We start from the raw sequence: 71,624 nt of genomic DNA, 5'->3' as shown, positions 1-71,624 counted from the left end.
TGCCTTGTCCGAATTTTATGCTTTGATGGTGGTCCGAATTTCATATGATATGAATGGTCCGAGTTTGTATGAATAAGTGTCTGAGTTTATTGCAAACACCAGTGTTAGAGCCTGATGAATAACACTAGGGATCCGAGGTTACTTATAATGCCAAGTTCAAAATCCTGTATGAGGAACAACATGCTACTGTATGCTACTGTATATGACTGTATCATACTGTATGTTACTGGATGATACTGTATGTATGAACAATCTATGTCATGTCATTTTGTACATGATTATCACACGGAACACAGTTGTTTGGACATCAAGGAATTGTAAACCCTAATTGAACGTAAACACTTACATTGAGTTTATGTGCAATGTACCTTAGGTCGTGTGTAACGGACCTAACCATTAATTAACACTAGAAGCAATAACATACCAAGCAAACCAAGGTGAGTTCACACTCTTACCAAGGCATGGGATTCCCGGTGGGTAGGGAATGGGATTGAAAGAATGGGATTGTACTTACACTATTACTAGACTATCTACCATCGTCCTCGGATGCAAAGGATACATACGTAAAACCTACGTATACTTGTACTCATCACTGTCCTCAGGTTGCGAAGGAGACTTACGTAAAACCTACGTAAACTTATACTCACTACTGCCTCGGGTTGTGTCAGGCACTTACGTAAAACCTACGTAAACCCCCGCGTACCACTGTCCTCGGTTTGTGAAGGACACTTACGTAAAACCTACGTAAACCTTGTACGTACTACTGTTCTCGGGTTAAGAAGAACACTTATGGTTACAAATAGTCTAGTGTATATGCAACTATGGGAAGCCCCCACTAATAGAACATACTATCGGCCTAGTAGAGCCACATGTTACGAAACAAACTTACTATTACAAACTCACTTACTGTGAACTCGCTCAACTAGTTGTTGACTCTCTGTTACATGCCTTGCAGATCGTTAGGTATACATGGAGCTTGCACTGGGAGGCGCGGCCGTTGTGGACAAGGGTCGTGAACGCTTTGATTAAACATTTGACATTTCATACTTTACTTATGATTGGGCTTTTACTCATTTGCTTCCGCTAAACGTTGAATTTATACTTATGTTTTGAACACCTTTCATATGGATTGGTTTGGTTAAATTACATTTACTTTTACTATTTACGTTGTTCTATATGATTGGTGGCTTGATCCTGGTCAGTCACGCTCCCAAGCGGTGATACTCCGCAGGTGGATTTTGGTGGTGTGACAGCTATGCATGTGGTGACCCCAACCACTTTGCAAATGTCTGCCCAAACAGAGTGGTGAAGCAAGAGCCACAGCAGCCACCGCAACTGTCACGCCCCAACCGATGGCGGAATCATCGGGGCGCGGAACTGAGCGAAACAGATTGTCCAGAAGTTTCCACAACAACTATTATTACAAATTTAGTTTAATGATACGTCCCATACCGTATCCCAAATAAATAAACAAGTTATCATAGAAGCAACTAGGCAAATAAATTCCGTTCCGACAACTCAGATTTAATTATTACAAACCAATTGAATGAAAGTATTGCTTGAAGTCATTAAGACTTATCCGGACAAGATCTACAGACAGCTAATGCCATAGACCCCGGATCGGACAACTCCAACGGCTCCATGGCAATTGTTTATTTGCTTCTAGAGACCCCTAGGTAGACCACGACCTGCATCTATTCGTTGGCCTCTAGAGCTTTATTCTAGCCTCGCTTCCCTAGCAGATAAGCATCCTAATTACCTGTCACATACGTTAGAATATTGTCAATACATAAATGTAAAGGTGAGCATACAAGTTTGATAATAGCATATAGAGTTCGAATAGTTTACGCATAACCAGGCACGTACACAGAGGGAAACGATGCATGTTAATTATCGACATGGGACCATCGATACCAACGACTGCGGGTTGACCGTCCGAGACAGTTCGCAATACATGATTACCATCGTAATCCATGCAAGTATTTGTCCTTAACAACCCCCGTGTGAACGGGTGCTGAGTCCAAACTATAGTACTATGTTGCTAAGGCAGGTAGATAGCGTTCCACGTGTAAACATAATAAACAGCATTCATTTAGTCAAGTAGCACATGCAAATGGTCAGCGTTCAAATAGTTTGTGTTTGATTGTGATTTGATAGGTAACGTATGTAACACCCAAAAGTGCTAAAAGCAAAAAGGGATCGAGTATACTCACAGTGATTGATTGTGGATTGAAGGGAGCGCTGAGAGTAAGATTAGCCTGAGTAGTTCGATAGCATAACGATAAGTAACGCGGGAAAGTAAACAAGTATGGATGGGTCGAATGGGCTGGTCGATTGAACGGCAGGTTCGATCAGGCGGCCCGTTCGATCGGCTGGTATAACTGTTTGGACAGTCCTGTTCGATCGGCCAGTTGGCTCGATCGGCTGGACCATTCGAGTGGATTGTTTCTTCCTCTGGTGTGTTTGTGTTTGAGGATTTGAACTTTTGAAGTTTTCGTTGCAGCATTTTAGAACACTGAAGTGTTCCTACCTTTCAAGTCGGTCGATCGAGCGGTTCGCTCGATCGGCTAGCTCACTCGATTGGCTAGGAACTTCAGGAGTGGTCCTCCACTGAATGTCACTCGATCGAATAGTCTGTTCGATCGGCTGACATTCCCTACTACGAACGAGTTGTGAAAACGATTAAGTGTTGAAGCATAGTATCTCATGATCCGAACAGTAATGTTTACCAATCGAGTGACCCATTCGATCGAACATTACTTTGTCAATACTATACTTCAAAAGTTTGGAAGGGTGGGACGCCATGTGCTAGCCGATCGGCTGGCCCGGTCGATCGGCTGGTGTGTCCGATCGGCTGGGCTGTTCGAACAGCCTAGCCGTTCGGCCAGCATTTCTGACCTGGTCGGCCTTTCGTCTAACACTTGGCTGTTTGTTTATTTGTCATTCTTTCAAGGTAACTTGACAACGTGTTGAACTATGATAACCTCCGTTCCTACTTGTTTCCTTGGCTCGAACAGGAATCACCCAAGTCCGGTCGGTGAACGGTTCGGAATGTCAGTTTTAGAGTTTAACCCGAAATCGGTGAACCTTGTTCATAGAATCTGAGTCTTGAACCTTTTAACTATTTGAATGATTAGTTAGCCGGTGCAAGTTCCGTTTCTATCGGTTTGAAAGCATTGAGTGTAAAAGAGTTGAAAGAAAGTTGGAAATCCTTCTTTCCATCCTTCACATCATGAAAATGTTTAGATCTATGATGGATCTTAACTTGTTTATGTGGGAATCGGTTAGATCTAAGCTATTCATGGTTGAATGATGCCAAATTTTGAAGTTCTTCAAGAACACCATGATGACATCACCCAAGAACACTTAGATCTTGGTGATTTCACGGTTAGAATTCAAGTTTTGAAAGATAGAAAGGTGTAGAATCAAGTAATGATCAAAAACGTACAAGAATTAGAGTGAAAACTTACCGGGATTGAGAGAAATCTGAGAAAAGGTGAAGAAGATAGCTGGTTCGGTCAGAGCTTTCCAAAAATGGAAAGTATGATAATGACAGCCCTATTTATAGGCTTCCAAAAGAGGAAAGTGGCAGCCGATCGGCTGGGAGCTCCGATCGAGTGGGCTGCTCGATCGGCTGGCAAGATGCTAGCCGATCGGCTGGCCTGTTCGATCAGGATGCTTCCTATTCGATCCGCCACGTACTTCGAGTATTTTGCGACGATTTTCGACGTTTCGATTTCGATGGACTATGATACGGATACGATAGAGTTCCTAGTCAAATTACTTTTAATCCCAACCACTATATCTAACATACAATCTTCTATAAGTCACGTTTCGATGTCGGTTTCGATTGAGTTCGATTGCTTTTCGAGTTTCGATTCGATTTTCGATTGATTTGCTTGAATACCACACCAATCATAAAGTAAGCACGCACAAGTAACACATAAGGCACACACACACACGTATAATGATACCATAATTCGCATAATTCGAGTCTCGAGTTCGATTGATTGTTAGATCGGTTTGATTACTGATTGGTTATCTTTATCGCATTGTTACTTCCTATCATTCACATTCGTAGATCGGTTCGCGTTTAAAACACATTCGATTACTTCGGTTCTTGCTGATTACAACACTTACTCCACATAATACAACTAAAACACAAAATCGACTATCTACAGTCAAAGAAAGTCAGAGTTGACTTGGACTTTGACTTTGACTTTGACATTCGAAAACACGGGTGTTACAGCAACACCAACACCAGGCCTAAGCTGATAACAATGTGGTTAATGGTACGTTTCTTGTCAACGGTATATATGCTTTGTGTTTGTTTGATACTGGAGCAGATAACTGTTTTGTATCATTTAAATTCGAGAAGCTCCTAAAACGTAAACGCGCTTATCTCCCTACGACGTTCGACGTTGAAGTTGCCACTGGAAGAAGCGTCACTGTCAATTCTGTTCTACGACTTGAGCTCAACAATCACGTCTTCCCTATCGATCTCATCCCGATGCAGCTTGGTAGCTTTGACATCATAGTAGGCATGGATTTTCTTCGCGAAAATCGTGCTGAAGTTGTTTGCTTCGATAAAATGATTCGTTTCTCTCTCGCTAATGGTGATCAATTGTGTGTTTATGGCGAAACGCCTTCGAATGATCTCAAGCTCATGTCGTGTATCCAAGCGAGCAAGTATCTCCGCAAGGAATACAAAGATTTCTTGGCACACATCATAGTAGCGGAGGAAAAGGAATGAAAGACCCGAGTGAAAGACGTACCTGTTGTTCGTGAATTCCCTAATGTATTTCCTGATGATTTACCTGGTTTACCGCCCTCTCGTGATATCAATTTCCGTATTGATCTCATTCCTGGAGCAAATCCTGTTGCTAAAGCTCCTTATCGACTCGCTCCGTCCGAAATGCGCGAACTTTCGAGCCAACTCCAGGAATTGCTTGGTAAAGGCTTCATTCTCCCTAGCACATCTCCTTGGGGCGCACCTGTCCTTTTTGTCAAAAAGAAGGATGGATCGTTCCGGATGTGCATCGACTACAGGGAACTGAATAAGCTTACCATCAAGAATCGCTATCCCCTGCCTCGAATCGACGATTTGTTTGACCAATTACAAGGTGCTATATGTTTCTCGAAGATCGACTTACGCTCAGGCTATCACCAGTTACCAATTCAAGAGGAGGTTATACCCAAAACCGCTTTTTGCACTCGCTACGGCCACTATGAATTTGTCGTTATGCCATTTGGACTAACCAACATACCCGTGGTTTTCATGGATCTAATGAATCACGTGTGTAAACCCTATCTCGACCGCTTCGTCATCGTGTTTATCGATGATATCCTGATCTATTCAAAGTCGAAAGCCGAACACGCTTAACATCTACGTTTGGTTCTCGAGCTACTCCAAGGGAATCGACTTTATGCCAAGTTCTCCAAGTGTGAATTTTGGCTATAGGAGGTTCAATTCCTCGGTCACATTGTCAATAGTCAAGGTATTCACGTCGATCCTGCGAAGATTGAAGCTGTTAAGAGCTAGATTACACCAAAGAACTCGTCTGAAGTCCGCTCTTTTCTAGGACTAGTGGGTTATTATTGCCGATTTATCGAAGGATTCTCTAAAATCGTTGTCCCGCTTACTTCTTTGGCACATAAGGACAAGCCTTTTGTTTGGGGAACTGAACAAGAGACTGCCTTCCAAACTCTCAAGCATATGCTCTGCAATGCTCCTGTGCTCGCTTTACCTGACGAAAACGATGACTTCGTAGTCTACTACGATGCCTCTAACCTCGGTCTTGGTTGTGTCCTTATGCAACGAGACAAGGTTATCGCATACGCGTCTCGACAGCTCAAGTTCCATGAAAAGAACTATATAACCCTTGATCTCGAACTTGGTGCAGTTGTTTTTGCGTTGAAGATTTGGTGACACTACCTTTACGGTACCAAGTGTACGGTCTTTACAGACCATAAGAGCCTACAACACAACTTGAGCCAAAAGGAACTAAATATGCGCCAACGCCGATGGGTTGAACTTCTTAACGATTACCACTGTGAGATTCTTATCACCCTGGCAAAGCAAATGTCGTTGCCAATGCTCTAAGTCGACGAAGCTATTTGCATAACGTTCGAAATACCCAAGCTCAGCACAACCTCGAAGCTCTTTTACGTGACGCTCAACATGCCTGTTTTACCGAACGCACCTTGAAGAAGGAAAGGATTATGAATAACGGCGAACAACTCGTGAATAAGTCGAATGGTATATTTCAGTATCTAGCCGAATCTGGATTCCCAAGCGCACTAACTTACGGGATATTCTATTAAACGAAGCCCACAAATCTCGATATTCCATTAATCCCGGTGCCGACAAAATGTACCATGACCTTCGTCTTCGGTATTGGTGGCCTGGAATGAAGAAGGATATCGCTATCTATGTTTCGAAGTGCCTGACTTGCTCGAAAGTCAAGGCTGAGCAACAACGCCCCTCTGGCTTACTCGTGCAACCCGAGATCCCAATGTGGAAATGGGAGAGTATAGCTATGGACTTCATAATGAAACTTTCGTGCACGCCATCAGGTCACGATAGCATCTGGGTTATCATTGATCGTCTTACTAAATCTGCTCATTTTCTACCGATACGAGAAGACTTTAAGGTAGAACGATTAGCACAAATCTACACCGACGAGATTATATGTCGACACGGGACGCCTCGTGATATCATCTCTGACCGCTATGGTCGGTTTACCTCGCGTCTTTGGGAAACGTTTCAATCTGCTCTCGGTTCTACTCTCAATCTAAGTACCGCTTTCCATCCCCAAACCGACGGTCAGACTGAACGAATGATTCGTACCCTTGAAGACATGCTTCGCTCGTGTGTCATAGATTTCGGTGGTAATTGGGACGCGCACTTACCTTTAGTCGAGTTCTCGTATAATAACAGTTATCATTCTAGCATTCAAATGGCACCATTTGAGGCACTGTATGGAAGAAAATGTCGGCCGCCTATTGTATGACACGAGATCGGGGATGCGCAAATTACCGGTCCTGAGCTGTTGCAAGAAACGACTCACAAAATCTTCCAAATTCGAGACAATCTCTTGAAAGCTCGGAGTCGTCAGAAAAGTTACGCCGATAGACGCTGCAAGCCCCTTGAATTTGACGTTGGCGATCATGTACTCCTAAAGGTTTCACCTTGGAAGGGAGTGATCAGATTCGGAAAGAAAGGAAAGCTCGCGCCTCGATATGTTGGACCCTTTAAGATTCTAGAAAGAATTGGCAAGGTGGCCTACAGACTAGAACTACCGGAGGAACTTAGCAACGTCCACCCGACTTTCCATGTTTCAAACCTCAGAAAGTGTCTAGCCGAGCAGAATTTACAAGTGCCACTTGAGGATCTACAAATGGACGAAACATTACACTCCGTGGAAAAGCCTATCGAGATCATGGACCGAGAGACCAAGAAACTCCGGCGCTCACGCATTCCAATTGTGAAGGTTCGCTGGGGAAGGCAAACGCGGCGCCGAGTTCACCTGGGAACTCGAAAGTGACATGAAGGCTAAGTATCCACAACTATTCATTACGCCTGCGACTTAATTTCGGGACGAAATTCCCTAAAGTAGGGGAGGCTATAACACCCCGCATTTTGAAGTCAAAGTACAAGTCAAAGTCAAAGTCAAAGGAAGAAAAGATTGCTAACTGCGATCTGTCACTCCTTGCTTAATTATTGATTGTACTCCTTGACTTGTTAATCGATGTCTTTAGTTTGTGAACTTTAGTTGTATTATGTGGAGTAAATGCTAATAATCGTAGTTTAATCGCTAATCGCATCGCAATCGCGACGCAACTTGAATCGCATGTTCTGAAAATTGGTTTACTTGTGTATGCTACTTATGTGTTACTTGTGCATGTTTATTATATATTTGTGGTATTAATCGAAAACGCAGTCGCAACTCTATCGCAACACAATCTCATCGCGAACTGGAAACGCAATATGTTATTGTATGTTAGTTAGGTTATTTGTGTAACTATTGTTTAATACTATCGCATCGCTTACTCGCAACGCTCAACGCACAAAACGAAAAGTCGGAAACCAACTCGCTGAAACCCTTCGATCGAATGACCATTCGACCGAATGGTCATCCGTCCGGATGACCATCCAATCGGATGGCCATCCGATCGGACTGCCCTCCGATCGAATCACTTACACCGCCTCACTCTCCTCTCACCTATAAATACCACCTGTCACATCACTGTTCATGATGTGACAGCTCTCTCGTTCGACCAGCACGTTCCAGCCCACTTTTCTCTCAATTTCTCGCGATTCTTGTAAGTTTCTAACTCAAATCTTGTACTTCCTTGATCTACACACACTTCTTCATCATTTCCACCAAGAAATCTTAACTTTTCACCATGAAATCTACCGATTTGGGCTGTTCTAGGATGATGTCATCATGGGTTCTCATGAACTTCAAAGTGTGACCTCATTCCACCAAGAACAACTTAGATCTAGGAGATTTCAACATGTTTAAACACTGATTTCGCCATAATCTCAACATTTTCCAACTGCTTTCCACTTTTCTTCAACATTCTAAACTTTTCATATAAAACCGATAGAATCTGAGATTGTTCTGGCCTTCTACTCGTTCTATAGTGAAGTGTTGGACTGAGAACGGATTTCTATCGGAGAAGACGACCGATTCACGGGTTGAACATGAAGTACCGTCAAGAACAGTTAACTGATCGGACGGGGTGATTCCCATCCGATCGGACGACTTGGGCTTGTCGGGGTTTCCGTTGTTTGACACGTTGTCATACCGTCTCTGTTTAATCATAAAACTTTTCAAACTTAGCAAATTTTACAAGTTTTCCAAAACGAACAGGTTACTAAACGGATTGCCTTCCGATCGGATTGCCATCCGATCGAACGACAGTCCGAACGGATGACCTGTGGTTTCAACACTTAACAATTTTCACAAGTTCAAAGGATTCCAATTTCAAACGAATCGCCATCCGATCGGACGGTTATCCGTCTGGATGACCATTCGGCCGGATGACCTGAATTGTAGAAACACTTCTTGAATTTTAAAATGCTACAACGAAAATGACACGCCCACTTTTTCACATTCGAAATTATATTGTCGACATACAAATATTTAACAAAAATTGGGCATGAACGTTCGTACTATAAACGATTCCCCTGCTTTTTACAAACATCATTCAAATAAACTTCTACGACACTTTTTCAAAAGAAATAAAAACGATGACCCTACAAGACTTAACACAAGGGTTATGTCCGAACTACCCTAAAGGTTTTAAAATCCAAGCTACTTACGAACATCCTAAAACATAAGATTTACAATTTACATTACAAAAATTATTTTGACCCATTACAAAAGATAACTTGGACCGGAAGCGCAAAGTGGCGATTTAGTGTGTGTTCGATCCGAGCTCGCCGTCGGCATATATGGGATTTACCTAGCATGCATAACACCAAACATTCATTAGTTCAATTCACTAAAACAAATTTAGGCTTTTATTTTTTTATCGTTGTTTTACCCGTTAACCAATTCCATCACTTGTTAACAATAATGTCGTAATCATTCTTTCCTTGCAAGCACATACTTTCTTTACATCCATTTATTCTTACATTCCGAAAACATTCAATGCATAGACTTTTCAACTCATCTGAAATGGGTTGATTCTTACCATACATTACTAACTCACTTTTCTCATTTTTTTGACCCGTTATTGACGAGTCCTTACTTTATCCAATTTAACATCATACAAATCAACATTTCCATCCCATTTAAAACGGATCATTACACATCTGTCACTACGTCATTTCTTAAACATTTCTCAAGATTCTACATACCGAATTCAATCATGATCAATAATGTGAATTTACACTAAGGCTTAAATACCAAAAATTACCATTCATACATCTACATGTAAAGTAAATAAGTTCATATGAACTTACCGTGATCTTGCGATGCTTGCGACTTCGAATGACCCGTGCTTTCTTCCTTCTTCGTGCCTATGCATTATAACCTCATATTTTTAGCTTTCTTATACATTACTCCACATACGCATTTTTGATGTATTCGTCATGACTTAACACAATTACACACATATCCATTTTCATTTACATCATCATTAAATCAAATTTTCATGTCAAATTTCAACTAGATCATTCTAAGGCATTTCATCAAACACATGGCATGCGTACTATCTACAAAGCATGATGTACAAGTAATTATAGCATATTCATCCTAAATTCAGTAATGGGTTAACCTAGTCTTTCAAAATCAATATCATAATCACACTACATATGATTCATATCAAATTACCCATTAGGCACCTTCTATAACATGAGTTTAACATCAACTTCACACAATTATTATCTTACAAATTTCAAGTGGGTTTTACCCCAAACTACCAATACAAACAAAATGGCACATAACATAACCTCTATTTGTTCATATCATCTAACATTCATGTCCAATTTCATACAAAAATCGCGGATTATACATAACCTACTTCATCAACTAATACTAAAACATGAATTTTGACTTACTTGATGTTAAGAACACTTAAAGGATCATAACACCTAACTCATGCATTAACAATTCAACCTTTTCCTCCTTTAATTTGTAGGATTTTGCAGAATTTTTGAGAAGTAGGGTTTCCCCTTGCTCTCTCTCTTGTTCGATCGCACACATAGCCAGGAACAACACTGGCTTTTTTTATCAAATTCATTGCACAACATTAGCCCCCTTGTCTTTTAAAGTGTGTTTAAATTTGTTATTTCCCATACTAACTTGGTCTCTTTTCTTTTGATTAACTTAGTTACATACATATATTTTAAACTTACTGTCATTTTCTTACGGTACCTTTTTATAGTTCTCGTTTTCTGTTATTTAGCATCACGAATATAACATTATTTTATAATATACGAAATTTGGGGTGTTACAAGTCTACCCCCTTAAAGAAGGTTTCGTCCCTGAAACCTAAATACGTACCAAATAATTCCGGGTAGTGCTTCCGCATGTCATCCTCCGCTTCTCACGTAAGATCCGATCCCTGTCGGTATTGCCATTGGACCAACACTTGTCGAACGGATTTGTTGCGGAGTTTCTTTACTTTAAAATCTTTTATAGCGACAGGCCTTTCAATATAATTCAACTTCTTATCCACTTCAATGTCATCCAAAGGCACGTATGTCGTTTCATCCGCAAGGCACTTCCGCAGTTGTGACACATGAAAAGTATTATGGATTCCATCCAACGCGGGTGGTAATTCTAACTGGTATGCTACCGTCCCGACCCTAGCGAGTATTTTGAATGGTCTGATATATCGAGGACCTAACTTTCCGCATTTATGAAAACGAATTATCCCTTTCCATGGAGAAACTTTTAGCAACACATAATCTTCCACTTGAAACTCGATTGGTCGCCTTCGCTGATCCGCATAAGACTTTTGTCTGTCATGCGCCGCCTTTATCCTAGATCTAACCATTTCAATCTTTTCATTTGTTTCGGCTACTATATCCTTTGACGCGAGTTCGCGCTGACCCACTTCCCCCCAACAAACCGGGGTTCTACATTTCCTTCCATAGAGCATTTCGTAGGGGGCCATTTTTATGTTGTTATGATAACTATTGTTATATGAAAATTCTACCAAGGGTAGATGATCATCCCAGTTCCCTCCAAAATCCAGAACACATGCCCTTAGCATATCAACTAATGTTTGGATAGTTCTTTCCGACTGACCATCGGTTTGAGGATGGTAGGCGGTGCTTATATGTAACTGGGTCCCCAATTCTTCATGAAACTTCCTCCAATAACAAGATGTGAAACGGGTATCCCAGTCAAATACTATATACACCGGAACCCCATGTCGAGATATAATCTCATTCATATAAACTTCTACCATCTTTTCTGAATTATAGGTTTCCCGAATGGGTAAGGAATGTGCACTTTTGGTTAGACGGTTAACGACAACCCATATAGCATCGTGCCCTTTCCTTGTCTTAGGAAGTTTAGTTACCAAATCCATTGTTATATGTTCCCACTTCCATACCGGTATCTCTAACGGTTGCAATTTTCCATACGGCTTTTGGTGTTCGGCCTTTACTTGAGAACACATCAAACACTTAGCAACATACTTGACAATGGATGGCAGCAGGTGGAACAGTGGGTCTCCTGATTGGTAACTTCTGTTTGACTGGAACCACTGCTTCTGGATAATCAGGCTTTTTAGGAGCAGTGGGATCTCTCTTCCTTAACTCCTCCAACTTTTTGTAGGTAGCTAACACTTTGTCTTCTGACCATCTTGCAACCTGGTTCCTTGACCCATAATCAGCAGTTATCAGCTCTTCTTTCATTCTTTTCAGTTTCAAGGCCCTTTCTGGTACATTTATCTTGTAATTGGCCCAGATTGGAGGAGTTTGTTTTACTTTCTCTTCAATCATCTTTTCAATTTTGGCTAACTCCTCTTTAAGTTTACTGATGGTCCATTCCTTGTACTGACTCTTTTCTGCCCTGTATTTCTTGTATGCCATGATGTGTTCAATGTAGTCTTGTCTCATACTTTCATCATCCTTTTCAGACAATTTTTGGCAAAGGTCTTTTGAGAACTGTTCTAAAGTTCTGACTTTGGTGAGCAAGTATTGCAGATTTCTCTGAATCTATTTGTCAAACTTTCCCTCTGTATCTCTTTGAGAAATATCTTCTGCTTGTTTGGCCTTTATTTTGAGATACTCTTCTATGTTTCTTGGTAAAGGATAACCTTGAACAGATGGGAGATTCCTCTTTTCAGGGTCATCTTCAGAGTAGAAGGATTTGATTTCCTCCCTGACCGCTGGAAGATCTAGAGGATGTTGTACTCCTGCAGGGACAATGGCAATGTTTTGATTGAAGGCTTGAACTGAAGATATTGGAATAGGGTTTGGAATGGTGACAAGGGTCAGTGGTTGTGTAGATGTTGGAGTTGGGGAAGTGTTATCTTCCAGTACAATGTTTGTTACCCTTCTCCTTTTGTGCTTTGGAGAAGTTGGTGGTGTATTTGTGGGTTTAGTGGTGGTGATTGAAGTGGTAGGTGTCTGACTAACAGTTGTTGAAACAACTGGTGTTTCAACCACTGTTGTCACTACAACAGTTGATGTGTCAACTGTTGTCTTCTGCTTTTTGGCATGTGGTTTTTGTGGTGGTGAGGTTGTTTTTGGTATGGCAGTGGATTGAGTGTGGGTTGATGTAGTAGTGATGGAAGTTGTTGGGATAACATCTATTGAAACCACTGAAGTACCAACAACTGTTGATACAACAGGTGTCTTAACATCTGTTGGTTTGGAAGTTTGATGAGAGGAACTTTTGAGGATTTGAGGAGTTTGTTTGGTGGTTTTGGAAGGTGTGGTTTTGGGTTGGCTTACTTTTCTGGTAGCCTGTCTTCTTTTAGGTTTAGAAGTACCCTGCTCTTCCTTTTCTATCAAAACTTTCTTCTCATGAGCAAACCTTTTTGACCCTTTTATTTCCTTTGATTCTTTCATGTTTGCTTTTAATTCAGCAAATGCATTTTGAGTCTCATCAACCTTTTTGGAACCATCTGGCCTTGGGATTTCTACAATCAGTTTAGACATTGGATCTGGTTTAATGTATAGACCATCTTTTCCCTTTTTACCCTTCTCCCCCTTTTTGGCATCATCAAGGGTTTCAACAAAGATGATTGAAGGAGGAGCAGTGCCAGTGGTTTGAAGCAAAGGAGCTTTTATGGCTTTGATATCTGCTTGAGTATCTTTGTACCTAGCTTCCATGACATTTCTGACCATTTGAAGTTGAACTTCATGCTGTTGATCTGCATACTGTCTTTGTTTGTGAAGTAGAGGTTGAAACAGATGCCATAGCTCAGCAGGGGATGGAGCAGATGTTGCAGCGGTGGGTGTAGCCTTTTGAGCATGTAACAACTGTTGCAGCATAGATTTGATTTCTGCAACAGATGTGTCAAGTTTATCAACCCTCTCCGTCAATTCTTTATATTTTAAACCATCACCCAAGTTAATGGGATCATCTGATTTCCCACAAGTGGTGGTTGTATCAGTGGTTGACTTAGGAAAAGTTTCGCAAAAATCATCCACTGATGCCCCTTGTTCTCGGTACTGGGGACTTCTTTCTTCAGTAGAGGTTACCATTTTAAGGTCACCAGTGTATAATGGAAACACCCCAGTGGACACTATGGTTCCCAAAGAAGAAATTGCCTTCAAGGGAGTCTCACTTATGAAACTACTGTCCAGGTGTAAACCAGTGGGTTCAACACCTGTAGTAGCTGCTCCACTTGAACTACTGACAGGAATTACTTGTAATTCATGCAGTGTAGCCTCCTCAACTGTTGGTGGGTTAGCAGAGATAGAGACACCAGACTCAGTCACTTGTTGTGGTATATTCTCATTGACAGGTGATTGAGAAGAACTGATTTGTGTCTGGGCTATATCAAGTGCATCCAACAGAGGTATCATTGATGGTGGAAGTTGTGCAGTGAGGATAAGGGTAAAAAGAGAATTTGCCCCGGGAGGAGGGCTGTGGAAGATGGAATCAAGTGATTCCAGAGCTTCATAATGTGGTGTCCCTATGGATACAACCTGATCCTTTTGAGAGGATACAGGAGGAGTTTGAGGCTCGGGTTGAGATCTTTCTTCCAACTGCTGTGAGGAAGTAGCAGCAGTGGTGATTGGTGACTTTTGTGTTGTCATAGGTATTGACTCTGGGATCTCATCTTCCAGAGTTACCTTTTTTGGAAGGTTTGGGGGGCTTTTGGGATTTTTTCTTGGCTGTCTTTTTGGTGGGTTTTGTGTGGGTTTCACAACAGTGGTGGTGCTACTGTGATCACCAAGAGCAGTAGGCTCAACAGCAGGGGCCTAAGGAGCAGTTGTTGCTGCTAAATTCTGCTCAGGTACCTCTGTTTGTGTTTTTGAAGGTTTTGACAGCCTTGTGAATGTTTCAGAAGTTAGGCTGTTTATTTGAAAAGGATTTCCTTGGATAAGCACATGTGCATTATCCTTTGAAAATTTCTTTTGTAGATAAAAACTTAAAAATCTTGGAAATAATAAAAATGATTTTTATTGACATTTTTGACCATATCATTGAAAATCTCTTGGGAGTAATTAAAAGTTTCTTCTGTCAAAACAGCATAGCCCAAGTATTGGATTTTCAATGGAATTTCATTAAAAGTTGTTGTTTTATTTGACACACACATGAGGAGGGTATGGAATAAAAACCTCATGGCAGGTGGAAAACTGTCCTTTTGCAAAGTGTCCTTTTTCATTTCTTTTTCATACCCTATCTCAATGAAATCAGTTTGGTACTCTGTTTTTGGGAAAGAGCTTTTACCTGTAAGATCATTAGATCATTGATTTCAAAAACCTCTTAAATGGTTTGAGATGTGATGGTAACTGGAATTCCCCTTATTGATGAAGTAATGGCTAAGGGCTTTTTGTCCTTAGTTTCAAGTTTAGCATTTTTCCAGAACTCTTGTTGGGTATCCAGGTAAATAGGAGCATTACAGGTTAACAAAGTTTTGTACTTTGAAAACGAGAGTGCATCAATCACGGAGTTGAAGGTTGTGTTTTGACTTGGTTTTTCAAGTATACACAGGTAGTTATGAGGGGTTTTGAACGGGAGAGCCATGGTGAATCGAAGGTGGTTGAGAGCGAATGAAGAAGATGAATGATTTGAGAGAAATTGATGGAAACTGCTTTTTGAAAGGAATTTTGAATTCGATTCGACAGTGAAAACCCTGTTTAGGGTTTTTGATCAGGGTTTTATAGGGTGAAAAATTGTATGCTGACGTGGCAGCGGTTACAAAAGATCTGACGGCTAAGTACTATCCACGTGACAACCTCTGATGAATAATGGATGACAGTTTTTAGGAAACCACTGATGGAGCAATATCAGTGGTTTACAAGGGTGAAAATGAAAACAGTGGCTGACTATAACTATCAGTAGATAGCCTATTAGTGGATTAAAACACTGAGGTTTAGCAACAGTGATTTACAAAGGAAATGAGAGAACAGAGGTTGATTTTCAGCAGTGGAAAACATTCACCAGTACAGATGTTTGAACCAAACAGTGGTTATGGCAGACTTTTAAGGATTAATGAAAAATTTCATTTTTAGCTATTTTTAAGGATGATTTTTTTATTTTCTGAAAACATTTTAATGCTTTTATTCATAGAAAAACATGATTTTTCCTGTTAGTCCATGTTCAGCATGCCAATCCTAGAGATCAAGCTTTCAAAGGTGGATGTGTCTAAAGCCTTTGTTAGCACATCTACCAGCTGATCTTTAGTTGGAACATGGTGCAGAGAAATCAAACCTTTTTCATAGCAATCCCTCACAAAGTGATGTCTGATGTCAATGTGCTTGGTGGTTGAATGTGAAACTGGATTTTTGACGATATTTTCTGCTGCGTGACTATCCAAGATAAGGGGTATCTTTAAAGCAGTGATACCAAAATCCAGCAGTTGATTTTGAAGCCATAGCAGTTGGGCTGTACAGCTTGCAGCAGCAATATACTCTGCCTCAGCAGTGGATGTTGAAACAGTTGCTTGCTTTTTGCTTTGCCAAGACACTAAGCAATTGCCTAGGAATTGGCACCCTCCTGATGTGGACTTCCTTGTTGTATTGCAGCCAGCAAAGTCACTGTCTGAGAAACTTGAAAGCTTGATATTTCCATTAGCTGGATACAAGATACCAAGTGTGGGAGCACCTTTGAGGTATCTGAATATCCTTTTTACATCAATAAGGTTTGACTTTCTAGGGGTTGCTTGGGATCTTGCACAAACACATGTTGCAAACATGATGTCTGGCCTAGATGCAGTTAGGTACAATAAAGACCCAATCATGCTTCTATAAAGAGTATGATCAACCAAATCATCCTTTTCATCAGACATGACTAACTTGGTGGTTGCTATGGGTGTACTACATGGTTTGCAGTCATTCATATCAAATTTTGTTAAAAGTTCTTTGGCATACTTGCCTTGATGAATGAAAGTACCATTTTGTAGTTACTTTACTTGGAGACCAAGAAAGCACTGTAGTTCACCCATTGCACTCATCTCAAACACAGCTGTCATGAGTTGTCTGAACTCTTCACACATTTTAGAAAATGTGCTTTCAAAAATGATGTCATCCACATAAATTTGGACAATCATCAAGTCTTTCCCTCTCCATTTTAAAAACAATGTTTTGTCAATTTTACCTCTTGTGAAACCAATGGAAAGAAGAAAGGTGGAAAGAGTTTCATACTAGGCTCTAGGTGCTTGTTTCAAGCCATACAAAGCCTTATTTAGCTTGTAGACATGATTTGGATAAAATGGATCCTCAAAGCCAGGAGATTGACAAACATATACCTCTTCTTGAGTTTTACCATAGAGGAAAGCACATTTGATATCCATTTGAAACACCTTGATGTTGTGGTTGACAGCAAAGGCCAAGAACAGTCTGATAGCTTCCAGTCTTGCTACAGGGGCAAAAGTTTCATCATAATCAATGCCCTCTTCCTGTCTGAAACCTTGAACCACTAGCCTTGCTTTATTCTTAACAACAATGCCCCTTTCATCAGTTTTATTTTTAAAGACCAACTTTGTGCCAATAGGACTCACACCCTCTGGCAGTGGTACAAGCTCCCATACTTGTTGTCTTTTAAACTGTTGGAGCTCTTCCTGGATGGCCTCTACCCAACTGTTGTCTTTTAGTGCCTCTTGGTACTTGACTGGTTGATGGAGAGATAGAAAGCCTGCAAAAAGACAGATGTTTTGGGATTGACTTCTTGTGAGTACCCCTTCACTGATGTTGCCAATGATTTGGTCAGGTGGATGAGACTTTAAGAAGATTAAATCTCCTATGTATGGAACAATGGCATTTAAGGGTGAGGGCTGCAGATGTGAATCATCTGAGCTAACAACTGTTGGTGATTTTGATGATCCAACAGTGTCTTGGAATGGAGGTGGAGGAATAGGTGGAAGTGGTGTGGAAACATGTTGACTTTTATCCACTGTTTGAGGACTTTTATCAACAGTGTTTGATGATGTGGAAGCAGGAGTTAAAGGGCTACTTTGTTCAACAACTGTTGAGGTAGCAGTGGTTGAGCTTTGACAACTGTTTTGAACATCTGCTACTCTGGCAATGGCTTTGAAGTTTTGTTGTGGAATGATCACTTCATACCCATTGTCTGATGGAGGATTTTGAGATGGACCTGCACGGTTAGTCTTGACAGAGACATTTTCAAAAGTAAATTTATCAAGATCAAATAACTCTGCAGGGTTTGCAGGGATTTTAATTGAAGAAAGTTCATTGAACTTTACATTCAAAGTCTCTTCCACTGTCTTAGTCCTAGTGTTAAACACTTTGTAGGGCTTAGTAGTGGTTGAGTATCCCAAATGATATCCACTGTCTACTTTGGCTGCAAATTTTGAAATTGAGTCTTTTAAGTTCAAAATAAAGCATCGGCAGCCAAATACTTTAAAGTATGAGATCAGTGGTTTGATTTTATACAGAAGTTCATAGGCAGTCTTTTGATGCCTGGGGTTGATTAAAACTCTGTTCTGGACATAGCAAGCAGTGTTTACTGTCACTGCCCAGAAAGTTAATGGCAAACCTGAATCAACAAGCATGGTTCTGGTAGCCTCAATCAGTGTCCTGTTCTTTCTCTCAACAACCCCATTTTGCTCTGGTGTCCTTGGAATGTTGTACTGCCTTACAATTCTTTTGACACACAAAAATCACCCAACTCCCTATTTCTGAACTTTGTGCCATTGTCACTCCTGAAGACTTTTACTGGCAAGTCAAACTGCTTTTCAACCTGTTTGACAAAGTCTTGCAGAATGCCTGCAGTCTCATCTTTGGAATGTAAGAAATAAGTCCATGTAAACCTAGAAAAGTCATCTACAATTACCAAACAATATCTTTTCTTTTTAAGACTCATGACTTTTACTGGGCCAAACAAATCCATGTGCAGCATTTGCAAGCACTTGGTTGTTTTGGACTCTTCAATGGACTTAAATGAGCTTTTATGTTGTTTTCCTTTTAAGCAAGAAACACAATGCTCAGGACAGGTGAACAGTTTTTGAGGAAGACCTCTGACTAATCCCTATTTTGACAAAGCAGTGATTGTCTTGAGATTTGTGTGCCCCAATCTCCTGTGCCAAAGTTCTGTTTCTTTGTTAGAGGCAGCTAAGAACAGACAGGCATCAGTCCTGGGGCTCTCTTTTGACAAGTCAACTACATAAACATTGCCACTCCTTTGAGCAACAAGTTGAGTTTTTCCATTTTTTTATTGTTTCATCAATCTTTTTGACCATTTCTAGTCCAACAATCCTACAACAATCCTTAGTGAAGAATGAGCCATAGCTCTTATCACTCATTTGTGAGACACTAAGGAGGTTGAATTTTAGATTGTCTATCAGATTGACATTTTCAAACTTAACATTTCCAGATTGAACTGTACCATAACCCATCACCTTCCCTTTACTATTATTACCAAAAGATATATCACCCCCTCCATGAGTTTTGAATTCCTTGAGTAGGGCTCTACATCCAGTCATGTGTCTGGAGCCTCCACTATCTACATACCAAAGACTATCTAAGCATTCAGAAGCTCCCTGCACATCAAGTAAATAATTAGTTCAGGAGGATCCACAAAGCCAATAAGGCTTTGGATGGGGTCTTAACAGTGTTTGTGTTAAGTTCAGGTGGATGGACAGTGGTTAGCTCAGGTGTTTGGACAATTTTAGAACTGTTTTTCTCTAACCACTGTTGGGGGTCCTGTCCTATCAGCTGTTGATACCCATAGGGATGCCTGTTCACTCTTGATTTAGAAGGCCTTTTGTAAGCCTCGTAAACATGTGGGACCCTTGGGTATGGTGGTTGACCTTTACCTCTTTGGTATTGGTTTGCAGGGAGTGCATCAGTCACCTGAACTTCTCTTTTGACAGAGGTTTGGTTCAACTGTTTTGTAACAGCTGTTTGTACTGGCACAAATAGTGGTTGTTTCTTGACTTGTGTTTTTGATGAACTCATTGGTGTTTTTGAAATGTACTCCTCCTTTTTGACCTCAAAGGATTTCAGGTACACACACTGCTGAGTAGAATGGTTTGTTTTACCACAGATGGTGCAGCTCTTTGAAGGCACAATGGTACTTGTTTTGTTAAGATCATAAGCTTTTAAGTGAAAACAATCTTTGGTCAAATGATTTTTCTTTTCACAAAAGTCACAAAACAAGTTTTTAATCTTTTCTTTTCTTTTCTTCTTTTCAGACTCCTTTGCAACAGAGTTTTGAACCACTGTTAGGATGTCCTTAAGAGGAAGTACCTTGGCCTTAGGAGCTTTGACACCATCCACAGTTGTGAAGTCCATGGGTTTGAAATTTTCAAGGATGTCACACTCATCAGACCATGTGAGTTTGAATTGGTATTTCTCAATCTCCTCAAAAGTTGAGGACCCCGCAGATCTTTCCAGAGTGATTTTGTTACCAAGTTTATCAGTTATTTTAACTTCTTGGCCATCCTTGTTGGTGGGTATGATTTCAACAGAACCAGTTTGATTTGCAGCAGTGTTTTCAAGTTGGTCATTTTTCCTAAACCCTATGCCAAATTTTACATTGCTTTCAAGCTGTTTTTCAAGCATAATCTCATAACCTTTGCAGGATTCCACCCATTTTTCAAAAGTGATTTGGGTGGATTCCAATTCCTTTTTACAGACTTGATATTTTTCTATCATGGTCTGGAGTTGGTCCTTGGTTATGCTATGCTCTTGTTTGAGGCTGCAGATCTCATTATTTTTTTTCTGATAATTTGTTTTTCAATTTCTTTAAAGATTTTTCAAATTGTACTTCATCATTTAACAATCTATCTCTAAGGTTTTCATTCACCTCCTTAATGTTTGCAAATGCTATGATGCATTTGTCTGAACAAAGGTTTTTAAGAACCTGGGGTGATACCTTAGCTGCAGCCATCATGGCACAATCACAGACATGTTCACATTCTTCTGGCTCTTTCTCTTCTTTTTCACCTTGTTTCTTCTCATCTTCTTCAACAGACTAGGGGTCAGACAGTGGTTCCAACAGGGGTTCTGAATTTTCACCCAACAGTATTTCACCAGCAACAACAGTAACCACTGCTTCAGCAATTTCATCCACTGTTTCTTTGTTTGACTGTCCTTCTTCAGTTTCCAGCCCTTCTTGTATTGACTCCAATGCTACAAAACAGTAACCATCATTAGAAGCATTATTGGTAACATAGAGTGCAAAATTTTCATCACCTAGCTCATCAGGTAAGCTACTCCAGTCAATAAAGCCTTGGGTGAAAAAGCTTTGCTGATCTGGTTGAACGACTGCTGGTGTAGCTTGTTGAGGTGCAACTGGTTGCACCTGAACCTGAGGGACAGGAGCTTGGACATACTGAATTTGAGGAACAGTGGCTTGGACAAAATGCACAGGAACAGGGGTTGCAGGGTGTGCATAATGAGCAGTGTTTACATGGGCAGCAGGGGCATATTGGGAATACTGCACAGTGTTTTGGTTATTTTGTGGTCTAGGGCTAGGGTAGTTGATAATTTGTCCACTGTTTTGACTCCTATACTCTCTAGCAAAGTGACCTAACCTGTTGTACTTGTAGCATTTGATTTTTGATTTATCCAACCCTATTTTTAGATTCCCATGCAACGCTGGAAATTTTCCCCCTGTCCTTTTGTAAAACTTGCTGGTTCTAAAACTCAGCAGTGCAAGTTGGTGTAATATGTCCATTTACTCTAAATCAGTTGGATCAAAATGCTGGAGATCATTGAGTTCAAAGCACAGATTGTCAGAATTCTGGTTTTCTCCATTAGCTGTAAAAGCATAATTGGATGAATAAGAATTAGAGTCATTAAAAGCTCCACCAGCTGTTATGTCAATGTAATGGTCATAACCCTGATCCTTACTACTACCAGATTCTTCCTGACCCAAAAGAGCTGTGCTACCAAATGAATAGTCATCTGCAACTTTTCCAGACTCTTGTAACTTCTTTTTCTGGTTCAACTCCCTTTCATAGGTCAGGAGTCTACCATGAAGTTGGGTTAGGGTCAGATCTTTGAACCCAACTGAATTCATGGTTACAAAAGCAATTGTGTCCCATTTATCAGGAAGTGACCTGAGTAACCTGCCATTTTGTGTTGCATTAGGAAATTCAACCTTAACAAGTTTTAGTTCACTTGTGAGACAGCTAAATCGCTCAAACTGTTGTATTAATGATTCACCCTTAATGTGACAAAAGGTTTCATACTGTTGGTTTAAAATTTCCCTGTTATTTTCAATTACTTCTTTAGTCCCCCCAAACTGTTCCTTAAGTGCATCCCATAATTCCTTGGCACTGTTACAGTGTAACAATCCAGCATAGATCTCATTTGGTAGTGCAGATGCAACGATGCTAAATGCCTTGGCATCCAGTTCAATTTTTTGAAAATCCTGTTCAGTATAGTTCTCAATTTTCTTAGGAACCATGACCTTTAGATCCTCAGCACTCGGCACCATTGGAACATGTGGTCCAAAGATAACCGACTTCCAACATCCGACATTCTGTTGAGCTAGGATATGACCCATCCTTCGCTCCCAGATGTTGTATTCAGATCTCTTCCACATAGGTGGTTTGAAGAGTGAACCAATGTTACTATTGACATCCTGTGAGGTGACGTCATTCTGGTTGTTTTCAGGCATTGAATAATCAACTTTGTACGTGATTATACCTTAATCTGTTTTACAACAAAAACGAACAATTAAAAGTATCAAAGATTTTGAGCTGAACTTTTACGTCAAAATGATTGTTAGATCAAGTTTGACTGTCCAAGCTCTTTTACCAATTGTTAGGATCTAAGTTTGATATGATTGTGTTTGTTTAACTAAAATGAAGATGAAACATAAATAATTGCAGCGGAAATAGATGAATAAACTTTCAACACAATCAAAGAGAGAACAATTTTAAGCAAACATGTTTAACATAGAATCGAATGATTGTATTTGATTACAATAAACAAAACTATTGCATGCATGCACAAAGTCTCCCCCTCAGCCTGATCTCACAGTGATTGTTTGTGCAGAATGACTTGGTGATGAAGAGAGCTAATAGAACAGTACAGGGTACTGTTCTATTTATAGTACAGAATAAACCACTGAGGCATCTTTGGCTGACGTCACCATGAAAGTGACATCTAACCTCCTAACAACCTCTAACCACTAATCTATAAAAACACTGCTTACTAAACTACTGATTACAAGTATAAACCAAAATACAACGTAAACTACTGCTTCTCATTCCACTGTTATAGCTCCAGCAGTCTTTGTGTCTTCAGCAGTACTTGATCCATATCAGTAGATTAAGCATCAGTGCTTAGTCTTCAACAGTCTTTGGATGATCAGCAGTTGTTGTAGAAGGGCAGTACTTAGAGGACATCAAATGTTAGGCCACATTCAAGGGGAAAGACTGATGCAAACAACTGCTTATTGTGAATCCACTGATGTGATCCAGTTTTGGCTTTAATCAACTGTTCCTTTGTAGGGTTCAATCCCAACAAATTCACTAAAACAAATTTAGGCTTTTATTTTTTTATCGTTGTTTTACCCGTTAACCAATTCCATCACTTGTTAACAATAATGTCGTAGTCATTCTTTCCTTGCAAGCGCATACTTTCTTTACATCCATTCATTCTTACATTCCGAAAACATTCAATGCATAGACTTTTCAATCATCTGAAACGGGTTGATTCTTACCATACATTACTAACTCACTTTTCTCATTTTTTTGACCCGTTATCGACGAGTCCTTACTTTATCCAATTTAACATCATACAAATCAACATTTCCGACCCATTTAAAACGGATCATTACACATCCGTCACAACGTCATTTCTTAAACATTTATCAAGATTCTACATACCGAATTCAGTCATGATCAATAATGTGAATTTACACTAAGGCTTAAATACCAAAAATTACCATTCATACATCTACATGTAAAGTAAATAAGTTCATATGAACTTACCGTGATTTTGCGATGCTTGCGACTTCGAATGACACGTGCTTTCTTCCTTCTTCGTGCCTATATATTATAGCCTCATATTTTCAGCTTTCGTATACATTACTCCACATATGCATTTTTGATGTATTCGTCACGACTTAACACAATTACACACATATTCATTTTCATTTATATCATCATTAAATCAAAGTTTCATGTCAAATTTCAAATAAATTATTCTAAGGCATTTCATCGAACACATGGCGTGCGTACTATCTACAAAGCATGATGTACAAGTAATTATAGCATATTCATCCTAAATTCATCAATGGGTTAACCTAGTCTTTCAAAATCAATATCATAATCACACTACATATGATTCATATCAAATTACCCATCTAGGCACCTTCTATAACATGAGTTTAACATCAACTTCACACAATTCATCCATAATTTTACTAAATTTCATTATCTTACAAATTTCAAGTGGGTTTTACCCCAAACTACCAATACAACCAAAATGGCACATAACATAACCTCTATTTGTTCATATCATCTAACATTCATGTCCAATTTCATACAAAAATCGCAGATTATACATAACCTACTTCATCAACTAATACTAAAACATGAATTTTGACTTACTTGATATTAAGAACACTTAAAGGATCATAACTCCTAACTCATGCATTAACAATTCAGCCTTTTCCTCCTTTAATTTGTAGGATTTTGCAGAATTTTTGAGAAGTAGGGTTTCCCCTTGCTCTCTCTTTCTCTTGTTCGATTGCACACACAGCCAGGAACAACACTGGCTTTTTTTTATCAAATTCATTGCACATTTACACATTAGCCTCCTTGTCTTTTAAAGTGTGTTTAAATTTGTTATTTCCCATACTAACTTGGTCTCTTTTCTTTTGTTTAACTTAGTTACATACATATATTTTAAACTTACTATCATTTTCTTACGGTACCTTTTTATAGTTACCGTTTTCTGTTATTTAGCATCACAAATATAACATTATTTTATAATATACGAAATTTGGGGTGTTATAGAAAACTTCAAAGTTCCATCATACACAAACACATCCATTCTAAGCGAACGACAATCCGACCGAATGGCCATCCGACCGGATGACCGTCCGTCCGGATTGTCATCCGAACGAATGACCCTTCGTCATTCCATTCACTCGCACCGTTTAACGTGCCGCTTATAGCTTATACTATCATTCTGTAATCAGGCTAATCTCTCAGCGCTCCCTTCAATCCAAGAGAGTGTTTATTTACTAAACACAATCTGTGAGTATACTCGATCCTTTTTTTGCTTTAAGCACTTTTGGGTGTTACCTACGTTACTTATACTAAAACACAACGATCACATAACGCAAACACATTTTATACGCTAACTGCTATCGCATGTTATACGTGTTATTCGATGAATGCTGGTATCTTATGTTTACACAGTGATTGTTGTCTGACACCTTAGCAACAATAGTACTATAGTTTGGACTCAGCACCTGTCGTGGACGGGGGTTGCTAAGGGTATTTCTTCACGTGTCACAGTGGTGATATGTGTTGCGCACTCTACAACTCGCAGTCACGTCTGTGCATATTTCATTGTCGATAACTTATTTGCTTCGCATTACAATGTGTTACATGCTGCTTATGCATAAACTCGCTTTCGCTACTATTATACTACTAAACTTGTATGCTCACCTTTACACTATGTGTATTGACTTTATTTTAACTTATGTGACAGGTGTTTAGGATGCTTGTGCTTGCTTGCTGTGATGAAATCAAGTCTAGGGGAGTCTAGAAACAAATAAACAATTTATGAGTTGTCGGAACTTTGATATGTCTTTGAGAACAACTTGTCTGTAATAACTGTTTTATTTTGATATGTTATGGTATGGGACATGAAGTTAAATATCTGGTAATTTAGTTGTTATGGATTCTCTTGGACAATCTGTTTCGCTCAGTGCCACGCCCCGATGTTTCCGCCATCGGTTGGGGTGTGACATGTTATTGTTCACAACCTTCCACATGAAAGTATTTACTTTCTTTGGAACCCATCCATTTCATTTCCATAAGAAGCTATTTGGAATCTGAGAGGAATTGGTTAAAAGACTTTTCATTGAAGCAACCGAAAATATACCTTTATCATCCGGCTTCCATATCCATTGATCCATGTCGCCCGAAATGTTCATCTGTTGTAATAATTCTTCCAAATTCTTTAGATCCTCTTTCTCTTTTTGATTAAGTCTTTGTTTTTTCCATCTCAATTTCCATTTCATATCCCCATTTTCCTTGCTGAAACAATCTTTAAGCATAATCCTTTTCTTTTTTTTCTCAATTCTATATAAGTCTGGAAAAATTTTATAAAGCGGCTCGTTCTCTGCCCAAGTGTCCCACCACATCTGTATTTCGTCACTCATTCCAGCTTTACCTTCTATCAATATTTCCAGGTCAATATCTTTTTGAATTAAACTTTTTTTTCAGTCCCACAATAGTCTTCCAGGCACCCGCCATGGACTTAATCACCAGCATATACGAATAGTCTTTCTTGTTGTCATGGATCGCTTCAATAACCTTTCTCCAAAGCGCATTTTTCTCTATTTTAAACCGCCACCACCATTTAGATAATAAAGCAATGTTTGTGTCCCGTAACGGGGTAAGGCCAAGGCCCCCGTTCTTTTTCAGTCTTGTCACCTTCTCCCAATTAACCCAACACATTTTATGTTTGTCTTCCGATCCTCCCCAGCTTTTGAATTTTGATATGAGAGATACGTGTTGGTTTAGCAAAAAAAAAAAGGGAAATGTAATGATGTTTTCTTTTAAAGTAAAAGTCTTTAGGCTTTGAGTGACGTAATTGTACTGTGTGTACAGTTTACATGTTTCCCAAGATTCCATTTTTGTATCCACTTTCCGAAAATACCCCGGTAGTACCTTTTTCAATTTTAAATGACAACAAATCAGTTTTTTTATTGTTCAAATGTTCCTAGCCGTAGATCTCACACAATGCAAGGCTACAATGAAGTTTTCAAGGTTTCGTTAACTCAATAGCGTTTTCGTTTTATCCTTCCCCTATATATATATATGGATAAAGAGTTGGTGAAGTTATTGACACTTCAAAATTACATATTACATATTTTATTTACAAATAAAAGATTCAAAGACGTCAATTGTGAAGGTAAAAACCTTAAAACACACAATTTCACTCCCAACAAAATTGGTTAACCTATCATGTTGGTATTTCACACATTGACACAATATAAGCATGAAACATCATATCCTCAAAGTCAAACTACCAAATCGAATGCGTATACCAAGCAATAAGGTAGATATAAATACGCATGTCCTTTCTTCATCAATCATCAATTAAGTGGATATACATTAAAAGAGTAGCACGTCTTCCATAGCCTTTATCTATTAGACCTTGCATGTCGTTTTATACTCTTAAACTAAATATAATAATCTCAAATGTTAATGTGGGGGAGTTCAATACCACCATGACATTCATGGAGCTCAAGAGGGTTATAACCTTCAAATGAAATGTTTATTCACAAGTATTACTACCAGTCTGTCACACTTATCAGAATGTTGATTTTCATTGTTCAAATTTATAAATGTCTCGTTTGTTTAGTGAATGAATACCAATATAAAATTTCGTTCGGTTATATGTTCGTGAACCCTCTTGTTTGTCCGATAAAAGCTTAACAAACGAACATCAACAATGTATGGTTCCGTTCATTTACAGCCTTACATGTATGAGACAGTATGACCATAAATGAAAATGAAATGGAGGTATGTCTCTTGTTAAAACTTTTAAGTGGAACTCAAATGTAAATATTAAGTTATTATGTAAGTGGGATTGCATTTGATACAAAAATGAAAGGTAAGACCTGAGAGAGTCGTTACTTAAATTGCTAGCATTGATTGTTATCTACCAATACTAATCATATTCCTATAAATAATCATAACTTAAAGGTGTTAAAAGATCTGAAAAAATAATAATAACAACCAGATACAGAGACTATATGTTGTGAAAAATGGTATGAGCGTGAGACAGAGGTCGCATCGGCTCAAGGGGCATGGCACATCGCCACACCGTGGAGCGATAGATTAGAATTAGTTTTTTTTTAATATTAAATAACATATAACACAATGATACAGAGCCACCTCGGCTAAATACAAAATTTCACATTTCACCTTGCCACAACACATGTTCTTGGTTGTAAAATATGAAACAATCCACCACCTATATATAACACATTTTTTTCACATTTCATATTCACAACAATGAATTATATTCACCGCAACACATAGGGTATGTTTGGCATGGAGCTTTTAGGAGCTTTTAGAACCTTCTAGTTTTAAGCTTTTAAGAAAAAGCTCCTACATAATAAAAAGTCTTGTTTGCTTGAAGGAGCATTAAGCTTTTAGGTTAGAAGCTTGAAGCTTTTGGTTGAACGCTACTACTAGTAGCGTTTAGAAGGAGCTACAAGCTTTTAGGGAAAAATGACTATTTTAACCTCTCAAAATAAGGAACTTTTTAATGCACCAACTTTTTAAATTTTTAGTTATGTTAATTTTGGTAATTTTATACACTTTATTAAAAGCTACAGCTACTCTACCAAACACCAAATATATCTAAAAAGCTACAGCTACTAGCTACCAGCTACAGCTACCAGCTTCCAGCCACCAGCTACCAGCTTCCAGCTTTCAGCTACCGGCCACCAGCTACTTTTGCCAAACATACCCATAGTATGAGTTTAGAAAACATGATTTTTTAACAACATTCCTAGATTTTTAACATAATTACACCAATATTTACTAAACTCAGCCATAAAATATTAATTTCCTACTTTTGTTTGATAATAAATCATGGTTGTAAAAATCCCGACTAATCTTCGATTAGTCGCAGAGTAATCACTAGTCCCATTTCACCGAATAATTTTTATCTAACCGACCAATTAATCAGTAGATGGTCAATAGTGGTACAATTCAATCCAAATTGACAAAAAAAATCAGTGGCAGTCTAGTGATTCCAGCCACATCATTGACCAAAACCTGTAAATTCCGATAATTAATCATATCTACTTAAAAATATGGGTCGAGGAAGGTGTTGAAACATGTTTACTAAAAAAAAAAGACACATACAAAAAATGTGTGTATACATATAAAGGGTGGGGTTCGGCTACAGAGTTTATTTTTCCTACAAAGTGTACAAAGTCATAAAACACCACAATTTCAGCCATAAAACACACTTAAGACACATAAATAATAGAATGATGATCACTAAAACACAATATTCAAACCCTAAAAGTCCATAAAAACTTCAAATACACCGTTTAGAACTATGAATATAAAATACAACATGATAATCAACATAAAACACACTAATGTTAGTCATTCGATAATCAAAGCCTTATCATCCAAAACACAACACAAAACCCACAAATATGACGTTTTGGTAATCGTCACTTTGTTATTTGTGGGTTTAAGTGTGTTTTATGGTTGATGTTATGGTGTTTTATGACTTTTTACACTTTGTAGGAAAAATTGACTTTGTAGCCAACTCCCACCCTACATATAAAACTAAATATTACATATAAAATCTCAATCTGATTAATGCTACTAGGGGTGTTCATGAGCCGATCCGATCCGATCCGATCGAGGGTCTGGTTCTCGGATTGAATTATCACCAATCCGATCCGATCGGATCGAATTTGCAAAACCAAGCACAAAAGTGATACTCATGCTGGGATTGAATTTGAATCGAGCGGATCGTTTTCGCTCGGTTTTGCTCGGTTTTTCAAAGCACCGAAATTAAAACATGTGTAGGAAAAAAAAAAACTGAAATCAAGACTATTATAAGGTTGCGTTCAACAAAACCAAATTCTAACTTAATTAAAACATGTCCAACACCTTACTAACAAAAGCAATACATAACTAAAATCATGATTCTAAAAATGTTCTTAACAATATCAAGAAGTACAAAATAAAGTGTGATATGTGATTGTGTAATAGAGAGGACTTTAGCAAGTTATACCAAGGACTTCACCCCCATCATGAGATCGAACAATCAGATTACGAGATTGTTTTAGGAATTAGGAATTTAGGGTTAGATTTTGATGTGTAGCAGCGGCGAGATATGCTGATCAAACATTCAAACAATCAGTTTATGTGATTGCTTTAGAAATTAGGGATTTAGGGTTAGATTTTGGTATTAACTATTAAGTTGGGCTAGTATATTTTTTGGGCTTTTAATCTTTAAAATCTATAATATATATATATGTATATTATTTAATAAAAATAATTCGAGCGAAACCGAGTGATCGACGAGCGAGCGGATCTTTGCTCATCCTTGGGTTGAATTTGAATCGAACCGATCCGAGCGGCTCATTTACAAACTGAACGGGAATCGAACAAGCATTTTTCGAGCGATTGTCGAGCGATCCTCCTCGATCATCGAGCAGTTTGTACAGCCCTAAATGCTACTCATACCCGGCCGACTAGGTCTTTAACGATTCTTGTAGCTAATAGCGGAACTACCAACCAGCTGTATGTTCCCTTGGACTTTCTAGTAAACACCGGGCAAAGGGGTTAACCAAACCAAACGACGACAATTGGGGTGGAAGATGGCGGGGAAGACAGTGGTGCATCCGGCGTTGGAACCTGTGTCGTATCTGATAGGAACCTGGAGAGGTGAAGGAGAAGGGGGTTTCCCCACCATATCTTCCTTCGCTTACGGCGAAGAGCTCATTTTCACTCATCCCGGTAACAAGGTACATCCACACTTTATACTAATTCAATTTCAACACTTGCTAAGACAGACAATACTCAAATAATTAGTCGCCTAAAAAGTTTCAAACTAATAAGGGGAAGTGAGGTGGGGAAGATTCTTGATTGACGGAGTCTTAAATCAAGGGTTATGGGTTTCACAGTGGGGTCAAACAGTGCCACATCATCTTCGATGGTTGTGAGCCCTGTAACTCCAATCATAGCCTAAGTTACTCGCTTGGTTTTAAAAAGCACGAAGCGCACAAAAGCGACCGGTCTAAAGCAAAGCGCAAAAGCGGCTGGATTTTCATACCCGAGGCGCAAGGCGATTATGTAATTTTTGTTATATAAGGGTTTAAAAGAACGGAAACGAGTTCCGAGGCATTTTTCCTTCACCTCACGAGGCGTAAGCCTTGAGGCGAAACAAGGCTGATGAAACACTGGTTAACACTAGGCCGATGCGGTATCAATAAATAAATGTAAAAATTATATATATTATAGAAATAATAATACTAACTAATATCATCATGAGATTCATCAAAAACACACATAAAAAAGACATGTAATGCTTGAAATTGACACAAAAAGAACAAAAACGACTATCAAAATCCCCTGAGGCGCAACCTTTCTTAGCGCCTCAGCCCCTCTGAGGTGCATATACAATAAAAACCCCATGAGGCGCACGCCTCAAGCGTTTTTTAAAACCATGTATCCCATAGGTTTTTAGCATCCCCTATCCATAATATAGCTACAAATAAGGTTTTTATATGATTTTATCTACATGTACAAGCCAAAAAAACTTACTGTACAACATTTAAGGCATAAAAACACACCCGGTACACAAGGCTTGAAAAATCCCCAAAAATGTGCTTTTCTTGTGCTTCCTGTTTTAAGCGCGCCTCACCCTACACAAGGTGGCAGCCTCTGTAGTCTGTGCCTTACGTGCTTTTCAAAACCAATGTTTATTTAAAGTTCGGGTCCTTTCTGCTCTGTTTCCCCTTATCTAGCTGGTTTAGATATCGGTCTGCCAACTCTTGGATCAACTCCACATCAGTTGCTCTAAATCGTGTCAATTTTGAATTTATATGGATGCAATAGTGTTTACATGATTTAGCAAGCTTGCTGTTATTGTAAATATTGGTAACTACTGCTGCCACGTGTCCAATAGTTTGTTATTAGTTAATTTTGTTTAGTTAGTTTAGCTAATTATGTTAGAATGATTAGTTCAGGGATTGATGTATGTATTCGATTGAGTCTGTAAAGTTCATATCAATAATAAAATTCTTCATACTAGTAAAGCTCAGTGAAAATAAGCCTTAATGATTGTTTCCTATATCTGTTCAAGTGTCTATAAACAAATTGTTAACATATTGTTAGCCCATTCTTAGATTCATGAGTAAACTGCCAAAATGATCCCTGAGGGTTGGTCATTTTTGCCACTTTACTAGTCCAAAACTTAAACCTTTTGAATCTGGGTCACTGTGGTTTCAATTTTGTTGCCATTTTCATCCAAAAAGCAAAATCTGGTCAGATTTTTAAGTTAACATCCAGTTTTTTTTTGTCTTTTTTCCTCCCTTTTAATGAAGGGCAAAATGGTCTTTTAACGTTTTATTATAACAAATTAAAAAAATCTAACAATTTTGCCCTTCATTAAAAGGGAGGAAAAAGACAAAAAAAAAATCTGGATGTTAACTGAAAAATTTGATCAGATTTTGCTTTTTGAATGAAAATGGCAACAAAATTGAAACCACAGGGAATCAGATTCAAAAGGTTTGAGTTTTGGACTAAAGTAGCAAAAGTGACCAAACCTCAGGGACCATTTTGGCAGTTTACTCTAGATTCATCTATGGTGTGGATACTGTATTTAGTTACATATTGTATGAACCTTTTAAGTTATGTTGAATTTCCCATTGAATTTGCCTACTAATGAAACAAATCTATGTGTATGAGAGAGAAGCCTGTAATAGCTTACTCTCAGAAGACTTGGAAATTGAGTTCTGGAGAGCCCATGCATGCTGAGAGCGGCTACTGGAGGCCGAAACCCGATGGAACAATTGAGGTTGTCATCGCACAGAGCACTGGTCTCGTTGAACTTCAGGTTATTGAGTTCGCCATCTCATTGCTTTCAGTATTTATCGATTAAGACCTGGAAGTAATTTTTCTTATTGAAAGTTCACCGGTTTTCTATGAGTTTGAATACAACAAAGAAAGTTGGGGATTGAATCACTGTAAAGAGTTTAAGGGGATTAGCTGATAAAGTGGTGAAAGTTGGTTGGTTGTTTGGTTAAATCCAACATAAACCCTAGTTTTACCTTCAGCTTAGGTATGCTTAACTAATGTTGTTTGTTCGTTGCAGAAAGGAACATACGATGCAGAAAAGAAAGTGGTGAAGCTTCAAAGTGAGCTTGTTGGAAATGCTTCAAAGGTAATGATTAACGGTTATTAACTTGTTCCATTGTTAGGCCAATTCTACAAATAAATAAATTTTTGAATATGATTAACCAAACTACATTGTTAAACTGTTAAGATAATTTTCTAAATAAAACAATTTTGAAGGTTCCATGAAAATACATTTAGGTGACTTTCAACCTGTTTCTATTCTAACAGTTATTTAATATTTGACCCGCTAGAGCAAGGTATAACCCAAATTGACCCGTATCATAAATGGGTTGAAATTGGCACTTGTGAGATGGATCACGAAGGTTTGATAGTTTGCTCTGTTTGTTGAATAGGTTAAAGAGATAACTCGAGTTTTTACTCTGGTTGATGAAGAGTTATCTTATGTTGTTGAGATGGCTACCAACCTCACCAATCTTCAACCACACCTGAAAGCTTCTCTTAAGAAGCTCTAATGTTCTTCATTATGATATACAACACGTTTACATGTTTGTACCTTAAAACGTTATTGATTCTGCACATGCAATATGACTTTTTTTGCTGGCCAAATATGACCTGTTTAAACTTAAAAATGGCATCCTAAATGAGTATATTTCTATAACTTGGAATATTGTATTTCAATTTAAGTTGCTTATATTTTAGGTTATCTTTACAGTTATGAAGAGATTTAGCAATTATCATATAATTATGTTGCAAACTACACAAGGTAGAAACACAATTTACGTATCTTTCTCGAGTTTCATCAACAAAGACCAAAATGTACAAGACGGTGTCAACAAATGGAATGCATATTTTGAACTCTTATTCACATATTGGAAAACAAAACAGAAATGAAACCCCAATTATTTCAACTATCAACGGTGATCTGTATCAGCCCATGTTTCCCATACAAATGCACTTGATCTGCAAAATGTTAATCATGTTTTAGCATAACTTATGGTGTGACTGTGTTCAGTGGCGGAACTAGAACATCAACTCAGGGGTATCCCAAAAAAAAAAAAAAATTATCGTGCAATCATACACTATTAGAACAACATGCCACCCAATTGCCCAAATAAATAATCATTCAATTTTGGGCTATTATTTACTTATTTGGGCTTACCTAATGTGTTATTATTTACTTATTTGGGCTTACCAACATCTTATTATTTTGTAAAAAAAAATTTGAGGGGTGTCCTCGTACTTGTTCAGGGGTGTCCTATGTATAAAAATCAAAAAAATAAAAAATTTAACACTACTAGTAAAAATTTGAGCCGTAGCCCGGGCTACGCCCCACATAACTAAAGGTCCGCCCCTGACTGTGTTCTATTTAGGGGTGTCACGGTCCATTTTAGTTGGTTTTGACAAAAAAAAAATAATAATAAATAAATAAATAAACAACGGTTTTGGGAAATGACACACCAAACCATTTTAGTTGGTTTGAACTGTTTTTTTTTTTTTTTTTTTTTTTTTTTTTTTTTTTTTTTTTTTTTTTCTCTCTCTCTCTTTTCAAATTGTGAATATGTATTAAAACATATATAATGATAAAGATGGTTCATGAGTATGGCACATATATACCAAATGGTGTGTTTGGTACTTACCTCAAGATACTCATCTAATCCGTATTTAGAACCTTCCCGGCCTAAACCAGACTGCTTAACACCTCCAAACGGTGCTACCTGTGTATGATCCAAACAAGAAAGAAATCTGAATGATAACTTCCGCGATAAAAATGATAATAATACTAATTCATTAATTAACTTGGGGTCTTCTCAGGAAGAAAAAAAAATAAATAAAAAAAAAATAACTGGATATAGAAAGACCCTCTTCTACCTGTGAAAAAGCCACATGATTATTTACTCCAACAAGACCATATTCAAGAGCTTCAGACACGCGCCATAAACGCGGAATATTGTTTGTGAACAAGTAAGCTGCTAATCCTGCACAGTTTATATAAAAAAAATTGTCTTAATCTAACTAGTTAATAAAAAGATGCAAATGATCAGACACCAAGATATGGATCATATATAAAATAATAAAAACCTGAATCAGTGTCATTAGCAATCTGTATAGCCTCTTCTTCTGTTTTAAACCGTATAACAGGTGTAACAGGTCCAAATATTTCCCGTCTGTAAAAGTATATATTGAAGTGCTAGTCAAATACACATCAAATTACCTACAACATAATATTATAGCCACCTAAATAACACTAAAACCTTACATATAATTGTTTTGAGATTACCTTGCTATGAGCATCTCATTCTTGACATCACTTATAATTGTAGGCTCATAAAAAGTCAACCCTAGGTTATGCCTCTTACCACCCACAACAACTTTTGCTCCCTGTATCAACAGAAATTTTATAACTAAAAAACAACAAATTTTTTTTTTTCTGTTAAAAAAAACCAGCTATCAAAATTCTACAAGATTTTGAAAATGATAATCAAACCTGTGAGATAGCATCTTGCACTAATGAGTCAACCTTCTGTACAGCAGCTTCATTAATAAGTGGTCCCTGCAAAACATTCAATTTATTTTTAGTACCACTTGACTTTTTTAAGCAGTTGACATTTTTTTAGTAACAATATACATGTGTGAACAAAGTGGTTACCTGATCCACACCTTCACTAAAACCATTGCCAACTTTAAGGCTCTGAACAGCATTTGAGTAGGCATTTATAAATTTGTCATATATGCCTACAAAGATGGTAGTTGCCTTATCATGCAAGAAAGATAAAAGTAGACTAAGGGTTCTAGTTTGTTGTTATACCTTCTTGCACAAGTAATCTATTTGTGCATATACATGTTTGCCCACTGTTACGTAATTTCGTTGCCAACTGAAATGGTCACAGAATAATGTGTGTGATATGATCATACATTTATAACGAAAAAAGTAACCCTTTATATGCAAGCTTTTATACGTATAATCAGTGTTTGCAAATATTAAACTTAATTCACTTACGCTCCCTTCTAGTGCCACTTCCAGATCTGCATCATCAAAGACTATGCAAGGTGCATTACCACCTAGTTCAAGAGATACCTGCAACAATCAAAGGTGGTATATATATATATATATATATCATTATATTGTAATAAATATAAGCATTAAGGATTGCAACACGTATTTGAATACAATTACCTTTTTAACAGTCTCGGCTGCACCAGCCATTAATTTCTTTCCGACAGCTGTTGAACCTGTAAATGTGAGCTTTCTTACTTGTGGGCTTTCAAGTAGAGCTTTTCCAATCTTAGGAGCATCTCCCATGACTACATTTAAGACACCCTGTGATTTTAGAATTCATAAATGAAATTAGAGGTTAGTTGATAAATTAGTTAAATAAAATGCAGCAAAATTAACTTTTACATATGGACACATATCATTGATGGATGTTTATAAGACTTACAGGAGGGATTCCAGCTTGAAGGGCCAGCTCAGCTGCTGCTAAGGCGGTCAACGGTGTGAGCTCCGAGGGCTTTATGACTAGAGTGCACCCACAGGCAAGAGCAGGGCCAGCCTGATACAATATTATTACAGTAAAAATCTAATCTTTAAATAGAAATGATTTAGGAGCATGTATACATATCCCTTTTTAGCTAAAGAATTATTGGCCCGTGCGAGATACAACACGAATCAAAAAGACCCTTTAACATGGTTTTAAAAAGTGCACCTTTGCACGGAGCGCGTGGCGATCTGAAAAACGCTCTAAGGCGGCGCTTCATGTACATCTAGGTCAAAACAAGGGTGTGTACAAAGCTCATATGTAAAAACAAGCAAAATTACAAAGGGATTCTAAATGGTTTACTAGATAGAAAAACTGTTAAGCAGAAGAGAAGAAAGAGATACAACTTTTGATTGTACATAAAATTTATTTGGCTGTACACGTTTCACGCTTTTTAAAACCAAACCCATTCATTAGCAAACGGTTCACGATTTTCACGTATAAATTGTTAACTAATGTACCTTCCTAGTAATCATTGCCAAGGGGAAGTTCCATGGAGTGATGGCACCAACCACGCCAACAGGCTGCAAATCAAAGGAATCATGGTTAATGCTATTTCTCATATGCAACAACCATAGTTATTAATAGCGAGCATAGTGCCTGCTATAGCGAATAGCGTAGCGCTCATGTGTCGCTATATAGCTGGTAGCGACAAATAGCGGTAAATAGCGAGATTTTTGTAAAATTTTTAGCTTTTTTATATTTTTTTGGTAAAATATACATACAAATTTTTTCTGAAAATTTCTTCTAGTGTATCGCTAAACATGAAATAGCGCCCGCTATTTGATCGCTATCGCTACGTAGCTGAAGGGGTATGGTCCCAAAACGACCATTACCCGCATCAAACAAACCCCTACCAGTAAGCAAACCGCACCCATGCGGTCACATCCTTCGAACCCATTCGGTTCGAAGATGAATAGCTTGACCCAAGTACGAAAGAAGATGAGCATATCGATGCGGCTGGCACCGCATCATATGGCCATTTTCGTCACGACAAGGGAAGCGAGCAAATAGTCTCCACATACGATGATGCGGCCAACACCGCATCTCGCGTATTTCTTGATCACAAGTAGGAGACGCGGTAACTTCAGACGTTACCGCATGCAGCGATGCGGCTCGCACCGCACCCTGCATATCCAACAAGTGGACTGACACGCCAGGCAAGTGGCTGACACCACGAGGCAAGTGGCGCCGGCGACAGTCCCCTGTCAGAGCTATTAAAGCAATGGGCTGACGTGGCGTAACCCCCACGGCCGGCGAGACTGACACACCTGCAACGGTGCAGCTCGTCGTCAGCCCATCCATCAATCTCCTCCTTCACTCCTCGGCTATAAATACCGACCCCAAACCAGGTTTGAGGTATCTCTTCACAACTCTCTAACTACTACTATTATCTTGCTTTGCTTCTCAAGCAAACTACTGATTCTCACGCCGGAGAGTGGTAACAAGGAGCACCCCCCACCCCATCCTCCTTGTTACGAGTCACGGCTTGTTTCCTTGTGCAGGAGATCATCCACCGGTGACCCAGCCAGCGATCTCCGAGAGGAAGGGATTAACCCTTCTTGACGAGACCAGTGTGTTAACCCTGCCCGGTTAACCATTGTTTCATCAGTAGCGTATAGGTAGTTTGTTGCCATCGTCCGCTATTTGCTATTGACAACTATGGCAACAACCAATTCACATTACATACATTTTTATTTGCTTCTATATATTTTAATTCGATTTTGCACGCACCTGCTTTAGAACAAACAGGCGGCGGTCAGGCATTGGTGATGGAAGTATGTCACCATAAACACGCTTTGCCTCCTCCGCAAAGTACTCAATGTAACTAGCTCCATATACAACCTGCAAAACTTCAGAATCACAAATAAGCATATGTTTTCCAAAAATGAATAATTATATTTGATTCATGTACTTCTCCAATGGCTTCTTTTAGAGGTTTTCCTTGTTCTAGAGTTATAAGTTGTCCAAGCACTTCTTTTTGTTCAATGAGCAAATTATACCTTGAATAAAACAACAGTAATCAAGCATTATATGTTATTAAGAAACAAAATAACATGAATACCGAATTATCGAATTATCAATATTTGATACCATTTATATAGGCGACTGCTCCTGTCTGCAGCAGTAAGCTTGCTCCAGTCTACGTGGCAAATTTGATAGATTAAAATGTTCAAAGATGAAATAAATTTATGACACGATATGAACTGGATTCGCAGGGTTTGGGTTTAGCTAAACGGATTCGAGTTGGTTTCTGGTCGAACTTGCTAAAGTGTTTAGCTAAACACGTTGGGTTTGGATTGACTTAACAGGTTCACGCGTTGACTGTGTAACCTGTTTATTTATTTTTCTATTTTTTTAGAATTGTTTTTATCTCAACTTTATATGTAAAATTTCAAAAATAAGATAGAAATTGACATCAACCGTTATAATTATAAACGTAACTGTTTTGTATGCATTGAGCCATTGAGTATTTTTTTGTGTAGCTGAATATGCAAAAAAATAAAATAAAAATGGGTTCAAACAAGTTATGTTCGTGTCAACTCGTGAATGCATGTGTTTTTCTAGTTTGCGTGTTTGACAGGTGTCACATTTTCGGGATTGTATTGCGTTTGACCTAGATGACGCACATGATCGATCTATTGAGCACCCAAATGACAGATAACATAACATGATGCCTAAATGTGCATTTGAAGGTTTTATCATAGCATGAAAGATGAAATTTATAGATATCACACATAAAACAGCTGGATTTTAAGATCCTTACGGCTAAAAGCATCATAGGCTGAAGAAATTGCATCTTTTGTTTCCCTCTCACCCATGCATGCTACAGAAGCTATAACTTCCCCATTTGCAGGGTTGTAAACCTGCAACAACCAACATCTAATGTAATTCTTGTGTAGTTAAACACTTAAACTTAAACATATCAACCCATCATATTTTGCAACCGAGTTGGAATCAAATTCTTTTGACAATTATAACCAATTAACAAATTCTCAAAAATGATTAGTAGTAGTTTAAATTGCAACAATCAATTTAACATACAAATTGATATATCAGCTTTATGTTACTATTATTTTCAGAGAAACTAGATTTTAATAATCCTAATTTTGACATATTGGCCGGAAACAGTCCTAACTAAGGAAATTTTTTCTGATAGTCCCAACTTTTAACCTATTTTCCCTCGGCCATCTAATACTAACTAAAAGTTAACCCAACATAAGCAGTCCACGTCATCAAAACGTTGCCACATAAGCAATCCACGCCAACAAAACTTTGACTTTTTTTGCCACATAAGCAGTCCGCGTCAGCAAAAACTAACCAGGTTAACTTTTAGTTAGTATAAGATCGATGATGGAAAACGGGTTAAAAGTTAGGGACCGTCACAAAACATTCCTGAGTTGGGAGTGCTGCCGGCCGATATGTGAGATTATTAAAATCCAATTTTCCTTATTTTTATAGCGTAAAAAAACAAGATCTTTTCGGGCAACTTTTCTATCTTTCTCCTGGGACCAAGGTAAGGTTGACCCAATTTCAACCTTCCCATACTCTACTTTCTAAGTGGCATATTACCGGGAATGTTTGTTTGTTTGTTAGTTTAACATGCATGCTAAACGCCCCCAAAGAAATGAGTACGCATTCAATATAAACAGGGACAAATGATTCTATCAACTAGGAAATTCATAAGGATTCTAGATCGATCTTCGAAAATCAGGCTTTATAAGTTCAATACCTCGACGGTCTTCCCATCATACGCGTCGATCCATTTCCCTCCAATAAGACCTTTGGTTTGAAACAATCCAGAACTCTTGAGGCGAGCAACAACATTTTCTGTTTCCATGCTCATCTGAATCACTAAAACGCAAACGCGTGTAATATGATCATGAATTAGTTTCACAAAACAAAATCAATAGAAACAAACTCTAACAAGTTCATAACAACAATGGCAATGGACCTTGCTTGCAGAGTAACAAGTGTGAATAAACAACTGTGATGGATTTAAGGTGCAAACATGGTTATTATAATGGTGTTAGCCTGCAACAAAATTATAATTAAATCATTGGTTGGTAAGTTGGTTTCCCAATTATTGGGCAGGTGCATTGTTGACAAGAAAAAAAAACAAAAAAACACTATAATTTTAAAAGAATGCATATGCGGACAAATAACATTGAGGGAATCGGTCAGACTATGCTCTTTTTATTACCTATCTATTCTTTTTTGATAAATAAAAAAACACTTATCAAATCAATATATATAATTGAAAGTGTTTGTTAATAAATAAAAAACTAGTTAATCTTTTTTAAATAACGTGTTTCTTGATATGATATTTTATAATCATGTTTTAGATAATGGTTACGATGGGCAATTTCCAATTTTATACAGGGTCGTTCCTACGTTTTTGGAGGCCCTAAGCGAACAACAAAGTCGATGCCCTTTGAATTGGTATAAAGAAAACATCGATTCTGAGAGTTGTTACCTAGGTTTTTATGTGAGTTGTACTCATATAATTTAGCCCCTAATTGGTATAAAGAAAACATCGGGGCCCTGACTGACATTACAGTTCACGAGGTAAATGAAGGTAGGCGTCATCAACGGTCCAATTTTAGGCCGAACCTACATTTTATTTGAAAAAATCAAATACGTTAAATTTAAACGAGTGAAAGGTGTATGTTGTTTATAGTATGCAAATATTCATGTGACGACGTGAATAGCGAAGCTGTGACGGCCTACGGGTTTACTAAGATATATAATATGGAATTTAAAATCCATATGTAAAATTAATTTCTTTTAATTTACTAAAGTTGTTATATTGCATAAGTATAGTAACCATATTCTAAACTGTTATAGAAACTATGTAAAGGTTTTTTTTCTTTTAGCTATATATCCAAGTTTGCACATATAGCAGTTTGCACATATGATGAAAAAAAAAACCAAAATAGAAGGATCGAACGTTTGACCTCAACTTTAGAAGTAAAAGAATTTACCATGTTGTGCTGCTATTTTGTTAACATTGAATGGCATGTAAATATTAGATAAACAATAATTATAATCTTTTAAATATTAGAGACCCTATATTTTGGAGGCCCTAGGCCCAAGCCTAGTTTGAATAGCCCATAGGGCCGGCCCTGATTTTATATATCCTTTTATAAAGTCCAATAACTGTATGACTCAAATCAAAATCAAAATTGCATATTTCCGCTCTTTTATTGAATTGAAAGAAAGCCAATTTAACAATTTTGATTTATTTTATTCAAGATATATCATAGAATAACTATCAACCCTTAGGGTCTGTTTGGTATGGGGTAATGGAATAGATGAGAGAATGGAATGGACGAGGTAATGGAATGGACAATGGAATGAAATGGATCATTCCATTCCATTGTGATGTTTGGTTACTCGTATGTGAATAGAATGAATCATTATTTTATACTATTTGATAAACAAAAAAAGATGAAGTAACGAAACACAACTGTATTAAAAACGACAAAAATATAATTGTCTCAATAATAATAATAATAATAATAATAATAATAATAATAACAATAATAATAATAATAATGATGATGATAAAAAATAATAACAGATTTTTGATATATATTAATATTAGTATGAATATAAATAAAAGTATAAGTATAAATAATAATAATAATAATAATAATAATAATAACATATTTCTTTCCATTCCTTGAAAGAATGAAAGAAAAACACCTATATACCAAGGAATGGAAATTATTATATTTGGAAGGAGTTACATTCCTTTGGAATGCTCCATTCCATTACCACATCATAACCAAACATGTTTCTTTTCATTCCATCAGAATGATCCATTCCATTCCACCTACTATTCCTTCATACCAAACGCTACCTTAGTTTTAAGGGTATACCACTAGAAGACAAAAAAAAGCAGGACTGACTGGCTGAGCAAACGGTTCGGACCGGCCTATTCCTCTGGGACCGCGAGAGGAGGGATCTTTTAAGAACATTTTTTAATATGAGAAGAGAAACAAGTAATCTCTACAGAAGAATGAATGATAATAAGATTAGTAGTTACATATGATGGTGACAATTTTGTAAAGGGTGCTACTTTCTATACCCCCTAATTACTTTTTATACCCTCCTCCTCTCACATACTTACAGGGGGACCCGTGTGGGACCGGCAGTTTTCCTCTCACAAGGGGGGTATAATCAGGAGGGGGGGGGTGTTTAGAATCAGCCTTTTGTAAATAATGTAATTATCTTAACTTTATTTTTAATATCAAAAGGGCATTTTGGAGATCTTGGTGTAAGGGTTTTAAAACTAACCATTAATTATTTCTCTTAAATTTATTAGTTAAAAACATTTAATGTTACACATGTCTAAATTTATCCTATACATATCAAATTTTATCCTACACGTCACGTCACGTGATTGGTGATATATGATTACAATTCAAAATAACTTTTTGATTTGTTAATGTAATTGATGAAAATTTTTTAGTCTTTTTATATGGTTACAACAAATTATTTTTATTTGAATTCAAAATTTTGTACATAAAAATAAATAAAATGATTATTATTTAACTGAATGCTTAAAATGTGAAGTTGACTCAATTAATTTACTTGTTTAAGTTACTTTTATACCCTTGTAATATAACTAAGTAAGAATATATGATGCAGAAAGAAAGTGATGAAACTTTAAAGTGAACTTGTTGGAAATGCTTCAAAGGTACATTATCTACAGTTCTTTATCACTGTAGTAATAACTTGTTAGTGGGTTGTTCCCTTGATAGGCTAATTGTAAATTAAAATTTTAAATATGATTAATAAAACTATATTGTTTCACTGATAAGCTAATTTTCGAAATTAAATAAATTTGGAGGTTTGATATCAGACCCATTAGAGCAAAGCATAACCCAAATCGGCACGTATCATAGACGGGTCAAATTTACTAATCATTATGTTATTGGTTATTAAAAGATGTATTTTTTTTAATCTTGTTTGAGACATGTAGTAACAAATTACAAATCGAATACATATTTATATAAGAATATGGAGCCTTTGAACTCTTATTCACATATTGGAAAATATAACAGAAATAAAACCCAAATTACTTCAACTATCAACATGAGTCCCCAGGTCAGACGATGGAGACCCTCGAGATCCGTATCAGCCCATGTTTCCCATACAAATGCACTTGATCTGCAAAACATTGATCATGTGTTAGCATAACTTATAATGTGTTCTATCTAGGGGTGTTCATGGTTCTGCTCTGCCGGTTTGAACGAAATTCTGACCCGGACAACAAACCAAATCAGCCGGTTGGCTTTTTGAGTGATTTTTTTGCCTTTTAAAAAAAATTAATTTGTATTAAAAATTTTAATATGATAAAGATGGTTCATGAATACAGTACATATGCATAACTCCATATTCTAAAACTGAAAAAAGATAAAATAAAAAGGTTTAAAAGCCGGTTCCTAGCTTCAAACTGTTAGCTAGGTTGTTATACCGGCAAACTGCCAAAACCGATCCATGAATGGATCATACTTGGGTGGTCCGGTTGGTTTCAATGGTTTATGAACACCCCTGTATTATTTGTGAAAAATTTCTTTCTGAAGTAACAAAATACGGTGTGTTTGGTACTTACTTCAAGAAAATCATCTAATCCGTATTTAGAACCTTCCCGTCCTAGACCAGACTGCTTAAAACCTCCAAATGGTGCTACCTGTGTATGATCCAAACAAGCAAACAATACCAATATTAATAATAATTAATTTAGGATCCTATCAGAAACCATTGAATATAGAAAGACTCTTTTACCTCATAAGCATGCAGTCCCTCATTTACTCCAACAATACCATATTCAAGAGCTTCAGATACGCGCCATGAACGCTGAATATTGTTTGTGAACAAGTAAGCAGCTAATCCTGCACGGTTTGTATCAAATATATATGTCTTAATTATAACTAATTAACAAAAAGATGCAAATGATTAGAAATCAATATATGGATCATATATATAAAAACCTGCATCAGTGTCATTAGCAATCTGTATAGCCTCTTCTTCTGTTTTAAACCGTATAACAGGTGCAACTGGTCCAAATATTTCCTGCCTGTAATTGTAAACCAAAAAAACTATACTGTAACAATCCGTATATCTATATAAAACAGGTGTGTACCTAGTTAATAACAGTAAAACCATAAAAGTTTACCTTGCTATGAGCATCTCATTCTTGACATCACTTATAATTGTCGGCTCATAAAAAGTCAACCCTAGGCTATGCCTCTTACCCCCCACAACCACTTTTGCTCCCTGAAAGCTTCTCTTAAGAAGCTCTAATGTTCTTCATTATGATATACAACACGTTTACATGTTTGTACCTTAAAACGTTATTGATTCTGCACATGCAATATGACTTTTTTTGCTGGCCAAATATGACCTGTTTAAACTTAAAAATGGCATCCTAAATGAGTATATTTCTATAACTTGGAATATTGTATTTCAATTTAAGTTGCTTATATTTTAGGTTATCTTTACAGTTATGAAGAGATTTAGCAATTATCATATAATTATGTTGCAAACTACACAAGGTAGAAACACAATTTACGTATCTTTCTCGAGTTTCATCAACAAAGACCAAAATGTACAAGACGGTGTCAACAAATGGAATGCATATTTTGAACTCTTATTCACATATTGGAAAACAAAACAGAAATGAAACCCCAATTATTTCAACTATCAACGGTGATCTGTATCAGCCCATGTTTCCCATACAAATGCACTTGATCTGCAAAATGTTAATCATGTTTTAGCATAACTTATGGTGTGACTGTGTTCAGTGGCGGAACTAGAACATCAACTCAGGGGTATCCCAAAAAAAAAAAAAAATTATCGTGCAATCATACACTATTAGAACAACATGCCACCCAATTGCCCAAATAAATAATCATTCAATTTTGGGCTATTATTTACTTATTTGGGCTTACCTAATGTGTTATTATTTACTTATTTGGGCTTACCAACATCTTATTATTTTGTAAAAAAAAATTTGAGGGGTGTCCTCGTACTTGTTCAGGGGTGTCCTATGTATAAAAATCAAAAAAATAAAAAATTTAACACTACTAGTAAAAATTTGAGCCGTAGCCCGGGCTACGCCCCACATAACTAAAGGTCCGCCCCTGACTGTGTTCTATTTAGGGGTGTCACGGTCCATTTTAGTTGGTTTTGACAAAAAAAAAAATAATAATAAATAAATAAATAAACAACGGTTTTGGGAAATGACACACCAAACCATTTTAGTTGGTTTGAACTGTTTTTTTTTTTTTTTTTTTTTTTTTTTTTTTTTTTTTTCTCTCTCTCTCTCTTTTCAAATTGTGAATATGTATTAAAACATATATAATGATAAAGATGGTTCATGAGTATGGCACATATATACCAAATGGTGTGTTTGGTACTTACCTCAAGATACTCATCTAATCCGTATTTAGAACCTTCCCGGCCTAAACCAGACTGCTTAACACCTCCAAACGGTGCTACCTGTGTATGATCCAAACAAGAAAGAAATCTGAATGATAACTTCCGCGATAAAAATGATAATAATACTAATTCATTAATTAACTTGGGGTCTTCTCAGGAAGAAAAAAAAATAAATAAAAAAAAAATAACTGGATATAGAAAGACCCTCTTCTACCTGTGAAAAAGCCACATGATTATTTACTCCAACAAGACCATATTCAAGAGCTTCAGACACGCGCCATAAACGCGGAATATTGTTTGTGAACAAGTAAGCTGCTAATCCTGCACAGTTTATATAAAAAAAATTGTCTTAATCTAACTAGTTAATAAAAAGATGCAAATGATCAGACACCAAGATATGGATCATATATAAAATAATAAAAACCTGAATCAGTGTCATTAGCAATCTGTATAGCCTCTTCTTCTGTTTTAAACCGTATAACAGGTGTAACAGGTCCAAATATTTCCCGTCTGTAAAAGTATATATTGAAGTGCTAGTCAAATACACATCAAATTACCTACAACATAATATTATAGCCACCTAAATAACACTAAAACCTTACATATAATTGTTTTGAGATTACCTTGCTATGAGCATCTCATTCTTGACATCACTTATAATTGTAGGCTCATAAAAAGTCAACCCTAGGTTATGCCTCTTACCACCCACAACAACTTTTGCTCCCTGTATCAACAGAAATTTTATAACTAAAAAACAACAAATTTTTTTTTTTCTGTTAAAAAAAACCAGCTATCAAAATTCTACAAGATTTTGAAAATGATAATCAAACCTGTGAGATAGCATCTTGCACTAATGAGTCAACCTTCTGTACAGCAGCTTCATTAATAAGTGGTCCCTGCAAAACATTCAATTTATTTTTAGTACCACTTGACTTTTTTAAGCAGTTGACATTTTTTTAGTAACAATATACATGTGTGAACAAAGTGGTTACCTGATCCACACCTTCACTAAAACCATTGCCAACTTTAAGGCTCTGAACAGCATTTGAGTAGGCATTTATAAATTTGTCATATATGCCTACAAAGATGGTAGTTGCCTTATCATGCAAGAAAGATAAAAGTAGACTAAGGGTTCTAGTTTGTTGTTATACCTTCTTGCACAAGTAATCTATTTGTGCATATACATGTTTGCCCACTGTTACGTAATTTCGTTGCCAACTGAAATGGTCACAGAATAATGTGTGTGATATGATCATACATTTATAACGAAAAAAGTAACCCTTTATATGCAAGCTTTTATACGTATAATCAGTGTTTGCAAATATTAAACTTAATTCACTTACGCTCCCTTCTAGTGCCACTTCCAGATCTGCATCATCAAAGACTATGCAAGGTGCATTACCACCTAGTTCAAGAGATACCTGCAACAATCAAAGGTGGTATATATATATATATATATATCATTATATTGTAATAAATATAAGCATTAAGGATTGCAACACGTATTTGAATACAATTACCTTTTTAACAGTCTCGGCTGCACCAGCCATTAATTTCTTTCCGACAGCTGTTGAACCTGTAAATGTGAGCTTTCTTACTTGTGGGCTTTCAAGTAGAGCTTTTCCAATCTTAGGAGCATCTCCCATGACTACATTTAAGACACCCTGTGATTTTAGAATTCATAAATGAAATTAGAGGTTAGTTGATAAATTAGTTAAATAAAATGCAGCAAAATTAACTTTTACATATGGACACATATCATTGATGGATGTTTATAAGACTTACAGGAGGGATTCCAGCTTGAAGGGCCAGCTCAGCTGCTGCTAAGGCGGTCAACGGTGTGAGCTCCGAGGGCTTTATGACTAGAGTGCACCCACAGGCAAGAGCAGGGCCAGCCTGATACAATATTATTACAGTAAAAATCTAATCTTTAAATAGAAATGATTTAGGAGCATGTATACATATCCCTTTTTAGCTAAAGAATTATTGGCCCGTGCGAGATACAACACGAATCAAAAAGACCCTTTAACATGGTTTTAAAAAGTGCACCTTTGCACGGAGCGCGTGGCGATCTGAAAAACGCTCTAAGGCGGCGCTTCATGTACATCTAGGTCAAAACAAGGGTGTGTACAAAGCTCATATGTAAAAACAAGCAAAATTACAAAGGGATTCTAAATGGTTTACTAGATAGAAAAACTGTTAAGCAGAAGAGAAGAAAGAGATACAACTTTTGATTGTACATAAAATTTATTTGGCTGTACACGTTTCACGCTTTTTAAAACCAAACCCATTCATTAGCAAACGGTTCACGATTTTCACGTATAAATTGTTAACTAATGTACCTTCCTAGTAATCATTGCCAAGGGGAAGTTCCATGGAGTGATGGCACCAACCACGCCAACAGGCTGCAAATCAAAGGAATCATGGTTAATGCTATTTCTCATATGCAACAACCATAGTTATTAATAGCGAGCATAGTGCCTGCTATAGCGAATAGCGTAGCGCTCATGTGTCGCTATATAGCTGGTAGCGACAAATAGCGGTAAATAGCGAGATTTTTGTAAAATTTTTAGCTTTTTTATATTTTTTTTGGTAAAATATACATACAAATTTTTTCTGAAAATTTCTTCTAGTGTATCGCTAAACATGAAATAGCGCCCGCTATTTGATCGCTATCGCTACGTAGCTGAAGGGGTATGGTCCCAAAACGACCATTACCCGCATCAAACAAACCCCTACCAGTAAGCAAACCGCACCCATGCGGTCACATCCTTCGAACCCATTCGGTTCGAAGATGAATAGCTTGACCCAAGTACGAAAGAAGATGAGCATATCGATGCGGCTGGCACCGCATCATATGGCCATTTTCGTCACGACAAGGGAAGCGAGCAAATAGTCTCCACATACGATGATGCGGCCAACACCGCATCTCGCGTATTTCTTGATCACAAGTAGGAGACGCGGTAACTTCAGACGTTACCGCATGCAGCGATGCGGCTCGCACCGCACCCTGCATATCCAACAAGTGGACTGACACGCCAGGCAAGTGGCTGACACCACGAGGCAAGTGGCGCCGGCGACAGTCCCCTGTCAGAGCTATTAAAGCAATGGGCTGACGTGGCGTAACCCCCACGGCCGGCGAGACTGACACACCTGCAACGGTGCAGCTCGTCGTCAGCCCATCCATCAATCTCCTCCTTCACTCCTCGGCTATAAATACCGACCCCAAACCAGGTTTGAGGTATCTCTTCACAACTCTCTAACTACTACTATTATCTTGCTTTGCTTCTCAAGCAAACTACTGATTCTCACGCCGGAGAGTGGTAACAAGGAGCACCCCCCACCCCATCCTCCTTGTTACGAGTCACGGCTTGTTTCCTTGTGCAGGAGATCATCCACCGGTGACCCAGCCAGCGATCTCCGAGAGGAAGGGATTAACCCTTCTTGACGAGACCAGTGTGTTAACCCTGCCCGGTTAACCATTGTTTCATCAGTAGCGTATAGGTAGTTTGTTGCCATCGTCCGCTATTTGCTATTGACAACTATGGCAACAACCAATTCACATTACATACATTTTTATTTGCTTCTATATATTTTAATTCGATTTTGCACGCACCTGCTTTAGAACAAACAGGCGGCGGTCAGGCATTGGTGATGGAAGTATGTCACCATAAACACGCTTTGCCTCCTCCGCAAAGTACTCAATGTAACTAGCTCCATATACAACCTGCAAAACTTCAGAATCACAAATAAGCATATGTTTTCCAAAAATGAATAATTATATTTGATTCATGTACTTCTCCAATGGCTTCTTTTAGAGGTTTTCCTTGTTCTAGAGTTATAAGTTGTCCAAGCACTTCTTTTTGTTCAATGAGCAAATTATACCTTGAATAAAACAACAGTAATCAAGCATTATATGTTATTAAGAAACAAAATAACATGAATACCGAATTATCGAATTATCAATATTTGATACCATTTATATAGGCGACTGCTCCTGTCTGCAGCAGTAAGCTTGCTCCAGTCTACGTGGCAAATTTGATAGATTAAAATGTTCAAAGATGAAATAAATTTATGACACGATATGAACTGGATTCGCAGGGTTTGGGTTTAGCTAAACGGATTCGAGTTGGTTTCTGGTCGAACTTGCTAAAGTGTTTAGCTAAACACGTTGGGTTTGGATTGACTTAACAGGTTCACGCGTTGACTGTGTAACCTGTTTATTTATTTTTCTATTTTTTTAGAATTGTTTTTATCTCAACTTTATATGTAAAATTTCAAAAATAAGATAGAAATTGACATCAACCGTTATAATTATAAACGTAACTGTTTTGTATGCATTGAGCCATTGAGTATTTTTTTGTGTAGCTGAATATGCAAAAAAATAAAATAAAAATGGGTTCAAACAAGTTATGTTCGTGTCAACTCGTGAATGCATGTGTTTTTCTAGTTTGCGTGTTTGACAGGTGTCACATTTTCGGGATTGTATTGCGTTTGACCTAGATGACGCACATGATCGATCTATTGAGCACCCAAATGACAGATAACATAACATGATGCCTAAATGTGCATTTGAAGGTTTTATCATAGCATGAAAGATGAAATTTATAGATATCACACATAAAACAGCTGGATTTTAAGATCCTTACGGCTAAAAGCATCATAGGCTGAAGAAATTGCATCTTTTGTTTCCCTCTCACCCATGCATGCTACAGAAGCTATAACTTCCCCATTTGCAGGGTTGTAAACCTGCAACAACCAACATCTAATGTAATTCTTGTGTAGTTAAACACTTAAACTTAAACATATCAACCCATCATATTTTGCAACCGAGTTGGAATCAAATTCTTTTGACAATTATAACCAATTAACAAATTCTCAAAAATGATTAGTAGTAGTTTAAATTGCAACAATCAATTTAACATACAAATTGATATATCAGCTTTATGTTACTATTATTTTCAGAGAAACTAGATTTTAATAATCCTAATTTTGACATATTGGCCGGAAACAGTCCTAACTAAGGAAATTTTTTCTGATAGTCCCAACTTTTAACCTATTTTCCCTCGGCCATCTAATACTAACTAAAAGTTAACCCAACATAAGCAGTCCACGTCATCAAAACGTTGCCACATAAGCAATCCACGCCAACAAAACTTTGACTTTTTTTGCCACATAAGCAGTCCGCGTCAGCAAAAACTAACCAGGTTAACTTTTAGTTAGTATAAGATCGATGATGGAAAACGGGTTAAAAGTTAGGGACCGTCACAAAACATTCCTGAGTTGGGAGTGCTGCCGGCCGATATGTGAGATTATTAAAATCCAATTTTCCTTATTTTTATAGCGTAAAAAAACAAGATCTTTTCGGGCAACTTTTCTATCTTTCTCCTGGGACCAAGGTAAGGTTGACCCAATTTCAACCTTCCCATACTCTACTTTCTAAGTGGCATATTACCGGGAATGTTTGTTTGTTTGTTAGTTTAACATGCATGCTAAACGCCCCCAAAGAAATGAGTACGCATTCAATATAAACAGGGACAAATGATTCTATCAACTAGGAAATTCATAAGGATTCTAGATCGATCTTCGAAAATCAGGCTTTATAAGTTCAATACCTCGACGGTCTTCCCATCATACGCGTCGATCCATTTCCCTCCAATAAGACCTTTGGTTTGAAACAATCCAGAACTCTTGAGGCGAGCAACAACATTTTCTGTTTCCATGCTCATCTGAATCACTAAAACGCAAACGCGTGTAATATGATCATGAATTAGTTTCACAAAACAAAATCAATAGAAACAAACTCTAACAAGTTCATAACAACAATGGCAATGGACCTTGCTTGCAGAGTAACAAGTGTGAATAAACAACTGTGATGGATTTAAGGTGCAAACATGGTTATTATAATGGTGTTAGCCTGCAACAAAATTATAATTAAATCATTGGTTGGTAAGTTGGTTTCCCAATTATTGGGCAGGTGCATTGTTGACAAGAAAAAAAAACAAAAAAACACTATAATTTTAAAAGAATGCATATGCGGACAAATAACATTGAGGGAATCGGTCAGACTATGCTCTTTTTATTACCTATCTATTCTTTTTTGATAAATAAAAAAACACTTATCAAATCAATATATATAATTGAAAGTGTTTGTTAATAAATAAAAAACTAGTTAATCTTTTTTAAATAACGTGTTTCTTGATATGATATTTTATAATCATGTTTTAGATAATGGTTACGATGGGCAATTTCCAATTTTATACAGGGTCGTTCCTACGTTTTTGGAGGCCCTAAGCGAACAACAAAGTCGATGCCCTTTGAATTGGTATAAAGAAAACATCGATTCTGAGAGTTGTTACCTAGGTTTTTATGTGAGTTGTACTCATATAATTTAGCCCCTAATTGGTATAAAGAAAACATCGGGGCCCTGACTGACATTACAGTTCACGAGGTAAATGAAGGTAGGCGTCATCAACGGTCCAATTTTAGGCCGAACCTACATTTTATTTGAAAAAATCAAATACGTTAAATTTAAACGAGTGAAAGGTGTATGTTGTTTATAGTATGCAAATATTCATGTGACGACGTGAATAGCGAAGCTGTGACGGCCTACGGGTTTACTAAGATATATAATATGGAATTTAAAATCCATATGTAAAATTAATTTCTTTTAATTTACTAAAGTTGTTATATTGCATAAGTATAGTAACCATATTCTAAACTGTTATAGAAACTATGTAAAGGTTTTTTTTCTTTTAGCTATATATCCAAGTTTGCACATATAGCAGTTTGCACATATGATGAAAAAAAAAACCAAAATAGAAGGATCGAACGTTTGACCTCAACTTTAGAAGTAAAAGAATTTACCATGTTGTGCTGCTATTTTGTTAACATTGAATGGCATGTAAATATTAGATAAACAATAATTATAATCTTTTAAATATTAGAGACCCTATATTTTGGAGGCCCTAGGCCCAAGCCTAGTTTGAATAGCCCATAGGGCCGGCCCTGATTTTATATATCCTTTTATAAAGTCCAATAACTGTATGACTCAAATCAAAATCAAAATTGCATATTTCCGCTCTTTTATTGAATTGAAAGAAAGCCAATTTAACAATTTTGATTTATTTTATTCAAGATATATCATAGAATAACTATCAACCCTTAGGGTCTGTTTGGTATGGGGTAATGGAATAGATGAGAGAATGGAATGGACGAGGTAATGGAATGGACAATGGAATGAAATGGATCATTCCATTCCATTGTGATGTTTGGTTACTCGTATGTGAATAGAATGAATCATTATTTTATACTATTTGATAAACAAAAAAAGATGAAGTAACGAAACACAACTGTATTAAAAACGACAAAAATATAATTGTCTCAATAATAATAATAATAATAATAATAATAATAATAATAACAATAATAATAATAATAATGATGATGATAAAAAATAATAACAGATTTTTGATATATATTAATATTAGTATGAATATAAATAAAAGTATAAGTATAAATAATAATAATAATAATAATAATAATAATAACATATTTCTTTCCATTCCTTGAAAGAATGAAAGAAAAACACCTATATACCAAGGAATGGAAATTATTATATTTGGAAGGAGTTACATTCCTTTGGAATGCTCCATTCCATTACCACATCATAACCAAACATGTTTCTTTTCATTCCATCAGAATGATCCATTCCATTCCACCTACTATTCCTTCATACCAAACGCTACCTTAGTTTTAAGGGTATACCACTAGAAGACAAAAAAAAGCAGGACTGACTGGCTGAGCAAACGGTTCGGACCGGCCTATTCCTCTGGGACCGCGAGAGGAGGGATCTTTTAAGAACATTTTTTAATATGAGAAGAGAAACAAGTAATCTCTACAGAAGAATGAATGATAATAAGATTAGTAGTTACATATGATGGTGACAATTTTGTAAAGGGTGCTACTTTCTATACCCCCTAATTACTTTTTATACCCTCCTCCTCTCACATACTTACAGGGGGACCCGTGTGGGACCGGCAGTTTTCCTCTCACAAGGGGGGTATAATCAGGAGGGGGGGGGGTGTTTAGAATCAGCCTTTTGTAAATAATGTAATTATCTTAACTTTATTTTTAATATCAAAAGGGCATTTTGGAGATCTTGGTGTAAGGGTTTTAAAACTAACCATTAATTATTTCTCTTAAATTTATTAGTTAAAAACATTTAATGTTACACATGTCTAAATTTATCCTATACATATCAAATTTTATCCTACACGTCACGTCACGTGATTGGTGATATATGATTACAATTCAAAATAACTTTTTGATTTGTTAATGTAATTGATGAAAATTTTTTAGTCTTTTTATATGGTTACAACAAATTATTTTTATTTGAATTCAAAATTTTGTACATAAAAATAAATAAAATGATTATTATTTAACTGAATGCTTAAAATGTGAAGTTGACTCAATTAATTTACTTGTTTAAGTTACTTTTATACCCTTGTAATATAACTAAGTAAGAATATATGATGCAGAAAGAAAGTGATGAAACTTTAAAGTGAACTTGTTGGAAATGCTTCAAAGGTACATTATCTACAGTTCTTTATCACTGTAGTAATAACTTGTTAGTGGGTTGTTCCCTTGATAGGCTAATTGTAAATTAAAATTTTAAATATGATTAATAAAACTATATTGTTTCACTGATAAGCTAATTTTCGAAATTAAATAAATTTGGAGGTTTGATATCAGACCCATTAGAGCAAAGCATAACCCAAATCGGCACGTATCATAGACGGGTCAAATTTACTAATCATTATGTTATTGGTTATTAAAAGATGTATTTTTTTTAATCTTGTTTGAGACATGTAGTAACAAATTACAAATCGAATACATATTTATATAAGAATATGGAGCCTTTGAACTCTTATTCACATATTGGAAAATATAACAGAAATAAAACCCAAATTACTTCAACTATCAACATGAGTCCCCAGGTCAGACGATGGAGACCCTCGAGATCCGTATCAGCCCATGTTTCCCATACAAATGCACTTGATCTGCAAAACATTGATCATGTGTTAGCATAACTTATAATGTGTTCTATCTAGGGGTGTTCATGGTTCTGCTCTGCCGGTTTGAACGAAATTCTGACCCGGACAACAAACCAAATCAGCCGGTTGGCTTTTTGAGTGATTTTTTTGCCTTTTAAAAAAAATTAATTTGTATTAAAAATTTTAATATGATAAAGATGGTTCATGAATACAGTACATATGCATAACTCCATATTCTAAAACTGAAAAAAGATAAAATAAAAAGGTTTAAAAGCCGGTTCCTAGCTTCAAACTGTTAGCTAGGTTGTTATACCGGCAAACTGCCAAAACCGATCCATGAATGGATCATACTTGGGTGGTCCGGTTGGTTTCAATGGTTTATGAACACCCCTGTATTATTTGTGAAAAATTTCTTTCTGAAGTAACAAAATACGGTGTGTTTGGTACTTACTTCAAGAAAATCATCTAATCCGTATTTAGAACCTTCCCGTCCTAGACCAGACTGCTTAAAACCTCCAAATGGTGCTACCTGTGTATGATCCAAACAAGCAAACAATACCAATATTAATAATAATTAATTTAGGATCCTATCAGAAACCATTGAATATAGAAAGACTCTTTTACCTCATAAGCATGCAGTCCCTCATTTACTCCAACAATACCATATTCAAGAGCTTCAGATACGCGCCATGAACGCTGAATATTGTTTGTGAACAAGTAAGCAGCTAATCCTGCACGGTTTGTATCAAATATATATGTCTTAATTATAACTAATTAACAAAAAGATGCAAATGATTAGAAATCAATATATGGATCATATATATAAAAACCTGCATCAGTGTCATTAGCAATCTGTATAGCCTCTTCTTCTGTTTTAAACCGTATAACAGGTGCAACTGGTCCAAATATTTCCTGCCTGTAATTGTAAACCAAAAAAACTATACTGTAACAATCCGTATATCTATATAAAACAGGTGTGTACCTAGTTAATAACAGTAAAACCATAAAAGTTTACCTTGCTATGAGCATCTCATTCTTGACATCACTTATAATTGTCGGCTCATAAAAAGTCAACCCTAGGCTATGCCTCTTACCCCCCACAACCACTTTTGCTCCCTGTATCAAACAATATTTTTGTATTTGTCATAAAATCTATAAAAATTCCCCAAAATATTTTTAAAAGCGATGAAACAAACCTTTGAGATAGCATCTTGCACTAATGACTCAACCTTGTGTATAGCAGCTTCATTGATAAGTGGTCCCTGCAAAAATATTATTGTAATTACTGCTAGTTTAGCTGAGAGTAAAGTCAATATATTTTAAGCATCAATTACCTGGGCCACACCTTCGCTAAAACCATCGCCGACTTTAAGGCTCTTAACGGCATTTGAGAAGGCGTTCATGAATTTGTCATATATGCCTACAAAGATGGTACTTGTCTTGTCATGCAAGAAAGACGAAATAGACGAAGGGATTTAGTTTGTTGTTATATACCTTCTTGCACAAGTAATCTATTTGTGCATATACATGCTTGTCCAGTGTAAAGGAATTTACTTGCCAACTGAAATAATCACAGAATAACCGTTTTTATTTAAACTTATAGATATATAACCTATGTTTACAAATATCAAGATTTCACTGAAGCAAAAATGTATCACTTACGCTCGCTTTTACTGCCACTTCCAGGTCTGCATCATCAAAGATTATGAAAGGTGCATTACCACCAAGTTCAAGAGATACCTGCAACAATCAACGGTTGTAATTTTTTTTTTCTTTTCACATTACATACTGCAATAAAGTTTAAAGGTAGTGAGAACATAAATATCAATACAGTTACCTTTTTAACAGTCTCAGCTGCACCAGCCATTAGTTTCTTTCCGACAGCTGTTGAACCTGTAAATGTTATCTTTCTTACTTGTCGGCTTTCAAGTAGAGAATTTCCGATTTTAGGTGCATCTCCCATGACCACATTTAGGACACCCTGCGATAAATGATTTTAAAAAATGAAGCAAAAATAAACTTTTACATATGGATGATACATATCATTGGTGGATGTTTGTTTATAAGACTTACAGGTGGGATTCCAGATTGAATGGCCAGCTCAGCTGCTGCTAAGGCGCTAAACGGTGTGAGCTCAGAGGGCTTTATGACCACCGTACATCCACAGGCAAGAGCAGGTCCAACCTGATATATGATATAATATTATCACATTAAAAATATATATTTTCAGACTGTTAGCGCGTTCAACCTGTTTACTTGACCCATGTGAGATAAAGCACGAATCAAATCGACCTATACATAAGTAAACGGGTCAATATTTTACCTTCCTGGTAATCATTGCCAAGGGGAAATTCCATGGAGTGATCGCGCCAACCACACCGACAGGCTGCAAAATAAAGGAATCATTGGTAACGCTAATTCTCAAAAAGAACATATGCAGAAAACAAGTTTTGTTGGCTTAAATAACCACCTGCTTTAGAACAAACAGGCGGCGGTCAGGCATTGGTGACGGAAGTATATCACCGTTAACACGTTTAGCCTCCTCTGCATAGAACTCAATGAAACTAGCCCCATATACAACCTGCAAAACTCGAGAATCACAGATATGCATTCGTGTTCAAAACAAAAAACATTCATATTCGATCTGTTTGATATTTGTACCTCTCCAATGGCTTCGTTTAGAGGTTTTCCTTGTTCGAGAGTTATAAGCTGTGCAAGCTCTTCTTTATGTTCAATCAGTAAGTTATACCATTTATGGAGGCGACTGCTTCGGTCAAAAGCAGTAAGCTTGCTCCAATCTACCCAGCAAATGATTTTTAAAAAGTTATGTAGATGAAACAAATTAGAAACTTATTATTATGATAACAAGACGACATAAAATGCAGATTAAACCTATATGTATACAGTACATATAAAAGCAAAAGTTATATTGTAACGAACTATATCGTAAGTAATTTGAAGATCATACCGCGAAAAGCATCGTAGGCTGAAGAAATCGCATCTTTTGTTTCCTTCTCACCCATGAACGGAACAGAAGCTATAACTTCCCCATTAGCAGGGTTGTAAACCTGTAACAACCAACATCTAATGTGATTTGTGTGTTGCTAAAGATATTATTTGATCATATTATGCGACCTCGATCAAGAGTTGGAATCAGTTCCCAAATCCTCAAAAGATAATCAGTTTAAGATAATAATCACTTCTTGCTGATGGTAACTAAATTATATGTCAATCGTTTTAACCGCGGGCTAACACATTTTTTTTCACAAAATATTTGTGTCAATTCAAATAAACGTTGTGATGGTTCCCCAACTATAAAAGGAAAGTCGTCGGTCTATTTTTTGTACACCTTTTCACAACATAGAACACATACCCTTTCTTGTTTTCATATGAATCATCCGATCCGACTAAGGTTGAAAAAGTATCATCGAAATACTTTTATGCTAGAGTGATTTACACGATTCATCAAAGGGTCATCCAAACAATGACAAACCAGAAAACGCACACTTCATAAATACTAGTTTTTAAGTTCAATACCTCAATGGTCTTCCCATCATATGCATCAATCCATTTCCCTCCGATAAGACCTTTGGTTCGAAACAATCCAGAACTCTTGAGGCGCGCGACAACATTTTCTGTTTCCATGCTCATCTGAACCATTCAATTTGATCATGAATTCAAGTAAAAACAATGAAAAAAAATCAATGGAAAGTAACATAGCAAGTTCATAACAAGAAGAGCAATGCACCTTGCTTCCAAAGTATATGAATCCTGATGTTGCAAATATGATGATTATAATGGTGTTCCCCTGCTACAAGTTAGATTTAATCATTTAAATATTGGTTGCTAAGTTGCTTTCCACGTATTATTGGTTGCTAGCATGGGGCATATGTGAACAGAGAACACTTAGTAAAATAATATTATCATTATTGACAAAATCAAATTATACTCTTTATACAATAATATTATCATTATTGACAAAATCAAAATATACTCTTTGTTACTTTATCTACTCATTTTTTTTTTTTTTTTTATCAAATCTAGACAACTTAGTTTTTTTTTTTTAATAAAAAAAATCATGGCATAAATAATGAACAAAGACGATTACAGACTAATGGCAGGTAGACGAGCAACAAGTTGCGCCGCTACCCCCTTCTGAATAGCAAACCCTACCCTGCTAAACACAAAATTCTGCCCCTTAACATGCGCGGTGTTACTGCTTACCACCTGCTGAACCCGCTTGAGGAAACGCACCACGTCAGGGGCGAGAGCGCCAAAAGTATCAATCAAATACAAATAGGTCTATTTGATTGAAAATGTGTTTCATGTAGAATAATTGATAACATTGGATAATCTTTTTTTTAAAACTAACGTTTTTAAATATGATAATTTATTATGATCTTGTTCTGTATGACCCTCTACTTGCGAATATTTTTTACTTGTTTCGTATTTATTTTTATTGGGTCTAACTTTTTTCCGGGTCGGTCATCAACTAATAAAGGATAATCTTAAAAATAATTGTCATTTTCCGTTATTACTTATTTTGGTCGCCAGCTGGGTCGAGTCTAAGTATTGTGTTGGATGCTTCTGCATCATACCTCTCGGGTTAGAAAAAGACTCGTCCACGAGTCTTGTGTGCTCCACGTCCCGTAGTGTCTTCAGCCCACAAACCATTCACATGTCAACCCGAAAAGACCATCTATATTAAAAAGCTCACCCGTCGCGCTACCTTGATCAACCATAACCACCCTATGCCCAGATTTAATTGTATACCCATCCATACCATTAACCATGTGAACTAGCCCAAAGCCCCAAAGACACATATAAATATTAAATACATATGGCTCAAACCCAAGTCGAACATGAAACCGCTATCCCTTGCGATACACCCCAATGGAAAATAACCCAAGAAACAAATACAATCATAGGGTTCATGATGGAAACCCCATTCAAACCCAAAAGGTTATCGCATTCTATTGTGTTGAAAAGAATAATGATTTTTAATCCTCCACATTGATGACATCAGTTTGGAAGGAGGCGGTCTTAGGTTCAAGTTCCACAGATAATGAGATTAAAAGAAATTTGTGCTAAAAAAAGTCAAAGCTTTACAAATTTTAAATCTTTCAAATCCCCAAAGTTGAATTTTCTATTAGGTGGCCTCAATTTGTGGAACACTATTAGGAAATTGAAAATGATCATCATTCTACCCACGTAACCATTATGAAATTCGAAATCATTATTATTATGAAATTGGAAATGATTATTAAATTCGTACCCACGTAACCATCCATGAGGAAAAACAACCGACTTTTTAGCCTCACATTTTTTTTCCGATAATTATCATGTCGGCAGAAATTTATTCTAATAACAATGGCCGAAAACGCAACCGGTTCAAGAATAATAACAAGAATGAACAAACGTGAAAGAAATATTTGGCGGCCAATCCGTCAATCGTCCAGGTTCATCATTGCCTACCACTTTTTTCTTTTTCTTTTTAATATAATTGATAGATAAATTGCATCCATCTAAAGGATACTCCTTCTCCTCCTCCTCCTCCTCAAAGCCTTTGTCCCAAACATTAAACTCTGATTCAGTTTCCTTTGATACTTGCATCCCTTAGGTTGGAACGAATGAATATTTTAATATAATTATTGGTGAATTATTTATTAAGTCTTGTTTTATATTTAAACTAGGTTAGAAACCTAGTATAATACACGGGTCATACGTTAAACATACTATAATTGAAAAAAATTACTAAACATCTCATTACCCAAATTACATATTATTACATGTGATAGTGATAAACGAAAATGTACCTAAATTAAAATATTTAACAGATAAAACATATAAAAAATTATATGGACATTAAAGTAAAAAAAAAAAAAAAAACTCATACCTTTCTTAAATAATTTGTTTTCTTCAATATCACCATTGATGAAAAGTTTGCTAACAGGGTATCCATTTAATTTTAAATTTCAAATTTTATCAATTACCATAAAATACGGATATGACCATTTGACTTAAAAAAATTGAAATTAGTTATAAAAAATATCAAATCAAAACAAATAAATAACAAAGGAAAATTTTTATTAATTTCAGAATATAATTAACTTTAGAATCATTAAATGTAAACACTTAAAAGGATATTCAATTCTGACTTTAGATTTACAAAGTTTAGACTTTCGGAAATGAAAATGACTTTTACAAGATTTAGCATCTATTTATTTTTTCCAAATATTATAAAAAATAAAAAAATATATGAACCTTTTTAAAATATAAAAATAATGTATCAACCTAGTTTTGAACTTTAAATGTAACACAAAGTTATGCATAATGTAATTTCAGGATAATTACATATTAATTTTTGTTTGTAGTATTTAAGAAAACAAAAATTAAATAAAAATAATAGACAAATTAATTACAACTCACGTATAGTTTATTTATAGTAAATGCATTAAAAATCTAAATGTTGATCACGTTTATAAAATATCTAAATTTATGAGAAGAAAAAACATATTTTATTATAAATTTAAAATCAATTAAATCAATTAATCAAGAATTAAATAAAAAGGTTAGTAAAATGTCAAGATGCTCACAACATGACACGTGACAAAAGTAATCTAGATAATTGACAAGTGGCAAAAATCAAAATTGGGAGCTTAATAATCATCTAAGTGTACTTCATTTTTATTTATTAGTATAGAGATTAGGGATAATTGACAATGGGGTGTTCAAAACTAGATATCCGAAATTTTTGGATACCAGATTTCATTATCTAAATCCGTATCCGAAATTTCAGATATCCGAATATCCAAATTTTTATTTTATTTTTATTTTTTTGTTAGGTTTTGATATCCGAAACTGGATATTTCGGATATTTTCCGATACTTCGGATATTTTCGGATATCCGAAAAAAATAAATTTTTAAAACCACTGTCCGGATCCGAATCTCGGATATCCAAATTTTCAGATATTGGATATTTCAGACACTAATTATTAATTGTTCCTTTATTAGATGTGTTTATCTGGTTGGTTATTTTATTATTTAAATAGAGTTTGAACCGGATTAGGACTACAATGAGTTTAGTATAAATAGATGGTTATGTCTATTGTTATTAGTGTGCTTTCACTAAAAAATAAATAAAAGAGTCGAACGAGTTCGTTCATCCTGTGTTTTTGTGTTTGATCGAAGGGCCTGATTTCCAACAACGAACTCCTTTGTTTTCACCCTACACCCATGATGAATCACCGTCTCTAACTCTTGTCTAAGATGAAGTATCGATCCATGGTCGGCTTGGTCATTGCACAGGGCCCAACTCACCATAGGGCCCAAAAGTTGAAAAGCACAATATGTAACTATATCTTCTATACTTACTATATAATAAAAGAAACGTATGGAGACATGTATCATTAATTGTAGCTATCTATTTTTTTCCTTCCTATCACTCCCACATAATTATAAATATTTACTTTTTTATAATTAAAGATATTCATTATATACACCTATTAATTAATTATAAGAATATACCAAACAACATATACTATTTTATTCCTATAAATGTTCAAAGATATATAAAAATAATATATTAACTTCACACAAAATTATCTTTAAATTATTTAAATAAATTCAATGAATAATCCAACGTGTGTTCTTTTAGCTAAGAAACATTTAAATAATCATGTATCCCTTTATTTATGCGTATTAATTTAGATTAGATTATAAAGGATATATAAAGGATTATATAGTTATTATACCAATAAGCTACAATATAAATACTATATAATAAAAGAAATCAGATGGAAATATGTCATTACCATATTTAGGGGTTGTTTGTTTATCTCTTAATGAGGCTCTTAATGGTTCAGACCTCTTACTGGTTCAACACTTCATTGTTCAGACTGTTTGTTTCGCAAGCAGATGTCTCAATGGTTCAAACATTTGCATCTGAATGGTTAAGACCTCGAATCTGAATTGGTCAGACATTTGCCTCTGGAAGGTTAAGCATTATACTGGCTCTTAATAGTTCAGACGTCTTACTGGTTCACCACTTAGCGGTTAAGACCTCTTACTGGTTTAGCACTTAACTATCATAACTTTCCAAACAGCCCCTTACTTTCACACATTTTTCCCGCTCAAATACTATATAACCCGAATGTAAATTCTCGCGGGCCTAAACCGATCCATCAAGAATTTTGTGGATCCTTGATTATGTTGTGATTTTGTGAATTCTGCAAACTATTTGTCTATTTGTAAACCCTACATTCTACATTACTACATGGAATTTAAATTTTTTTTCTTATCGAACCCACTTTTAATTTTATAAGGTGTGAGCTACAATGATTTTAAGCCTTTTTTGATTTTATAAGTTTGTATGGAGTTCAGTTAGGATATAGAAAGCCATAAGCTTTATCACTGAATGTTAATAAAAATCATATATAAAAATCCTGAATGTAAATAAAAATTATGTGTAGGATTTAGATGGTAGAAACCAACTGGAAGTGATATGTAATAGGTTTCTAGATGCTCATATCTTTCAATTTGGGAACACATAAATTAAATTGCTTCATGCTCATTAGGATATTCACTAAAGTCAATTAAAAAAACTAAATCAAATGCTTTTGAGTGTTTGCAATGTAGTACCTCTATGGAAGAATATTAAGTATTTGTTTATCGCTTGCCATTCGAGTCATTTGTTTCTTCCATTATTTTGTTTTAGTGTATGGCATAAATATTCAACAAAGTTTGCTTGGCATATGCATAATTTTGGTGCATTTGTTTGAAAGACGGATTCCAACCTGAACCTGTTCTGACCGGTCACACACTCGACTCACCTGGTTTGCCAAGTCTATCCATCACTCTTCATATGGTGGTATGTGACTCGCTTGGTTTGCCAGGTCTATCCTCATATGGAAGTTTTCCTTTTCGACATGGTCTTGATCAATTACAGTTCTTAACAATGGTTAGAATTTGTTCTTCGACAAAGCAATACTGCATTTATATTTTATTTTGTTTTTGTTTAGACTTTAGATAGACAACAAATTGTTGAAAACACCTATTGATAGTGTCATTAATGAACCAGTTCAAAAGAAACGCTCTAAAGGTTAGTTAGTTAGTTAGTTAGTTAATTAGGTCTACCTCTTATATTTATTTAATCTCCGGATTGATTTACTAAGCAGCATGTATATGTGGATTGTGATGTTATCTCTGATAGGTTTATTGTAGATTTGTTGTCCATTGAAGAAGGTAAAGATGTAAAGGAAATGTTTAAAAAGATATACATCGATGATGATAGCATTGTTATAGTTGAAGAATTATTCATTTGAAGATGGGGTCAAAAGAGAATTATTTGTTTGAAGATGGAGTCAAAAGAGTTGTTCTTTCAGCCCTCAATGGCATTAATTATGAGTGTGGTGGACTTTCATACATGAGACGCAAGAAAATTGTATGATTTTTTATATATATCCAATAGGTTTCTAGCTATAAATAAGTTCCCCTACCCAAAATATAGCTATAACTAAGGTTTTATATGATTTTATCTACATATACAAGCCAAAAACCCAAGGTACAATAGTTTAATGCGCACGCCTCAACCCAGAAAAAATCCCCAAAATGTGCTTTTTGGCACTTATTGGAAAAAGTGTGCCTTGGGTAACAAAAGGCGTCGGCACTCGCTCCTTGATGCGCCTCGCGCCTCAGTCACGCTTTTTAAAATCAAGGTATCTTTTCAAATTAACATGTCGATTCATCTCTATTTTTTATAGAATTCCAGATGTGATTTTCCCTCTTACTTTTCAATTCAATTTTGACTTTTAAGTTTTGATAGTTGTTTAATATACAAATTTGATGAGTAAAGATAATGTTCATATCTAAATCTTCATTTTGAAGCCACACCTGGACTTCTTTTAACATTGCCATCATTACACTTTTTTCTACCTTTTTTCTTAAATTCGAGATTTAATATTTTTCTATTGCATATTGTAGTTATTTTAAGGTTAAAGTACGTCTAGGAAGATGATGTTGTAATTTCCTAATTTTGCATATTGCTTTTCTATTTTTGGTTGACTTTGTATCTGGATATAAAGAAATTCAGGCTATAGAGATACAAGAATTCATTTTGGTTGATCTTTAACAATGAGTTCATTTATCATTTATCAGTAAACAAATGGTGGCAAATTCCCTTTTGTCCAGACAGTCTTATATCTATACATTGACTTTTGTTGACTTGCAAAATCATTTAGGTTGTGGTGGGAAAGATTTTGGATTAATAAAATGGATGAACTTTTAAAGAATATATTGGACTTTTGTGAATTTTAATTGTACCTTTTTGTTGATGTATGTAATAAAAATACTATACGGGTATATAAATTTTTTTACACGAAGAAACACCGAACTAATTTTAGGCTTAATTAGTTTGGTTTATGTTTCAATCATCATGAGGGTTAATCTTCTTAAACTTTCCTGAGCTTCGATGTGATCCGTTCTTCCTGCAAAATAGTAACACCGTTAGCTCGTTAAGAGGGGAATATGGGGGTTTCCCTCTTAACCAGACTCCAGAGTGAGAATAAGTAACTGCTTTGAGGAAATAAGTGTGTTAAGAGTGAGAGTAGAGAGAATGGAATGTTTAACCTGTGTATGGAGGTCTCTATTTATAACCGGAGAGGTGTAAGAGGAGATGGGCTGATGGGCCTTGGGCCGGAAGACGACAACAAGTAATATCCTCCTTGTCTCACTGGTGTCGACCGTTAATGGTTTCTAGAAGCTCTCCGGTGCTGGCGCACCTTGATTGGAGCCACGTGTCACAGTTGTCGGCCTTGTTGTCCCTCTGCCATTTGCAAGTAAGTGGTGATCATGGGGCAGTTGTCGCCGCCCTCTGATTGGTGCCACGTAGGCGTCCTTGTGTACTCTCTGTCTCCTGCACGTCAGTCGATTGTGGAGCACGATAGAGCACAGCCTGGTGGACGCTGATTGGTTCGTTCTTCTGCCACTTGTACCTTGTATACTTTTTGAACTGGCCTTGCGCCGTAACTCCTGCGCGACCCTTGCTGTGCACGTAAGTAGTCCGCGCAGGGTTGTAGGTGCTGAAGGCTTTTATTCAGATACGAAGTGTGGAAACTAATGTTCTTTCTTGACTGGACCTCGCGCGAGGGTAGGCTTTGCTTGAGCAGTCCCACGGGGTCTGAAGATTGATCAGCTTATTGAGTAAGGAGTATGGTCCAGCGTGCGACCTAAATGGTCTGCGCGGCTTTTTGGGACCATATCCCTTCAAGTCCCCCCAGTCCAGTGCTGCTCCATGTGCGGAGTAAATGGTTGGAGCTCTGGACTTAGAAAAAAGAAAGTGTTAGCTTTGAAAAATGCATGCTGGATCTTGGTAGGCGGCGCACGTGTAAGTGTTTGTCAGTTACTACGGCGCGACTACCAGATTTGCCTGTTGATGGTTCTCTGCTTTTGAGTCTAAGCGCGCATGCTCATTAAGTAATCATGAATGTTGCGCGGCCTTGGTAACTTTTGCATGAAGTTGTAGTAACTTTGAGCGGGAAAACTCTCGAAATTTGAATTCTGACAGGTTGGTGCAAATGTCGTTGATGGTGACGGTTGAGGTGACTGCTGACACGGCGATCACATGCTGTCACTGACGGTTCGACTTTCCGTCAGGGGAGTGAGGCCCGCACGCGCGTGGTAATCGTCACTCCAAAAATCCTGCCTTACGTGGCAGCTGCTGATTGGTTACGCGCGTGGTGAATTTGGCACGTTTACCCATCGCATTAAATGCGATGGGTATATATATCCGATGAGAAGAGAGAGAATCATAGATCCTTCCTTCTATTTTCGTCTATTCTCTCTAATCTTCAATATTTTCTTCAAATCTTCAAAAGGTTTTAGCAGATCTTCAAATCTCTGGAGCATTCTCTGAAGTTTCCCGGAATATAAAGTCTTCATGTTCAAACACTTATGGCTGAAGAAGAGACTCATGTTGAAGAAGGTCCCCTCCCTGTCCTCAAATGGGACCAGGGTTTGTTCGAGCAGAAAACCAGAGGGTTCCGGTTCCCACCGGAATGAGATGCCCAATATCCCCGGCAGGGTCAGACTGCCGCCGACGCACCACCGGGGTACATAACCCTCTTTGAAGACTTGTTTCTTCAAGGAAATTTCCGTCTTCCGGCCACGAACTTCATGGCATCTATACTTCACTTCTACGGTTTTCATCTTTCTCAGATGAGTCCACCCGGCATGGTGAGGGTGAGACACTTCGAGTTTTTATGCCGATCTCATGGTATAGAGCCCACAGTCGAGAAGTTCCGGGCGTTTTATCAGTTGATCTGCAATATTGGGTTTTATTCTTTCGGCAACCGCGGTTCGGCTAAGAAGATTTTGCTAAATCCTTCTAAGAGTTTTCATGATTGGAAGATGAAGTTCTTTTTCATCAGAGAATAGGTTGTACTGATCGCGATGATCTTCCGCGAGCCGGATACGATTGACAAGGAGGAACTCCCAATCCCCAAAGGAGCCGATTGGTACTTGAAGCTTACTGCGACGCCGAACCGGATATTTGGTGAAAATGTACTAGTTGTGGCGCAGATGAGCGATAAGTGGCCGGAGACCAGCAACGAAGTGCCCATTCTGAAGTTTGAAGATAGAGGTATGCCGCTTCTTTTATTTTTCTCTCTTTGTAGTTTGTTTGCACTTAAGCGTTGAATCTTATTGCAGAAGCGCACCTTCACCAGGCTGCTTTCCTTACGTTTGGAGGGTCTATGGGCGTGCGCCCGCTTCAATTAGGGGAGCCTTACTGGTACGAACGGATAAAAGGCCACTTCCTTTATCCCCCTTCTGGAGCCTTTGCCAATCCTCCTTCCGCTACCGAAGGTGCGCTACTTCCTAAACCGAGACCCTTGCGCGGCGTGACTTCTACTGGAAAGGAAATCTTGTTTCTTTCCAGCGAGGAGTCCGTAGGCTCGTCGCAAGAAGAGTCAAGCTCATGGTCTAAAATCTTTGCAGGTGTATTGCATGACCTGGGGATAGATCCAAAAGAAAGACCGAAGAAGGCTGCGAAGAAGAAAAGCAAAAAGGTAACTGTAGATACTAGCGCGACCAGTAAGAGGGGTGGATCTAGCCGTGCTGCAACCACGTCGCAAGATAAAGGTACTCTTCGATTCCGGCAGAGTAACCTGGAAGATTATGTTGTTGCGAGTGACTCACTGGAGGGTTTGTCCTGTATAGGTGAGAAGAAGACCAGTGCAGCTGGTTCAAAAAGCTCAGGGAGCGCGGGATCAAGGATCCCTGAGGCTGGCACTACTCCTTCTTCGATCGCCCTTGATGAAGAAGAGGAAGAAGAAGAAGAAGAAAATGAAGAACCTGCTACTCAGTTGGTGAGTAGGAAAAGAAATAGAGAGGAAGCTGCTGCTGGAATCAAAGTGGCGCAGAAGGCTAGGGGAGCCCCAGTGATACGAAAACAGAGCAAGCTGCACTCCCTTTACAAGTTCTCTCCAGGTTAGTGTTATGATGCCTTCCATATTTTTCTTATTAAAATTTCCTAACACTTGGTTTCTGCAGAGGCTTTAAAGAAGACCCCTGAGAAAACTAAGGGTGTTGAGTTGAAGGATCCGAAGGAACCGACGCCCAAGAAAACCAAGTTTATAATCAAGCCTCTCAGAACTGATGAGCCGGAGGTTGATAAAGTAGTTGAGAAGGAAAAAGAGAAAGAAAAGGAGAAGGAGAAAGAGAAGGTGGTTGAGAAGCCTGCGGGCGACAAATCAAAAGAGACCGAGACCGCGGCTACTACCGCGCAGGAGAAAACGCAGGGTCCGGAGGTCGTGCACATTACGGGGCTTGACCAACCCTTGATGAGAAAAGAGATTGAAACTATAAGGCAGAGAGAGCCTGAGACTGTTAAGCCAGCTGAGCCTGCGCAGCCTGATGTCCCCCTCTAAGCTAAGCAAGTTACAACTACTGCTGGGGGGTCAGCTGCTACTGTTCCCGAGCAGACGACGCATAAGGACGCTACCACTGCTGCGGGTGGAGCAAGTGCTGGAGGTTCCGGTAGCACCGCAGGTGCCTTCGCAGCTGGTCAGGCTGGTGCGGGGAGCCAAAGTTCGATGCCACAAGCTCCAATAGGTCCTAAGGATACCTTAGGAGATATTTATTATAAGACATACACTGAGGAGGCTCGCGGTGATGTTCCCCACCAACCTGTTTGGGGCTTAAAGCAGAAGGACACATTCATGGACTTTGCTCCTTGTCGTGACTGGTACTTGAACTCTTTCCCTCCCGGTGAAGTTAATAGGCAGAGAGCGCGAACCCATGATGGGTTGTATCACGCTTACATTGTTGGGGAGGCCAACACCCGCGCTGCTAACAACCAGATTGTGTGCGAGTGGCGCACAATGGTTAGAGAGCGGGGGGATTGGGAGAAGTACCATGAGCGCTTGTTAAGACAGGTTAAAGATTTCGAGAAGATGAAGAGTGCCTTTGCTGAGGAGAAGGCCGCCTTCGAAGCGGAGAAAAAATCTGAAGAATGGGGCCGCGAGGGCTTAAAGAGCAAACTGCGTGCCGCTGAGGAGCTCTTGTCGAAGGAGCGCGCTGAATGGAAAGAGGTATGCAAGAAAGATAACCAGCGCATGTATGCTGCTCGCTCCAAGATTACCGACCTTGAGGCTCAGATTGCCACATTAAAAGGAAAGGTTGAGGAAGCTGAAGCAGACAAAGGGCGTGTTGAGGTTCAACAGTCTTAACCCTTTCCTTTTTTATGTTTTGCATTTGTCAAAATATTGTTAAGTCGTTGTTTCATCCTTTGCAGGCTGAGTTGAAGGCGTAGATTGCGAACAAGGATAAAGACTTAACTGCCAAGGATGTGGAGATTGCAGAGTTAAAGCGTCGATTGCATGAGGCTTTTGACAAGAATGAGTCCTTGGAGATAGACCTTGAAGCTGAAAGGGTGAAAGCTGCTACCGCCGAGGAGGCCAAACAGAGGGCCGATGAGGCGCGGGATATTAGCACTTCCGCCCTTAACGTAGATCAGAACAACTACGCCGAAGCTCAATCAATCGTGGGCACGCTAGTCTCCGACTCCGAATGGATGCGCAATAGAGGAGTTGCTGCGGTGAGTTTCTCCTCTTCTACCTTAGGCTTTATTTATTGTTGTTTTGTTCTCATTCGTTGCCTTTTTTTGTAGATTGCTAACTCTATTTTGAATGCATCTGAGATAGATACGGCTGTTGCCGCGCTCATAGATGCCTCACGTGCTGTTGGGCATCGCAGGGGTTATCTAGAATGCACTCATCATGTGGAAGAGGCCTTTGGTCAGGGGTTTGATACCAATCATTACTCGGTGACAGATCAGGCTGATGCTATGCTAGCAGGCTGGTGCCTTGCAATTTTTGTTTCTGTCTTTTGATGTAATCATTGCGCGACTGCGCTTTTGAAATATGACACATTATGGTTGCTTTCTATTTTTCAAGTTACAATTATTGCATTGTTGTTAGGAACTTTGGTTAAATTAGTTCGAATAAGTGTAAGTGTGGCTCGTGTATGAGTGTTACTGCCCGGTCTCGCGCTATGTTCGCGGAGGACCTTGGAGGCAACACTCAAGAGCTCGTAATTTACTGAAGCGTTTTTGTGCTAATCAAAAGTTTAACATGCATTTGTAACGTAGAAGCCATGATGATAAAAACAAGGCATAGCCAATGCTTGCATTGAGTAGTTTAGAAACAGGCGCGAGGCCAACATACATAATCGAAATAGAAGGGCGTATAGCCAACATAGGTAATTAAAAAGGCGGTGGCCGACATAAGTAGATAAAAGGTGCGTGGCCAACATAGCTAAGTGAAAAGGCGCATGGCCAAGGGAAATCACATGTAACACTTGCGCAGTTGTTACGCATTCCACGTGCGCGGGATGATGTGTCCATCTAGGGTGCGTAGTTTGTATGCCCCTTTTCCTAGCACCTCATGTATTAAGTATGGGCCTTCCCACTTGGGTGCTAGTTTCCCGTGGCGTTCAGTATTGGAGGCTTCATTGTCTCTGAAAATGTATTCACCAGGAGTGTAGGTACAAATGCGCACTCTTGCATTGTAGTACCTCTCCAACTGCGTCTTATACTTGGCCTCTTTGATTCGCGCTATTTCGCTCCTCTCTTTGAGCAGGTCCAAGTCTAGACGGCGCTCCGCCTCGTTATCAATTTTGTTAACTGCTGATAAGCGCGGCGAGGGGAGGCCTATCTCAGCTAGGATAACCGCCTCTGAGCCGTAGACCAGGCTAAAAGGGGTTTCGCCAGTGCTTGTTTTTAGCATGGTTCGATGAGCCCACAGGATGCTAGGGAGCTCATCTACCCAGCCTCTTCTCTTGGTGCCCAAGCGGGCCTTTATCCCTTCGACGATACTTTTGTTGACACTTTCTACTTGATCGTTGCCCTGAGGGTGCGCAATGGAAGAG

General features: G+C 37.4%; 4 protein-coding genes across 10 annotated transcripts; 1 reads left to right on the top strand and 3 right to left on the bottom strand.

Annotated features, from left to right (window-relative positions):
* The first annotated feature begins 30,470 nt into the window (after positions 1 to 30,470).
* Positions 30,471 to 45,127, top strand: LOC110890183 (UPF0678 fatty acid-binding protein-like protein At1g79260). 2 transcript variants are annotated; one of them, XM_022137763.2, is made up of 5 exons: positions 30,472 to 30,818; positions 32,771 to 32,911; positions 33,170 to 33,238; positions 33,546 to 33,681; positions 45,022 to 45,127. In XM_022137763.2, exons 1-4 carry the CDS (start codon positions 30,672 to 30,674, stop codon positions 33,663 to 33,665), a joined length of 477 nt encoding a protein of 158 aa, XP_021993455.1. In that variant the 5' UTR covers positions 30,472 to 30,671; the 3' UTR covers positions 33,666 to 33,681; positions 45,022 to 45,127. The 2 variants fall into 2 exon arrangements, with proteins under 2 accessions (XP_021993454.1, XP_021993455.1); XM_022137762.2 differs by lacking the exon at positions 45,022 to 45,127 and having other exon boundaries at positions 30,471 to 30,818; positions 33,546 to 33,831.
* LOC110890182 (succinate-semialdehyde dehydrogenase, mitochondrial) lies at positions 33,935 to 40,659 on the bottom strand. Of its 2 annotated transcripts, XM_022137759.2 has the most exons (18): positions 40,645 to 40,659; positions 40,423 to 40,536; positions 39,457 to 39,556; positions 38,784 to 38,832; positions 38,605 to 38,692; positions 38,424 to 38,534; positions 37,151 to 37,213; positions 36,594 to 36,704; positions 36,329 to 36,472; positions 36,152 to 36,229; positions 35,960 to 36,026; positions 35,801 to 35,886; positions 35,639 to 35,704; positions 35,432 to 35,532; positions 35,233 to 35,318; positions 35,023 to 35,129; positions 34,791 to 34,868; positions 33,935 to 34,113 (listed from the first exon to the last, which is right to left on the bottom strand). In XM_022137759.2, exons 2-18 carry the CDS (start codon positions 40,534 to 40,536, stop codon positions 34,081 to 34,083), a joined length of 1,482 nt encoding a protein of 493 aa, XP_021993451.1. In that variant the 5' UTR covers positions 40,645 to 40,659; the 3' UTR covers positions 33,935 to 34,080. The 2 variants fall into 2 exon arrangements, with proteins under 2 accessions (XP_021993451.1, XP_021993453.1); XM_022137761.2 differs by lacking the exons at positions 37,151 to 37,213; positions 40,645 to 40,659 and having other exon boundaries at positions 40,423 to 40,571.
* On the bottom strand, positions 43,633 to 52,115 carry LOC110890181 (succinate-semialdehyde dehydrogenase, mitochondrial). Of its 5 annotated transcripts, XM_035979755.1 has the most exons (18): positions 51,980 to 52,115; positions 51,758 to 51,871; positions 50,792 to 50,891; positions 50,119 to 50,167; positions 49,940 to 50,027; positions 49,759 to 49,869; positions 48,485 to 48,547; positions 47,928 to 48,038; positions 47,663 to 47,806; positions 47,486 to 47,563; positions 47,294 to 47,360; positions 47,135 to 47,220; positions 46,973 to 47,038; positions 46,766 to 46,866; positions 46,567 to 46,652; positions 46,357 to 46,463; positions 46,125 to 46,202; positions 45,217 to 45,453 (listed from the first exon to the last, which is right to left on the bottom strand). In XM_035979755.1, exons 2-18 carry the CDS (start codon positions 51,869 to 51,871, stop codon positions 45,421 to 45,423), a joined length of 1,482 nt encoding a protein of 493 aa, XP_035835648.1. In that variant the 5' UTR covers positions 51,980 to 52,115; the 3' UTR covers positions 45,217 to 45,420. The 5 variants fall into 5 exon arrangements, with proteins under 5 accessions (XP_021993450.1, XP_021993449.1, XP_035835648.1 ...); XM_022137758.2 differs by lacking the exons at positions 45,217 to 45,453; positions 46,125 to 46,202; positions 46,357 to 46,463; ... (1 more) ...; positions 46,766 to 46,866; positions 51,980 to 52,115 and adding exons at positions 43,633 to 43,868; positions 44,314 to 44,391; positions 44,487 to 44,593; positions 44,693 to 44,778; positions 44,878 to 44,978 and having other exon boundaries at positions 51,758 to 51,957; XM_022137757.2 differs by lacking the exons at positions 45,217 to 45,453; positions 51,980 to 52,115 and adding an exon at positions 43,633 to 43,868 and having other exon boundaries at positions 51,758 to 51,953.
* Positions 52,116 to 54,949: 2,834 nt separating this feature from the next.
* LOC110890180 (succinate-semialdehyde dehydrogenase, mitochondrial) lies at positions 54,950 to 59,080 on the bottom strand. The gene is made up of 17 exons (XM_022137752.2): positions 58,947 to 59,080; positions 58,736 to 58,849; positions 58,167 to 58,266; positions 57,860 to 57,996; positions 57,669 to 57,779; positions 57,522 to 57,584; positions 57,272 to 57,382; positions 57,036 to 57,179; positions 56,861 to 56,938; positions 56,693 to 56,759; positions 56,533 to 56,618; positions 56,395 to 56,460; positions 56,214 to 56,314; positions 56,029 to 56,114; positions 55,823 to 55,929; positions 55,650 to 55,727; positions 54,950 to 55,204 (listed from the first exon to the last, which is right to left on the bottom strand). The coding sequence occupies exons 2-17, from the start codon at positions 58,847 to 58,849 to the stop codon at positions 55,172 to 55,174; spliced, it is 1,482 nt and encodes a 493-aa protein (XP_021993444.1). The 5' UTR covers positions 58,947 to 59,080; the 3' UTR covers positions 54,950 to 55,171.
* Positions 59,081 to 71,624: the final 12,544 nt, after the last annotated feature.

The sequence above is a fragment of the Helianthus annuus genome, chromosome 11 (genome assembly GCF_002127325.2).
Source record: "Helianthus annuus cultivar XRQ/B chromosome 11, HanXRQr2.0-SUNRISE, whole genome shotgun sequence".
Classification (NCBI taxonomy): Eukaryota; Viridiplantae; Streptophyta; class Magnoliopsida; order Asterales; family Asteraceae; genus Helianthus; species Helianthus annuus.
Note: the sequence above shows the minus strand (reverse complement) of the source record. Positions and strands in the feature narration are given on the sequence as shown.

Excerpts from the sequence above, each read along its gene's own strand:
- LOC110890181 (XM_035979755.1), bottom strand. The coding sequence starts at position 51,871 with ATGAGCATGGAAACAGAAAATGTTGTTGCTCGCCTCAAGAGTTCTGGA. Across the intron at positions 48,548-49,758 it reads GCCTGTTTGTTCTAAAGCAG|CCTGTTGGCGTGGTTGGTGC; the intron begins GTGCGTGCAAAA and ends TTTGATTTGCAG. Across the intron at positions 47,361-47,485 it reads AAGTGGCACTAGAAGGGAGC|TTGGCAACGAAATTACGTAA; the intron begins GTAAGTGAATTA and ends TGACCATTTCAG.
- LOC110890183 (XM_022137763.2), top strand. The coding sequence starts at position 30,672 with ATGGCGGGGAAGACAGTGGTGCATCCGGCGTTGGAACCTGTGTCGTAT. Across the intron at positions 30,819-32,770 it reads TCACTCATCCCGGTAACAAG|CCTGTAATAGCTTACTCTCA; the intron begins GTACATCCACAC and ends ATGAGAGAGAAG. Across the intron at positions 33,239-33,545 it reads TTGTTGGAAATGCTTCAAAG|GTTAAAGAGATAACTCGAGT; the intron begins GTAATGATTAAC and ends TTTGTTGAATAG.
- LOC110890182 (XM_022137759.2), bottom strand. The coding sequence starts at position 40,536 with ATGAGCATGGAAACAGAAAATGTTGTTGCTCGCCTCAAGAGTTCTGGA. Across the intron at positions 35,705-35,800 it reads TTAGTGAAGGTGTGGATCAG|GGACCACTTATTAATGAAGC; the intron begins GTAACCACTTTG and ends AATGTTTTGCAG. Across the intron at positions 35,533-35,638 it reads TGCAAGATGCTATCTCACAG|GGAGCAAAAGTTGTTGTGGG; the intron begins GTTTGATTATCA and ends CTGTTGATACAG.
- LOC110890180 (XM_022137752.2), bottom strand. The coding sequence starts at position 58,849 with ATGAGCATGGAAACAGAAAATGTTGTCGCGCGCCTCAAGAGTTCTGGA. Across the intron at positions 57,997-58,166 it reads AGCCTACGATGCTTTTCGCG|ATTGGAGCAAGCTTACTGCT; the intron begins GTATGATCTTCA and ends TTTGCTGGGTAG. Across the intron at positions 57,383-57,521 it reads TGGCAATGATTACCAGGAAG|GTTGGACCTGCTCTTGCCTG; the intron begins GTAAAATATTGA and ends ATCATATATCAG.